The sequence below is a fragment of the Centroberyx gerrardi genome, chromosome 3, assembly GCF_048128805.1.
Source record: "Centroberyx gerrardi isolate f3 chromosome 3, fCenGer3.hap1.cur.20231027, whole genome shotgun sequence".
Lineage (NCBI taxonomy): Eukaryota > Metazoa > Chordata > Actinopteri > Beryciformes > Berycidae > Centroberyx > Centroberyx gerrardi.
The window spans coordinates 36,489,441-36,561,529 of NC_135999.1; the positions used below are offsets into that span (position 1 = coordinate 36,489,441).

The following is a 72,089-nucleotide window of genomic DNA, read 5'->3' on the forward strand; positions in this document are numbered from 1 at the left end:
GGCTCCGTCCTGCAGCGTGGGAGGAGGAGCCTGTGGCTGAAGCTGCTCCTCATCAGCCTCAGCTCGTCGTAGAGAGGGTGAGAGGGGTTCTCCAGGATGGCATTGATCTTTCTTCTCATCCTCCTCTCTGCCACTACCTCAAGACTGTCCAGTTTGTGTCCCACTACAGAGCCAGCCTTCCTCACCAGCTTGTTAAGTCTGTTGGTTTCCCCTGCCTTGATGCCGCCTCCCCAGCACACCACAGCAAAGAAGAGCGCACTGGCTACTACAGACTGGTAGAACATCTGCAGCAGTCTGTTGCACACGTTGAAGGACCTGAGCCTCCTCAGGAAGTACAGCCTACCCTTTTCCTTTCCAGTAGAGAGCCTCAGTGTTGTCCAACCAGTCCAGGAGCTGCACTCCTAGGAACCGATAGGAGTTCACCATCTCTACCGCCTTCCCAGTCTTCCTGATGTTGAGCTGGAGGTGGTTGTTGTCGCACCAACCTACAAAGCTCTCTACCAGCTCTCTGTATTCCTCCTCATTGAACTGTCCTCTGATGTGGAAGATGTGGGAGAGGAGGGGGCAGGGGGGGTCATTGAGCTGTCATCCAGTGTGGAGGACAGGCGGGGATGGGTGACCATGGTGCTATTGTCTGTGGGAGTGGTAGGGGTAGTGAGGAGGGGAAGAGCCGTGGTGTCTACAGTGTTGTCCTCAGGGTCGTTAAGGGAGCGTGAGGGGGGGAGGGCAGCAGCAGAGGTGTGGATGGGGGCAGAGGTGGTGGTGGTTGGGGGGCAAGACTGTCTTTCTGAGTCAAACCTATTGAAAAACAGGTTTAGCTCATTGGCACATTCCTGGTTCCCCTCCACGGCTGGACCTGATTGTTTGTAGCCAGTAATTTCAGGTGTTCCACCAGAGGAACTGATGTAAAATAGTTTTGTGATTTGTGATTGTTTCCTGCTGGAAGGGTTGATGTCATTTTCAGGACATCTCCAGTAACACCAACATCAGATTTATTTTTGTCTTGATCTTCTGCGCCTTGACAAAAATCATTAAGAAAGCCAGTTTGTCCAGCACGTCCCCTCATCTTAAAGCCCGATGTGTGTGGTTTTGCTGGCATGTAGACACGTAGATGAGATTTTCCCTTGAGTGTCCAGTCAGACCTGTCTTCTGAGGCTTCCTCAACATATTCATCAAATTCAACAGCTGGAGGTTCAAATTCTACTTTTCTCCACCTATACTCTTTCCTCTTCACTTTGCCCTTGCTGACTGCTTTGTTGTTGTGTCCTGTGTTCTTGTTGGGCCCTCTACTTCTGCTCTAGTCTGGTCGACACTTTCATCTTGCAAGTCTTCCTCATCACTACTATCTGAGCTTCCCTCAGTTAACATTGCATTAGGAGTCCATTCCTCATAATCATCATCATCATCATCCCCTAACTGCTCCATGTGTTGCCATCCATAATCATCCTCGCGACATCCTCAACACTGTACTTTTTTGCCAATCTAAAAATACACACCAAGAACAAATTATTGTGTACTCGGAATTTCTTCTCTGAATTGGTCAATATAACATACAGATTGTGATAGCCAAGGCATTGTTTAAGTGAAAATCAACGAGAAAAAGACAATTATTAGCAAGTGAGCCATTGCAACATCCAATTGATTATCGTGGCAGAGCAGGTTGCACTCCAGCACGGTGTGGGGGAGCAAACATTTGCAAACTTTTAAAAGAAACTGTTTCAAACTGTTTCAAAAATAAGGGATTTGGATTATCATTAATAGAGATGTTGTTTTGAAGACATACCACATTTATGGTTGAAAAGGATTGAGAAAAGAGGAAGCATGAGTCTAAGAAGCTCCAGGAACGCGGTGACACCATGCTTGCGGTTACACCATGCTTGCGGTTACACAGGAGTTAAAGAAATTAAATGAGCGGATTGACGGAATGTATCCCGGCCTAGAAAAGATGTTTGATGAGAAAATGAAGGAACTACACCTGTCCATAGAGAAGAACTTCAACGGTAAAGTGGAGAGTTTGTGCGATTCACTGACTAAGTTATCTAATGATAACAAGGAGGCTCTAAAGAAGGAAATAGACAAAAAAGCTAAACAAGTCCAGGAGAGTATGGACATAGAAATCGGTCTTCTACGAGCTAGAATCGCACAACTGGAATCAACTATGAAATCTGACAAAGCGAAGAAAGCCAATTTCAACCCTGATGTATCCATCATGTGTCTGGCCTGCCGTTTGAGGAAGACGAGGCCGTAGTGGAAAGAGTGAGAAAGTTACTGTCAGAGGGGATGCGATGCGACCCAATCCCTACACTGGTTGTCGTGGAGAGGCTGAAGCCTAGAGGCCGCGGGCCAGGATTGATTAAAGCACAGCTGGGCTCAGTCCAGGATAAAGTGATGGTGTTGAGGCGCAAACAGAAGCTAAGAGAACACGAACAATATAATTAAGTGTATCTCCGCTCAGCAAAATCCCACGCAGAGAGGCTGATTGAGGTGAACTTCCAAACCATTCTTGGGGAAATCCTGTAGGGTAAAGACTTTTTTATAACCGGCAACGGACGAGTGGTGAAGCAATCAAACTGGTATGGACAGACCTAAGAGAACCAGTGTGGACTGAGCAACTGTCATGACACAGTGTGCGCAGGAGCCGGTGTCCCTCGGGCACTGGAACATTAACGGATGGACATTAAGGAACTGTGAGTTGAGAACTGTTGTATTGCAGTCCCTCCAGCCAGATATTATTTCATTCAATGAAACACATTTAGTGGGTGAGGATGTTATCGACATTGAGGGATATAGGTGGTATGGACATAACAGGATGAAGCATGTAAATGCACCAAAGGGATCAGGTGGGGTGGGTTTATGTGTACGTTCCGACTTATTGAAATTGTATAAAGTTGAAATAATCGATAAACAAGTAGACGGGATTCTGGGTTTACAGTTTCAGCATTTACAGTCGGAATACACTTTTGTAGTATTTACATATTATTTGCCACCAGAGATGTCAACCTGGGGAAGAGATTCTTTACGTTTTTTTGGTCACCTGCTGAGCCAAATGTATTCATGTTCTGACGCCGATGCGATCTATATCTGTGGTGATCTAAATAGTAGAGTGGGCAGATTAGATGATTATCTGAAAGATGTTGATGAAGTGCCTCCTCAAATTAGTCTGGATGATCACATAAACAAACATGGAGAATCTTGAATTGAATTTTTAAAAGATGCTAAATTGTCAACGGGAGAATGTATCCTCTCAATGACAATTATACCTCAGTGTCAACGAAAGGTAAAGCAGTGGTTGATTATATAATTACACCGTATGACAATCTGCAAAACTGCATTCTATTTGATGTATTAACACCTAATCGTATAGCAGAGTTCAGTGGGTGTGTGGATCTTATAGGAGAACGTAGTAAGCTTCCTGACCATTCTTTGTTACTTATGCGTTTCTGTATAGGACATGAATCTACTCAGCCAGTATTGGTCTCTAAAAACAATGATACCTATTCAAAATTAAAGATGAAATGCGGTAGAAATTTGTCAGACAACCTTTTTTGCTTGGATGTAAGACGATCTGCATTATCTGAGTTGATGGAGAGGTTACATTTTTGCCAATCACAACAGGAATTAGATGTGTGGTATGATTGTTTTTGTGAGTTGTTGCATGATGAAATGGGTGGTAACATGAAGAGCTCCCAGCCTACCCACAAGTTTAGGAATAACTCTAGGACAAGAAAACCATATTGGAATAAAGAATTACAGGATTTGTGGTGTGCTAAGCAAAACTCTGAACGACTATTTTTGCATTGCAAAGGAAACCGGTCAGAGAAACAGCAGCTTTTGAGTAACTATAGAGAATGTCAATACCTGTTCGATAAAAGATACAGAATGTATAAAAGGAGGTATCAGAGAGGGCAAGCGTTGCACTTAGATGAGATTCAGACATCAAGTCCTAAGAATTTCTGGAACAAAATTCATAAATTGGGGCCAAAACGTGTGAAAAGAATCCCAATGGAAGTGTGGGGGATGGATGGTAATCTAGTGAATGATACCGCACTGGTACTGAATAGATGGGAGAATGACTTTAAAGGGTTGTTTTCCAATGATACCAAAGGGTTTGATGACAAATTCTACTCTAAGGTTTGTCTACATAAATCAAAATTAGAGAGGGAGATGTTGGAAGACCAATTTTGTGGTAACAAAGACCTCAATGCAGAGCTAACTCTAGCTGAGGTCTTGAAAATAATTGATAAGGCGAAAACTGGAAAAGCCACCGGCATTGAAGATCTGCCAAATGAGGTACTGAAGTCTCCCAAACTTACTCAAATTCTATATTGCCTATTCAAAAAGTGTTTTGAGTTAAGTGACCTACCTTGACTCTGGTATAAAGATATTATTAGTCCAATTCCAAAATCACATAAAGATGACTCCAGAGTTCCACTTAATTATAGAGGTATTAGTTTGATTAGCACTGTCTGTATACCTGTACTGGCTGTATTTCTCCATACTCAATGAGAGGCTAATGGTCTTCTTAGAAAAGAGACATCTGCTGGCAGAAGAGCAAAATGGCTTCCGTAAGGCCAGGGCTTGTATTGCCCACATTTATTCCATTTGTACATTAATAAGAAATAGACTACAGAACAATACATCTACTTTTGCTTGTTATATTGATTTTCAGAAGGCCTTTGATTTGGTTAATAGAGATCTACTAGCCTATAGATTAATGAAACTAGGAGTAAATGATAAGTTTTACCAAGCTATTAGTTCTCTGTATAGAGATCCTAAAGCTTGTGTAAGGGTGAATGATTGTTTAACTGGGTGGTTCTCAACACCATCAGGGGTTAAGCAGGGGGATGCTATTCGCAATCTATATTAATGATTTGGTTGAATCAATTAAAGATTTGAGATGTGGAGTGAGATTTGGCGAAGAGAAGGTTAGTGCCCTTTTGTATGCAGAGATATGGTTTTATTGGCAGAGACAGAAGAGGATTTACAAAAAATGTTGTCCAGTGTCTATAACAGGTGCAGGAAATGGAGACTCTCCATAAATGATAAGAAAATGGAAATAATGCATTTGAGAAATCCAGTAGAAGATATTAGTAATTTTCAATTCAATTTCGGTGGAAAGAAATTGAATTATACAACATGCTATAAATATCTTGGATTCTATCTTGATGAGCATATGGATTTTATAAAGGGCACTGATGTTCTTTCTGAGTCAGCTAGTAGAGCTTTAGGAGGAGTGACTGGTAAAACTAAAGAGCTGAGAGATATTGGGTTTTCCACCTATACCAAACTGTATCAAGCATGTGTTTGTCCAGTGTTGGACTATGCTTCTGGGGTTTGGGGACATAAGAATCATCCTAAATGTGAAGGGGTCCATAACAGAGCAATGAGATACTTTCTTGGAGTACACAAATTTGCACCAACCCATACCATTGCTGGGGATATGGGGTGGGAAACATGTGAATTACGTTGGAAGGCAGGTATGATCCGGTTATAGAACAGACTGTTAAACATGGAGGAGAGCAGGTTAGCCAGGAGAATATTTGAGTGGGATTTACAGACAATAAGTCCTTGGGCAAGAGGAATTCATAACTTATTATTTAATGTAGGATGTGAAGAAGGTTATGTTTCAAAAGTAAAAGTAGATATTAATTTAATTAAATAACGTTTTTTTTGTCAACTGATAAAAAAAAGAGCCTTGAGCCTTGCCCTATATGGCAATTTTTTTTGTTTGCAGAACAGTGTCATGTGATCTCATGTGGGATGGGCCATTAATTTGGCATGACATGGAAATAAAATTTCTTTCATTCATTCATTCATTCATTCATTCAATTCTAAAAAATACATATAAATATCTCAATTTCCACTTTAATTAGTTTAATTAAATAATCAAAACAGTGTATTTTGCATTGTAGTAAGCATAATGCATATTGCATCATGAAATGCAATACAATGATGATTGAGGGATTTACAGATAAATTACCTTATATACCTACTGTATCATATTTTGACGCATACATTTTCAACACAGTTTTTACTATAAAATAAGGTACAAAATATAATAATTATAAGTTGCTTCAATACAGTAAATATTCATATTGAAATATTAGTAACAATATAAATGTTATTCTTACTGTAACTTTTTCAAAATTAGCAAAGATTTCCCTGCAAAATACATGTAGGTCAATAAATAAAGGCAGGCATTTTAGATATAGTATTCAAAGGCCCTCTACTGCCTGCAGTGCCTGAATAATCCACCAGAGGGCAGAAAACATGTATCAGATTGTATACAATAGGTTTTTCAGGAAAGTATTGATCATGTCGATGATGTAGAGGTCTCAGAAACTCATGTATCAAATATCATACAAATGGTGTTACAGTACATTTTATCATATTGGATAAAATGTACAAGTGTGCATATTGGAGCACTTAAGGCCAATGTGATTATATTGATTAGGTAAATGTAATACTTTTAGAAATCTTGTTAAGCTTACCACTGAATTTCAGCATTTGAGGTTCAGCATTGGAGTTAAGCGATAGAAGTTTAAAGTTAGTTAAATTGCCTTAATGCCTTTGACCTGGTGCCATTCTTAGGACTTGAGCAAGTGAGTGACTTGAGTGACTTCTTGCTCCAGTTTTCTCTCTTAGTAAATCTCTTAGAAATCCACATCTGCCACATGGACATGGATCATAATCTGATTAGCCATGAAAACCTGGGGGTTAGATGACAATCATAATTATGTAGACAAAGGATTTATGCCAACAGTAAATCTAGAATCATTGGTACTAGTCCATACCCGGGGATGCGCGCGCCACAACTACGTGCAGTCTTCCGGGGATGCGCGCACCACAACTCCGCGCAGACTTTCCATACCCGGGGATGCGCGCGCCACAACTACGTGCAGTCTTCCGGGGATGCGCGCACCACAACTCTGCGCAGACTTTCCATACCCGGGGATGCGCGCACCACAACTCCGCGCAGACTTTCCATACCCGGGGATGCGCGCGCCACAACTCCACGCAGACTTTCCATACCCGGGGATGCGCGCGCCACAACTACGTGCAGACTTCCGGGGATGCGCGCGCCACAACTCTGCGCAGACTTGCCAAAAATACGCATAAACAGCATAAATTTGGGAAAATGGAAAAATCGGCTTCGTCAGTCCCTGCCTATGCCAATGCTCAATGCCCATGTGCGGTTTCAGATTGATTGGCCAACCCGTTGAGGAGCAAAATGGATGCAGACAGACAGACAGACAGACAGACAGACATTTCCTCATTTAATAGTAGGATTGCAATGATGAGATAATGACAAACAACTTAAGGACATGTGATTACAGTTTTTTACGATCGCTAGCAACCTTTTATCAGTTCTGTAGTCACATTTTCATAACTCTTAACACAGTTAGCACAACATCGGTCTGTTGCGGGCCATACCATTAACACATTTCTTGTTCCTTTGACACAAAATGCATTCACTGAACACATTTTAAAAACTCATGAATTTCTTTTACACACAAGCTCAACCAAGACCAAAACTATGGATTTTTACTGCCAAATTTACAAATGCTTTCACACTGTATGTCAGAACAGATAACCTCATGTTCTAAACCTAACTTATAGGCTAAAGTTGAAGTGAACAGCAGTTGTACATTGAAACACAAATATATGTCCTATATATTTTTTTTATTGCTAGTGAGAAACAGCTGATTGAAGTTATGCAAATAGACCAATCACAGCTGAACACTGCCAGGGGTGGATAAGGCACGCCAAAAGATACTTCCCAAGGTGCATAGCCAGAGAAAATATAAGGAGTGATGTGGACGAGAACATGTGGCCAAATGCAGAAGACCGGGTAGATTAGAAAAGGACTGTGTATTTTTCTTTTTTTTTCTTCTGTGCCTTTTTCTGTTTGTATATTTTATTTTTACACCACTGTAACCAGCAGCTATACTGCAGATTTTTGTTGATCTCTTGCAGTAATTTCCTATAGCAAATAAAGCCTTTACTGCAGCAATTCTGTAACTTATTCCTTTTTCATATACTGTACATTCTATAAAGTAAAGATGAGTCATTCACTTCTGATATAGAATGTTTGCAAAACATTTACTACACTCAACAAAAGAAAAATGTAGAGTGACTTCAAAAGTAACTGCAGTGCGAAAAACAATTGATTATCAATATACTGTCTATTGTATAAGGGTAGAACTGACACATGTAAAGTAATGCATTTTCTGTAATACCATCTGCTGTTAGTATTTTGTATGTCATTGTGCTGTGATTGACTAAATGTTCCTGTTGGAAGAAAACATGTGCTAGTGTTTTGAAAGAATTATTTGATTTTGAGACATGTTTGCAGTGTTTTGGTAGAGTTAGTGTATTTTGACAAAGTATTCTTGCATTTTGAAAATTAGTGTTGGTGTTTAGTTTACAATATGTGATTTTGAGCATAAAATTAACTGTTTTGCCAACTGTGTGTTGTAGGTGAGTTGGTGTGTGAAGAGTTTAGAAAAAGTATTGTAAGTATTGAAAAACGCTTGCTAGCGATCGTAAAAAACTGTAATGTAAGGTAGCTAATTGCCATTTTCAGGATGTGGTTAGAACATAAAGGATTTTAAATAGTGAGACAAACTATTTATACTTACGTTGTCCTTCGAGATGTTGACAAGTTTTATTGGAGTTCTGTTGGTGTTGGTTTGGATGAACTTGCGGCGTAAGTTAACACTGAAAGCCACTGCATCATTGAATTCTTCATTCCCTGTTTGAATTGTTGCATTGAAGTAGGCTACTCACTTATTTTGTACTGATTTTAATGTCTCTTTTAATGTTAATTTTAATGTCTCGTTTTTTTTGTTGACGGTGTTGCCATTGTTCTGTTAAAATCTGAGCAACTTCTCTCCACCCTTTAAAGCCTGTGGTTCAGTAATTAAAACTATGGACACCTGTTGCTTTGTGTGTGTGTGTGTGTGTGTGTGTGGGTGTGTGTGTGTGTGTGTGTGTGTGTGTGTGTGTGTGTGTGTGTGTGTGTGTGTGTGTGTGCATGGTAATTAAAGGTACACTAGGCAATTTGGCTTAAAGAGTAGTGTTTGATTGACTATTAGGTTCACAAAATAGGCTCATTTGAAACTAGATCATATATAGTAATTGTAATTAGTAAATTATTTTGGGCAAGTTATTCTGGATGTCACTTCATCTCTAGTGACATGACTAAAAGGAATAGTTCGGTATTTTGAACCCTGGGCCCAAATAACATGTTTTCCGTCATGATCCCTATTCGTAAAAACCATTACTTTGCTAGCCGCCTGCTCCACCCGTCCGGTAACGCCAGGCTGCCCCCTCCTTCTCTACTGCAACTATTGAACACAACTATTGACAGAAAGCTCAGTTTTTTACATTTTTTCCAAGATAACATGCTGACACCAGTATGATTATACTGTGTGTTTTGCAAAACAACGTTCATCATAGTTTTCAAAGACTGTCACGTATGCCCCTATGTTTCTGCTACAGTAGAGTAGGAGGGGCTTCCCAGTGTTGCCGAACGGGCGGAGCAGGCGGCTAGAGAAGTTATGGTTTCTACTAATGGGGATCATGACGGAAAACATGTTTTGGCCCAGGGTTCAAAATACCAAACAATTCCTTTAAGGAATTGTTCTAACAGAAATTTATATCCTTAATAATAGAATAGAATAGAATAGATGTTTATTGTCCTCAAAGAGGAAATTTGTTTCCACAGCTAATACAGGTGAAACAGAGATACACTGAAAACATCAACATGAGAAACATATACACATTATACATTTACAGCATAAACATACAACACATCAGGCAGTTAGAGGCAGTTGGAGCTAGAGGTGAGTCAGGAGTCTGAATGTTTATTAAGAAGTGTGATAGCAAGGGGCACAAAGCTTTTCTTGAAGCGTACCCTCTTGCATCTGGCTGTCCTGTACCTGCGGCCAGACAGGAGCAGGACAAAGTGGTGGTGAAGTGGATGGACCGGGTCTGAGATAATTGTGGTGGCTTTGCGTCTAACTGCTTTTGTGTGTAGATCTGTGATTGTGGGTGTTGGTAGGCAAATTATCTTTGAGGCTAGGTGAGGTGTTTTGAGGAGGGTGTTCTTATTGGCGACCGAGAGGAGTGAGTAGAAACAGATTAGGCCGTACAGCAGGATGGGCTCTATTATGCTGCAGTATAAGAGTAGTAGGTGACGGGGTTGTACATGGAGTGTTTTCAGTTTACAGATGATGAACAGTCTCTGTTGGCAGCGTTTGTGTAGGTCCATGGTGTGTTGGTTAAAAGCAAATACATTTAATGATAACACCATTCATAATTAAAAACTTGAACTGAATCAAAGTAATCCATTGTACATCACATCAATACTGCCTGCCTCTTCTTGACTGGCACTGGTAATGTTCTTTGAAATGGTTTTGCCTTATTGCATATGGATGGGTGATAGTAGAGAGAGGGGTCTGCTGCACACACAAAGAAGCTTAAACAAGCACAAATCCTGTACAGACCCATGGTGTGTGTGTTCAATTCAATTCACTGCACTGAAGCATTGCGACACAGTTATCGGTTAAATAATTCCACTAACGTCACTTAAATACCACAGGTAATAACGTTACCTAACGTTAAACTTTATAGGGCAAGACGTGGATTTATGTAAATTAATGGCAGAGAGTGGGGCTCAGTGTGGGAGCAATGCTTGGCTAGCACATTTATTGGTTAAATGAACTATTCCATGTTTATCGGTTAAATTACCTATTCCACCAACGTCACATTCCACAGGTAGCCTAATAACGTTACCTACCGCTAAGGTTTGCAGGACAGCATAAGATGTGGATGTCTGTAAATTGACGGCGAAGAGTGTGGCTCAGTGTGTGAGATCCAATATGGCATTATCAGTATCCATCTCTTAGTCAAAGATGCCCTCTAGAGGCCATCTCACGAAGCAACATCTCACTAAGCATTACCTGATTGACTGACTGACTGACTGACTGACTGACCTGAATTTGCCTAATAACAAAAAGGTTCTGGAGGCAACAGCCTGCAAGTCAAAGGAAGAGAGTTTGATGCGTTTGAAGTCTCTTGTAACAGTGATACCCAAATATGTAAACTAGTCTTTCACTATCTTGAGGGGTATGTCCGGATATTGGGTTTTTAATGGATCTTGATTGATTGGAAATAATGAGCTCTTATGAAGGTTTAATTTTTGCCTGAGAATTGCCCAAACTGTTCTAGGAGATGGATAATAGCTGGCAAAGAGACAGCAGGATTAGATACTTAGAGCAAAAGGTCATCTGCATAGAGTGAAACCTTATGTTCTGTACCCCCCCCCTCCATACACCAGAAATTAGTTGACTATCCCATATAGCTATAGGGGCCCGATAGCTAACGCAAAAAGCAATGGACTCAAGGGGCATCCTTGGAGTAAGGGTTGTTTGTTAAAGCAGTGGCTGAGGGGGCTGTGTGTAGAAGTCTAATCCAGGAGGTGAAGACTGCACCAAATTTTTCAAGTGTCAAAAACAAATAATTCCACTCTACCCTGTCAAATGCCTTCTCTGCATCCAAGGAAAGAAGGCATTTGGGCTTGTTTTTTCCAAAATCATAAACTGTCAAGAACAAAAGTCATATTTTCCAATAGAAAGTTTGGCCATTGCGAATAACTTGAACACTGTCCGATGAACAATATGGATTCAATTAAATGATGAACTTGACAGAAGTCACAGGCTAACAAAATTAGCCATTACTAATTGACTGAACGGAACAGAATGTTTATTCCGTTAATTAAATTTAAAACTCATTGAAATTTAGTCTATAATTACATTGCATGTGTACTGTGTGTGTAGCCCATTTGACCCGCACCCGCCTGACCTACAGTTCTCCATATCATCTTCATTCGACCCTAACCCGCCCCACCCGCGGATAAATCTGTGGGACCCGTGGGTTTTGGATTGCCCTAGTGGCTGTTCATGCAGCAAATAATGGGGATCCTATCTAATAAACCAATAAACCAATGTCAGGTCTAGCAGGGCTTGCACGTTCTGTTTCCCTTGAGCCTGTGTGAAGGACATGCTGTCACCTTCAACTCTGAAGTGTCACCCAGACTGTTCTAAGATTGTGGTTCACATTCGTTCAAATGACACCAGCAAGAGACAATCTGAACTAAGTGGTCAACTGGAAAGCGGGCCCTGATCTTGGGCCCAATTCTTACACTGGGTGTCGGAATTTCTAGAATCCCCCTAGATTTATAGATCCTCTATGGCTCTAAGCTATCTTTCTTTATAAAATTCAGTTTGGACCCCGTCCTTTCCATTTATTGATAGCAGTGATAATATCAGCGTCAGTAAATTGCTGATCCAATAACTCCCTAACTTCTTCAGAAAGACTAAGTAGTATAATCAAGGAAAGAAAGTGTGAGTCCATATCAGTTTGATCACCACTGTGATTGGATGAATAGAGAGCTGAGTAATAATGCTTAAACATATAATTTATCTGGGATGTGTGTGGGATTATAGGTTAATTCATTTTTCTGATTTTCCATAACTTCTCTTACTCTCTTCAGATTTAGGCTACTACTTTATGTGACTTTTCACCTAGCTCATAATAACGTTGTCTCAATCTAAGAATAGCACTTTCAGCTTTGTATACATACAAAGCTTCTCTTCACACGTGTGAAGAGAATTATACTTGAGTTTCTTGTTAACCAGTGGATGGTACACCTCTTTTGACCGTGATGATTGAAATAATTTCTCTACAGACAGAATTTCAGTCTCAGAACTTTCCAATTCAGCATTATACAGTATTTCTTCTTTAGTGCCTTTGTGTAGGACATTTTTGCTCCTTGGGGTATGCATTTAATGTATCGCAAAGTATAAAATTATATTTTATATAATTATATTTAAATTTATATTATATTATATATTTTTTCCCTTCTGTTGAACAGTTGTACAATCGTTGTATCGTTGCCCAAGAGCTTTGGACCTCTACGATGGTTGCCAGAGGGTGTGTTACATCACCTGGAAGCTCACTATTAGGTCTTTGTGATGGTCTTATTATCAGTCCGATGCCTTGTGTTGTAAGGTCTTCTCTGTCTGTGTGTCTGTCTGTCTACCTTTTCTACCTTCCGTAATGTTTTGTCTAACTGTCTGTCTTTTCAAATTGTGCTTGGACCCCACATTCGCCGCTTGTGGCTATATTATTGATTAGTGATCGATTAGGCTGTGTTTATCCCACTTTGCTTTGTGCAGTTGGTTACACCATGAACGACCTGATCTTTGAGTGGCAGCAGAACGGACCAGTCCAAGTGGCCGATGGGCTGACCCTCCCACAGTTCATCCTCAAGGATGAATCAGACCTCAGATACTGCACTAAGCATTACAACACAGGTAACACACACACACACATGCACACACACACACACACACACACACACACACACCTACACACACACACACACACACACACACACACAAGCAGGGTGAAACATTTCAGTTCAATTCAATTCAATCTTTAACAAAACATACACCAAATGACAAAACCACAGTAAAACCACAATAAGCACAATACAATAATGAAACACTAAAACCACAACAAATAGTCACAATACACAAAAAACATAAAAACATCCATGATGCCAGACAAGATCATAGAACAGGGAAGTTTCATGTGCAAATGTTAAAGTGCTTTTTTAATGTGCACATTTAATAGATTTACGCATTGGACAGATGAGTTCCTCATTCTCTTAGTTCTCCTATTAGGCACTCTGAGTTGGTGTCCTGAAGGCAAGAATTCAACAGCTGGCTTTAGAAACTATATGTAGGTAGATATACTGTAAGTAAACCTATGTAACCTTAGCCCCTAAAGTAAAAAAATACCTTAATCTAAAAAAAATGAGGTAACATTTCCTATTCATTTTTTATGAGTTGGGTGAACTTCTGGGTATTTTTGAGTTTAACAAACTCAATAATATATATTTGACTGTAGGACTAAAAATTGATTAAAGCCTACTTGAGACAGTTAGAAAATTAAGTTGAACCAACTTCATTGGAGACAAATTGACATACACATGAACTAAAATATTTAAGTTTTAGCAACTCTTCTTTCTTGTGTCCACCGAGTCAAATCTACTTAGAATAAATGATTAGCATTAACACAAAATTATTACATTAGCTCTGTTTTAAATGCAAAAAATTGTAAATGCAAGAAAAAACAAAAACATAAATAAAAAAAAATATTAATGCATCAGGAATCCCAGCTTCCTTTATTTTACTTTTCTTTTATTATTATAAAAGAATATTATTATTATTATTAGTACATCCATACATCCATCACAAAAACATTGGAGAACATAGAACATAGAACTGCCCTCATCAGGTTAGAGAATACAGCCTGAAAACCCTTACAACTCCAGTAACAATACTCATTCTGAAACAAGAAAAAACATGAGAGCTTGGTCAAACTATGCCTAGTGTAAGAAAGGTTAGCAAGAGAGTAGAGAGTAAGAGAGTGAAAGACAAAGTACCGAGTAAGAGAGAGATGAGAGAGAAACACAGAGAGACAGAAACAGACAATATTGTCACCACCAGTGTGCATGAGAGGTATGTAAAAACATGTAGCATTGGTTGACATTGCTGTTAAATCTCTGCCTTTACATTGCAATCATTTGTTTCAGTTCTTCTGGGGGAAAAAAACAACAAAAACATAAAAACAGTAAACTGTGGGCTTCCTGCCCCTTAACTGAGTCCCTTAACAAGGAGAGCCAAAGTCCAGCCAACATCCATTTGGCCAGGAGTTTGTTCCTCAGGCTAATATACCTGGAGGTTGGTTTTGGGTGCAATGTGTCGAGTCCGACAAAGAGTCTTTGAAAGATTTCAAACGTGTTTATAAGTTTGGGAGGATACTCCAAATTGAGGGCATACGTCAGGCTGAGGAGAAGGCAGCACGTTCTAGCCACATTCCCAACACCAGTGAGCACTGGGGTCCCCTCGATGATAATGTCCACTACCTCTGGCTCACGGCTAACGTAGATCCTCATAGTTCGCATTGAAGGGTCTTCAAGGACATCACTCTCTGCTGTGCCCTGTAAGACATAAAAATTGATCACAATCACTATGACAGTATACTATCATGTTTGTTCATAAAAGACAAGTATAAACTGGAGAGCATTTCTGCAGGATATGCAGGGTTCCTTGGTCAACTAAGGAAGTTACATTAAGAAGAAGCAAGTTAGCCTAGTCAAATAAAGACAAACATGGTGAGAAGAGAACTGATTGAGATAAAGAGAGAAAACAGGCAAGAGAATCAATAAGAAAAAAATTAAGTTCAGACAATACAAAAAGAAAGTAGGTCAAAAACAATAATTTCAAAGCTCCGTCATCACCTTTTGAAAAAACAAGTTCCCTAAAACAAAAGAGATGGTGAGAGAACAAGCACAGATCCTGTACAGACCCACGGCACGTGTGTTTAATGCTATGCAATGAAGCACTGCAACACGGTTCAATTACCTAATTCCACTAAAGTTACTTATCACAAGATAATAACGTTACCTATCGTTAAAGTTTGAAGGGCAGCAGAAGACGTGTTACTGTCTACAAATCCCGTAACTAACTGTGGAATGTTAAGTTTCACTTTTGTTTTCACGCCAGTAGACTCTGTGGATGAGTACAATGCCGCTGGTCTGCTGTCTGTGCATCTCACATGACAGACATGACGTGATGAGATCGATTTTGATCAATTTCTATACACTGACCAACTTTTGATTTTGTGCCTCTGTATGGGAAACGCTGCTTCTCACAGTCAAAGATGCCCTCTAGAGGCCATCTGACGAAGTGCCTCATCTCACTAAGTGACAGGTGTCTGACTGACTGATTGACTGACTGACTGACTGCCTGACCTGAATTTGCCTTGTGTTGCCCTCAGCTGCGCCGTGGGAAAAAGACACAGAGAGGGAGGAACCTAGAGAGAGTAATTGTAAACTTAACCATGACCTTTCTCAAGAACATTTTACCTAAAGTGAGAGAGAGAGAGAGAAATTCCAAAGCTCAAATCAGAGCTGTAGACTTGAGACTCGACTTGGACTCGTCTGCTGTGAGACTCAACTTACTTGCGACTTGACTGCTTTAAGACTTGACTCGAGACTTGAAAGCAAAGACTTGAGGAAAACCCCAGAGGAATTGCTTATTCAAAAACACGCTTTTAAATGCATCGCTTTATTGCTTTACGCACGCCTTTAGCCTTTGTTTTGGAGTAGCATAACCTTGATGACCCACTGGGTGCTGCCAAACTGGCGTAAATGGGGATAGCTGGTAGCCTATACCTACTGATGAGCCAACCTAATGCTGGGACTGTTAAGGAATGAAAAAAGTAATAAATCACTTTGGTGTAAATGTTTCCATATAGGTCTAATTGCTGTCTAACAGCCTTAAAGCATAAATACACCTGCAAGCCTCCAGCCGCTCTCCAGCTGGCAGCGGGATGTAAGCAGCAAACAACTCAGAGAAATTAGAGAAATTGTGTGGCTGAGTTCAGAAAATAAATAAAAATACTACATGTATATGAATTAAGTTACATAAAATGAGTAGCTTACATTTATTTCTATGACCTTGATGTCTTATTTACCCTATTTATGTTAAGCACGCACTGCAGCCGCCAGCATACAAATTAATTTTTTATATGCCAATTCATGGTTTTCATTATAGAGATAGATGATAGAGATGTTTTTCGCTTTTATAAATATTAAAGATTATTACTGATGCCTTTTCGTCTGTATATTGTACCTGCAATGATGAGAAAACCTGTATTCATGGCATCCACCCATGATCAGTCTAAGACAGAAAATCAACTTATCCAACACGTTTCGTTAAGTTAGTTTGGTTAAACAATCTGAGTGAAGTAGGCCTAATTGGGTTTTACGTTCATCTCTTCTCTGAACAAAGAAAACCCACTTTGAAACCTCTTTAACTCCAGATCCCGGTACTGGCTCTGGAGACTACTCTAAATTATTACCAACAAAACGTTTTTAAAAGAATGCCGCGGTGGCCTTTTTTTCTAATAATTCTAAAAGACGGAAACTTAACACGCTGTCCAAGTGGTCCAAGTGTATTTTGTCCAAACGATGTCTGATAGAAAATAATTGCAATATTTGTGTGAAGAATTCCCTGTAAGTCTCCTTTTTCCGTGGCTGTCACACACTCTCCTCCCTTTCCGATTGTCCTTCCCAATTGCGCAATTCTTATAAGCAGCTTGGATACGTAACACACATCCAGGAGATCGCTGTGAATGAAGAGGTTGTCGCATCTGACAGCCTCGATTGAATCAGGATCTTCAGTTTAACAATTGATTGTCTTTTTGCATTCTTGCCAATGATAGTTGAGTCATTACATTCATTTGCAATAGGAAATATGGTCAGATCAATGTCTGCTGAGATGGCGTCCTGAAGGCAAGAATTCAAAGGCCGGCTTTAGAAACTATATGTGGAAAAATTCCCAGGAAAACCTCAATAGGAAAAAAATGAATTCAAAACAAAATTAAATTATGGTGGCTTGAAATTTTTCCCTGTGAAAGCATGAAATGTGGGCATCATTAGCTGACACTAAAGAACTATAACAACTTGATCAATACAAGACAATTCTTGATATACTCCCCATTTCTCTGGTAGATATGTTTTTTACTTAAGTTCAGGACATTCAGGTCCAACCCAGCTGATGGAAATACCCTTAATTCACATTTTATTTTTGTGACATTTCAAAGTTCACTTAGAATTTCTTAAAAGTCATTTTTATAGACTCGCTTTTACATAATAACTTATGAGCTGTTTTGGACTTGCTTTTATTGTTTTTGCTGTTGATTTATTTCTTGTTTTAATAAATTGTAAAGTGGTTTATAAATGTGTTTTGAAAGATGCTATAAAAATTAAGATCAATATTATTTTATTATTATAGTATTATTATTACTCTCTCTCTTCTTCTCCCTACTGTCCCTGATCTCTGTCTTTGTCTATTAATTGTTTTTGACCTCCCTTTTATGTTCCTTGCCTTGCTTTATATTTGTTTCCATGCTTATATTGCTTTTGCCACTCATATTTGCACTATAGAAATAAAGATTATAATTATTATTATTACAGTATCTGTGTCTTGTTGCAGGTAAGTTTACCTGTATTGAGGTGCGGTTCCACCTAGAGCGTCAAATGGGTTACTACCTGATCCAGATGTACATCCCCTCCCTGCTCATCGTCATCTTGTCCTGGGTTTCCTTCTGGATCAACATGGACGCTGCTCCTGCCAGAGTGGCACTGGGCATCACCACCGTCCTTACCATGACAACACAGAGCTCCGGCTCCAGGACTTCACTGCCCAAGGTCTCTGTGTGTGTTTGTGTGTGTGTGTGTGTGTGTGTGTATTTCATATTCCTAAAAATATGTCAAAAATTATTTTAATTAATACTCCTCTGCGTTGTGACCTGGAGATATCAAATGGAATCCAGTGTTTTGGTAACTATAATTTAGGGATAATATACAGCGAGCCAGTGGTCTGTGACGTTATTCAGAAATAACAGACCTCATAATTCATTGGCCAATCAGAATTTAGTGTTCAAACACGCCACTTAAATTGTAAGGGATAATGTACAGCGAGCCTATCGTTATCGCAATATAAGCCCTGACAAGGTGAAAGATGTTAAGGGTATTCCGCTTATTACTGCTGCTTACCAAAGACTTTAATTATTTGACACAAGATATTGATTTCATAAAATCATTTAATTACAAGCTTAAAGCTGCTGCAGGTAACTTTGGAGAAATTAGCAAGAATTTGAAAGCATACAACAAAAAACAAACCCCCTACCTCTCTGCTCCCTCGCTCCCTCCTGTAACTCCTCCCTCCAAACGAGGCTCAGGCGCGTGCATGTACAATGCTGTCAATTGAGAGGGGTAAACTTAATAAATTCCAAATCTTTTATGCAAAACACTGCTCTGCTTCCTCAATCTAGTTGTTACTAAAACAATTGCCAGCAAAATATTTTTTTGTCAGCATAGGTTAGCCATTACGGTTACAAACACACACTGTGATACAAACATTGGTCAAGTGAGGTTCAGTCTACACCGGGGAGAGAGGGCCGTCTCAGGCAAACTTGATAAATTTCAAATTTCAAATATTGTTCTTAATGCTAATAAGACCAAGCTCATGTTGTTTACCAACTCTAGACACTCAAGAGGGAAAGGTAATAGAGCTAAATATCTGGGCATCTTGATCGATGCCTCCCTTACGTTTAAGCTATATGTACAACACCTAAATTGAGTGGCTTGTGGCTGCCACATTCTTACCTTTGTTGGACTATGGTGATCTTTTATCTCTGCACACCTCTGCGCAGTGTCTTCAGATGGCTGATACAGCTTACCATGCCTCCATAAGATTTATTACTAATTGTAAAGCCTTAACTCATCATTGTGCGTTATACAGTCAGGTAGGTTGGCCTGCTCTAGCCACCCGTAGGCTTGTATACTGGTACATATTCATTTATAAGGCAATTCTTGGCATGCTCCTTATGTCTGTGTTTATATTTCGAATAAAAGTACTGGGCCTTGTTTCCCAAAAGCATCTTAAAGGATAACGCTGGTGTTTTTTATTGGATTTCTTACCGTCAACAAATCCTATGAAAATAACAAAATCAGCAATGCGTTTGCTCTAACCGGAAGTCATTGGCTCCAATTGTAAGCTAAAAACCTTTAAATACAGCTCACAAAGACATAGTTTCAATTTAAAAAAGCGTTAATTGTTACCATGAAAAGTCAGGCTACTGTAGTTATTACCAAATCAAATTCAAATGGGAACAAATTCTTCATTACAACGTGAACGTATTTTCGGTGCTACGGAACTACTTTCCTGAGATCGAAAACGTGTTTACGGACGGCTTATTAAGTTGTTTGAGGAAAAAGTCGGCCGGCCCGGTGCATTGCAATGATGAAATATGCTGCCCAGAGCAACGGCATGGCTCTTTGATGTGTTTTTAATGGGTTTTTTTAATACAATGGAGTTCTGTGGCTAGGACATTGACTAGGATTTGTTGACGGTAAGAAATGCATTAAAAAACACCAGCCTTATCCTTTAAGGCTAAGATGATCGTACTATCCATCTTACGAAGCCTCTTTAGTTTGTGAGGTGTTTCCGAAAAGCATCTTTACTTAAGACGCTCTTAAAAGTGATCATAGATAACAACTGCCTCTGAGCTGTCCTACAACGCTCCAAGTGTGTCTTGAGAAGGGAAAAAAATGTGTCACCGTGTCTCCTGCAGACTCATGGCAACGTTTTAACTTGAGAGTTTAAGGTCTACTAGGCTTTCACAGGCTTTCTAGGTTTTCACATCATTTACTGTTGTCTAATTTATTTTCATCTTAGATATTTTATTTATTTATTAGGCCTATATTTTTTCCCACTAATTATCTCTGTATGAAATGGAGTGTTGTGCCCCGTGAGAGAACGCTGAAATATTATATATAAAAAAAAACACAAAACATCGGGTGCTGAGGGAACCGTGAAAGAGGAGGCAAAACAAAAAATGTGTGGCGACGGCGATTGCTGCAGCTGGAGTGGTGAGCTTTTGGAGAAGGGACAAGGAGGGGAACAATTTATTTTCAGAAGAAATGTTAAATAAGTTGATTTGCAGGAAAAAACAGTCATGTAGGCATCTGTTGTGGTGCCATCGCCTGGACAGCAATGTTGTGCGAACGCATGAATAGTGTGTCATTTAAATTGACAGTCTTGATCAGAGAGCAGAAGTTATAATATGAATCATCACTCCTAAATCTGGGGCTAGTTGTACATTTTTGCTCAAGAGCAAGTATCTGGAGCAACAGAAAAGACAAAAGCATGCATTCACATTAAACCCACAAATATACTGTATATTGCATTAAATTAGATAACAGTTGGCTGTAAGCTCTCTACAGGTGATTTAAATAATGTTTCTGTGTGTGTCTAAGCATATATAATTGTAATGTATTTGCACAATATCACATAACTTACAGTTTGATTAATCCGTTATTATGAAACCAAGTCAACAAACACTTCAGCACCTTTCATATTGACAACGTCACAGTGGCTTTAAGATGCACTTACAGCTACACTAAGCGATTTTCCGACCACTAGAGGGTGACAGAAATGGCAATACATTTTGTAAACACACACAGCAAAGCTACTGGGCGACGGAAGCCCTTAAAGGAATAGTTCACCCAAAAATGAAAATTCAGTTATTGTCTGCTCACCCCCATGCCAGCTGAAACTCGGGTGAAGTTAGCTAGTCCATACAGCAAGCCCTGAGCTCCACAGCAGAACGGCATAGAAGCCTTTTCCAAAACAATTGAAGTTGCTGGGGACCTGACTTGACTTGACTTCACGGCTCAAAAAATAACAGAACATAACCATAAAATGGCTCCATGCAGCTCGTCCAGCATAATGCAAGTCTCCCGAAGCCAAACGATCACAAAGTGACTTGAAAAGACAGACGTTTACACCATTATTTAGCTGAAATCGCCACTCTAGCTATTGAAAAGTTCACGTTTGCGTGCACCCGAGATACGAAAACGAGGAGAACTACATGTGTAACTCTTCCTTGAATTAGCTAGTCCCGGCCTCGAATTAGCTAGTCTTACCTATCGGGATGCCGCAAACGTGACATATTTTGAAATAACAGCTAGAGTGGCGATTTCAGCTAAATAATGGTGTAAATGTCGGTCTTTTCAAGTCACTTTGGGATCGTTTGGCTTCCGGAGAAGACGAGCTGCATGGAGCCATTTTATGGTTATGTTCCGTTTTTTTTTAACCGTCAAGTCAAGTCAGGTCCCCAGCAACTTCAGAGTTTCAGCTGGCATGGGGGTGAGTAGATAATGACTGAATTTTCATTTTTGGGTGAACTATTCCTTTAAGAACAAACCGTGCATAAAGGCTAATGGCTAAAATAAACGTACCTACGGAGAAATATCAGATCTGATCAGATCCTATACAGACCCATGGCGCGTGTGTTCAGTTCTATGCACTGAAACACTGCGACAAGGTTAAATTACCTAATTCCACTAATGTTACTTAAATACCACAAGATGACGTCACCTACCGTTAAAGTTTGTAGGGCAGTGAAGACGAGTTACTGTCTGCTAATCCCCGTTACCAACTGTGGAATGTAAAGTTTCACTTTTGTTTTCACACTGGGAGACTCTGTGGATTGAGTTCAATGCTGTTGGTCTGCTGTCTGTACATCTCCAAATGACAGACATGACGTGATGCACACATCAGGAGCATTAGAGATCGATTTAGATCCATTTCTATACACTGACCAACTTTTGATTTTGTCCCTCTGTATGGGAAACCCTGCAACTCTCGGTCAAAAACGCCCTCTAGAGGCCATCTGACAAAGTGCCTCATCTCACTAAGCGTTACCTGACTGACTGACTGACTGACTGACCTGAATTTGGCTCTTGATACCCTCAGCTGCGGCGTGGGAAAAAGGAAAAGCTAAGACTCAGGCCGAATTTGACAACAAGCTTTAGAAAAGAGGTGAAAACAACAACACAGATGGCCCGCGTGTCTGGCTATTTATATCATTACGTCTCACGGAAATCTCCACGTAGCACACGTTAGTTTCAGGATTGGTTACATGGTTTGAAATTGCTTAATGCAGGTTTAACTATGTGCGCACTCCCGCTCTAAGTGCTGCTTTGAGAAACACACGTAGGTAATGAATGACCCTTCGTAGGATCACACTTAAAAACACTCTTTACCTCTAAAGGCCCTGACACACCAGGCCGACGGTCGGCCGTCGGCCAATGTCGGGCCGTCGGTAAGCATCGGTGTCCCTAGTTTTTGCGGTGTGTCCCGCACCGTCGGCACTAGTCGGACCCTGTCGGCGGCTTTTCGGCCGATTGAGCATGTTGAATTGGCGTCGGAGCCGTCGGTGAGAGAGATCACTCTGATTGGTAGTTCGTGTTTCGCCTCTGGATGATTGGACTGATAAATTCCTTCAACATGTGGAACTGAACAGGAAAGAGCCGAGCGAAATTTTTAAAATCGGAGGTTTCATTTATCTCCAGCTCTCGACAAGGGTTCGGGAAAGCCCCTTGAGCCTGTCGCTGGAGTAACGTTATTCATGATTTCACCCATTTAGTGTGGTTTCTGCTTATTTTTCGCCTCCGCCTCTTCCTTTCTTCTTCCACAACCAAAAGACCAAGGGCTGACAACGCCAGTGCCATTTGCAACTTCTTATCAGACATAAGGTATGGAGAGTTATTTCCCCTCACGCAGGCGCAGAACGTACGTGCTAGTTGGCCGTCGGGTGTAGTCTTTGCGGTGTGTTCAAGTGCAACTTTCTGGACCAGACGCAAGCGACGTGAGGCGACGTAACAGTCGGCCTTCGTCGCCGCTGGTTCTTTGAAGTCGGTTTGGTGTGTCAGGGCCTTAAGATCGATCGTTATTGGGAAACGAGGCCCTGGTCATTGGTCACTCTGCGCTCTCAAGATGTTTTTATGCTTTTGGTCCCAAATGTGCATACAGAGCTTGGAAAAAGGGCGTTTATGTATTCTGCACCTTCTGCCTGGAATATGCTCCTGAATGACTTAAAACTTAAAGAAATAGTTTACCCAAAAATGAAAATTCAGTCATTATCTACTCACCCCCATGCCAGCTGAAACTCGGGTGAAGTTTGTTAGTCCATACAACAGTCGTTGACCTTCACAGTGGAACGGCGTAGAAGCCCTCTCCAAAACAACTGAAGTTGCTGGGGACCTGTCTTCACGGTTCAAAAAATAACGGAAAATAACAATAAAATGACTCCATACAGCTCGTTGAGCATAATCCAAGTCTCCGGAAGCCAACTGATCCCAAAGTGACTTGAAAAGACCGACATTTACACCATTATTTATCTGAAATCGCCACTCTAGCTGTTGATTTGAAAAAAAAAGCTCACATTTGCGTGCACCTGAGATACGAGAACTACATGTGTAACTCTTACTCGAATACCAGAAACAAGACTTCCGGTTAGGCCATTTAGCCTCCAAAATAAAAGTGTGAGATTTTAGATAGGTAGAAATACTGTTTTAAACCATTTACTTTGTATGTAATCGTCAAATTCAATAAGTCAGCTCCCATATTAATGTTTGATGTCCACTTTAGTCTCTGTTCTGTATGTATTCTGCATAGTGTAATACATGCAGCGTTTATAGTTAAAATGGCACATATTATTACACACTAAAGGGGGTCGCACACAGGCTGAGAAGCGCCGCATTACTCCCGCAATCTTCCTCCAAGCTGCCGACTTTCATTGGTTATCCTTAAACAATCTGTGATTGATGGCGTATAATTCCGGATATTTACCTACTTCATTGATTAGCTGTCATCATCCATCTTTCTTTTTTTTTTTTTTGAGGGCCATTAATAGAGTGAATGAATGGATATACTGGATAGCCTACATTTATTTGATTTACTAGGCAATGTTTTTTTAGATGGAAAACAAATGTCAGTTGACAAAATAAAAACAAGTTATTGTTTTTAAAATATTAGATGGCTTGCTACTTCTGTTCACAATGATACATTTCAAGCCGTATATCTAATATTGATTTGTGGGTCTTGTTCTGGGTTTAGTAGCAACAGTGGAAAACATGAGTGGCACTGAGTGGCGCTCCAAGACTTTGAGCAGCGCTGGAAGTCGTGGCTGGGCGCCGGCGTGCGGCAGCGGCAGACGCCACCATTATTTTAGAATCTGAGGGCATCAATGCATTAAAAGATGAACAAATCTACGCTGCAGACTTTTGTTGGAGAAGATGTTTTTGCTCTTCTTTCTACCAGCTTTGGTACGTCAAATGGTAAATACTGCTCTTATATGCTAAACTACATAACATTTGTATTACTAGTTAATGCATTTACAAACTAAACTTGCAAATTAATAATTAAATTTTCTTTTTTGCTGCTCAATGGGTTAGACCTTATGTAACTTTTAGGTGGCCCACTGCTCAAACATCTTTATATTACAGGGTAACTGCACACTAAATCATTTATTTTTCGCTGTACTCATAGTTACATAGGCTTATGTTGGCATATGATGTTAAGGTGATTTTTCTAACAATACACATTGTGTGTAAAACTGCCTTTTCTGCTCAAAATTATCTTATTTCTGTCTGCTTGGATTTGAATCGTGACATATTAGGCAAGACTCCGAGGTATATTTCATATCAGCTGCCGCTAAGTATAAACATCAAAAACATTGCTAAATGTAGCCTCAGTTTGTGCCTCTTACACCGTTACTAGCGTTAGCAAGCCTGATAAGAGACGGTGGAGAGACGACGTCCTAGATGTATTCAATGACAGTAAACATAACACATTGGGCCGCCGATAACTGTGCCATATTGACAGCGTAACAAGATATTCAGGGCTGACGACGGTAACATTAACCATGATAAACAGATATTTTGCCCCCCTCATGTATGTTAATGGGGTGGACAAAATATTAGGAACACTTTATATAATGCACTCCAATACACCACCACCACCACCCAATACGACCTCAATAATAAACAAAGTAGAATTATCACCTTTCTGACAATGTCAACAAAAACTGAAAATGTATAAGCTTCATAAAAGTAGAATTTATGGCAGAGCTGTTGTATTGGATTGCATTAGATTGCACAGGTGTTCCTAATAAAGTGCTCAGTGAGTGTATAACAAAATAAGATAAAGCTAAAAAAAAACGTGTTAAATACAGTACTATTCAAACACCTTGGGGTAACGTTTCATATTTTGCTGCCTCTCTGTCAGATTTTAACTCTATGGTGTGTTCAGACAGAATGTGAAGCGAAATTTTCGCACGCCGCCATTACATACAAAGTCAATGCCAAGACCCGATTAGGCGCCAATAAGCGTCCGCGCAAGTTAAAAAAATGGATCGAAAAATTTGAGTGTAGCCTATATGAATGTACTTCATAAACGAACAGAGAGGAGAGGGAAATGGAGAGACTGGAGGGAAATAACAGAAAGAACCGGAGTCCCTGATGAGTTCTGAGTTCAGTGAGAGGCTGAACTGAACACAAACACACAGACACCTCCCGTTGTTAGCTAGCTTACAGCTAATGTACAGTAATGTATTTTGGCTATGAATAAACGGAATAAGCAGTCAAACTCGCGCGAGTAACGCAAGGCGAAAATTCACTTTGCATTCTGTCTGAACACACCATTACAAGACAAACACGAGCAGAGTAACATAATTTAATAATGTGAGAGTTAAGCTAGCGACAACAGGCTTTTCAAATCTAACATCAAAGTATACAACCAAACGCATAAAAGTCAAAAATATGCATCGCCTGTTGTTGATAATGCACCGATAAATTATATTGTTGAAATAATTCACGTACTTACCAAAAGAATCGTTGGATGGCTGTAGACTGGAATAAAAACTTTCAACCAACGTTTGTTGTCAGCACATGGTTGTAATTGCGGTTGTAGTCTAACTGTGCGTATTGTGCATGTGCAGAGAAGTACGGAAAACGCGTTGGGACACTCTTTATTCAGTCCAACGCCTGCCGTAGGTTTTAAATGACTTCAAATCAGCAGAGTTAGATATTACTGACTTCTTATCCTATTGTATAAATGCAATGAAACCTTCTTGGTTTGATGGTCAAAACTGCAATTTTTCAGTAGTTTCACCATAAAACAACTATGTAATGCAAACAACATCCAAGTTTCATTTCTTTGAGTGTAGGCTTTCCTAATTATTGCCTGATCACAAGTCACGACTCTTGCTGAGAAAACAAAAAAATAAATGTGACAGCTTTGATATGAGGGAGTTTGTGAAGAAAGGGAGAAAGTGAAGAAGATGGAAGATATAAAGTTAATCCCTGATGTGGAAAAGTACAGTGAGCTGTCAGCATTGTTTCTACAAGGACAGCAGTGAACAGATGAAGCTTTGGTGGCTATTGGAGCACAATGCAAGTAGCCTACAGCTGTTTCCACAGGGCTTTCTCCTCCTGTAGAGCAGGAGAGCTGCTGGCCGGCGCCGAGAAATACGTTTCTTGTGTGAACAACCCAACTGCGACTCGCGCGCGAGATTGAGGTACTTGGCCGCTACGCGTCCTGTGTGAACCAGGCGTTATGCTGCTGTGGGAAAACAAGCTCAGATCCTGTACAGGTCCACTAACGCTACTTAAATGCCACAAGGTAACAACATTACCTACTGTTAAAGTGTGTAGGATAGCAGAAGACGAGTTATCATGTCACTGTTTTCAAATCCTGTTACTAACACAGGCAAGTTTGGAGCAAATTGTGGAATGTTAAATTTCACTTTCGTTTTCACGAGAGACTCTCGTGAAAACCCCCTCTTTACTTGGCTGCGCCGTGGGAAAAAAACAATGTTACATCAATTGCGTAACCATATATACTGTATATGTATGCATATTTAGGAAAATATACTGTTAAGAACTGGGGAGTGAGAGAGAGAAAGAGAGTTTGTCTGTGTGCATGTGTGTGAGGGAGGGGGTGATTTATCCTCTCTCCTGAGACATGAAATTCCACTTTTTCTTAATTTTGATTGGTGGATGTTTTGCATGGGCAAGCGCAAGTGTGTTGATTACACACATTATGCATTTGCTAGTTTGTGTGTGTGTGTGTGTGTGTGTGTGTGTGTGTGAGTGAGTGAGTGAGAGAGAGCCCCTGAGTCTTGTTCTGGTATCTGTTATGCATGAGAGAAAATCAGACATGAAACACTTTGTTACATAACCCTCATTTGCACACACTCTCCATCTTTCTCACACATACACACACACCTCAACCATGTAGCTAAGGATGTGTGTGTGTGTGTGTGTGTGTGTGTGTGTATGAGTTGATGTATTGAAGTGACAGTGTTAGAGGTTAGGAGGTTTCTCTCATGTTTCCAGTGCTCAACAGAGCTTTGCACTCTGCTACATTGCACATGTCTGAATAAGTAATTATTTTATGAATGGATGAGGCTTCATCATTTGTACATACAGTATATATATACAGTATATACATCTATTATACTGTGTTGTTGCCCACTAAATATCTGCTTCAGGGTAGTACCTCAATTGGTTTATTCCATTTTTCAATCCAGAATTCAGTTAAAATCCACTTTCAAATTAGAATTTTTGTTTAAGATGTTTTTATCAGGGTTATCTGTGGTTGATATTGTCCTTTTATTAAAAATGGAATCTGATCTATTCTGATATGATGCAGTTTGACTTATTTATTGTAGCATTGATCAATACTACACTGGTTATCTATGGAAAGACCTTAACCTGAATTGATCAGAGTACACACAACTGAATGAATGAATGTTTTTTTATTATTATTATTATTATTATTATTATTATTATTAGTAGTAGTAGTAGTAGTTGCAGCAGTAGCAGTAGTACTACTAGCAATAGAAGTGGCAGTAGTCATTTGGGGGGGCCCTAACCTAATCCAGTGCAGTACTCTAAGACTCTAGACTGCATTACTCCACCAACCCACAGCTGAAGAAATACCCTTTGCAGCACAGACAGAACAAAACACACATGAGTAGACAAAATGTAACAGTGACCCATTATTACTGAAAATTATTTTCTGTGTTTCCTTTGTTTAATTTTAGAGACCCTGGGAAAGATCAAATTTAGCTTTAGCCAGCAGTGACTGGTAGTATTTGTGCTCCAGTTGCCCATTAGTGCCAACAAAAACCAAGTCACCAAGCTGCAGCGAGTTTCACCATGGACAGTTTGTTTTTGTTGGATTCTGTTGCCGATGCCAGCGCAGAGGATGCGGGTGTGTGTAAATAGCTTCAGTCCATACTTGGATAGGGTGGTGTAGCAGCCAATAATGTAATAACTACCGTTAATGTAATAACTGCCAATAACGTAATAATTTTTCCGTTGTTAATGTAATAAAAGTCGATAATGTAATAACTTACCAATAATGTAATAAAATTTATAATAATAGCCAGGGGTTAAAGTGGGCCAGAACGATCCCGAACGGCGTTCCGGCACCTTCGATTAATAAGTAAATAAATCTGATTGGCAGTTTCATACATAATAATGTCAAGCGAGTTCTGACAGGGCTGCCAACTCTCACGCATTGACCGTGAGACTCATGCAATTTACATTTTTCACACGCTGAAACGCCACAAGTCCATTTTCTCACGCAGTGAAAAACAAATTCATAACTGATAACGTTGCGGCACGAAAAGAGACACTGACAGCGCACGGACAGACAAGACAGAGCAGCACCGTGCAGCAGAGAGTTATTCAGACCATCTGAATAGCGAGAAATATACACAAATCTATTATATTGTCATTTATTCCCATGCATGATGCTCAGAGTAATCTCAGTCAGCGGCTCTTCTGCGTCTCTCCCTCTCTCGCGCTGTGCGCACGCAGGCAGGAGTGAGAGTGAGTTACTATGGTTACGGGGACGCTCTGTGCGATTCCCAATAATAGGTTTTTAGGTTAGTATGCCTATGCAAAATCATGAATGTAAGCACCTCAATGCTGAAATCTAGTAATATAACATAATTTAAAATTTTTGGTTAACATTATACAGGGTTGCTGTTTCTTGACATAATCCCCCCCCCCCCAATTATGTATATATTATTGACTGGTTATTACATTATTAGCTGGGTTAAATCAAATCATTAAAAATGTAATAATTGTAGCCGATAATGTAATAATATATTTATATCACTATGTTTAAGTTTTATTTATTATCATATCATATAAGTGTCAGACTTCCATAACACTTACCCTTACTGTTGCTTCTTTCAAATAGCTGCTCAAAAACCTGACCAATCCTGACCCCTGAATCTTAGTCCTAACTCTGAGAAAACACACACACACACACACACACACACACACACCTACTCTCTTTCTAGGAATTAAGACTATTTATTTGTTTGTCTAACTTGATGGTTAGACTTATCTTCAGCCCTGCCTTCTACTCCTTAGCCATTTGAGTACCAAATGAAGTGGGAGCACACGTTTGCAAACACAGACAATTACTCTTATGTTGTATAATATGAAATCTATACCTCTTTGAAGATGCTGTGTTCTCAAATGACCACCACTTCTTTCCATGAAAAATATATTCTTTAATCAAGTGTATTTAAATAACTTCTTCAACCAAACTGGCACTATTATCCCTTGTGCTCAACTTTTAACCTCTTATTGCAAAATTGTAAACTGTAAAATATAGTATATAACATGACCTACAAAGATAACTTTGGTAACACATCTTTCAGTTTTATAATGATAATAAAGGACGGTTTACGGTCCCTTTTTTAAAGAACTAAACATTCTCTTGATACTGTACTGTACATTTGACAAAATGGAGGTAAGGTGCTGGACGTAAAGTTCAATCTCAAATGAAAAGTAGCTTCCACTCATTTACAAATATAAAAAAGAACTCGAGAGAATCAAAATGAAATTATCTGCTGACCGAAAAAAACAAAAAACAAAACACCAACAAAAAAATGGTCATTAATTCTTCCAGTAGTCCTTAACTTTGTACTGTCCGAAGGCTATGTGACTGAGCAGAATCCAGGCTTTCATCCATCGTTTGTCCTTACTAAATAACTCTTTTATATGTGTGCTGAGACCACTGCTGCGTCCAGCAGCCTTGTATAGCTTCATAACACTAATGGAACAGTCATTCTCTTTGTCCAGTTCCAAACTCTCTGCAAGTGCCTCTCTTATGTACAGGTTGGGATGATATGGTCTAGATAGTTCACGGAATAAGAGTGAGACTCTTTTGAATGTCCCCAGCATTGACATATCTAGATTGAGAGATAACTCAATAAATTTTTATAAGATTTCTGATGGTAGGTATTGAGCTCCAGGCTGATTGCCAGGATCCACTACCATGTCAACCAAAGGATTAGCCATAGACTGAACTTCAGGGTTAGCCAGAGGCCCAGGTTCAGGGTCAGCCAGAAGGTAAGGTTCAAGGTCAACCCGAAGTCCAGATTCAGGGTCAGCCAAAAGGCCAAGTTCAGGGTCAGCCAGAGGGCCAGGTTGGGGGTCAACTCCAGTAGGTGTCCTAACTGGTTTTTTGAAAGACAGTCTTTGATGATATATGATATGATACCAGTATCTTCACTCTAGCTTTAAAACTGAGCCTGCTACAGCCTCTGAAAGACAGTAATGTTGGCCGAGGGCACAGACGCCCCCGCGGGTCTCTGAGGGTTAATTAGAATGATCTCACAAATTTGTATATCCTCTTGCACTAAATATATAAGAAATGTTAATCTATGTGCATGAATCTCAACTAAATAAACTGTATTTACTAAATTAAATTAAATTAAATCACTAATTACCTTTCAACGTGTGATAAGGAAGACAGAAGTTTGCAGACAAAGGAAGAAAGCCTAATGTCAGAGTCACATGACTGGATAACTTGTCAATCAACGGCCATCTAGTGGTCAATTATGGGGACTGCCAAAGAAAATTCACGTCTTCAAGAATGAACTATAGATATCATTTGCTTCGGTTTTAGACTCTTTGTTGAGCTTGTCATGACTGTATTCAAATAGCCAGGGATGTAAATAGGGCAAGGATTCTGATTTGGTAATACATTTTCATGTAACCTTTCAGGAGTCAGGTTTGGTATACATAGAGAGAGAGAGAGTGCTGAATAGCTATAATAGTGTGGTTGAAACAGTTTGCTTGAAAAAGTCATTTAAATACGTTTAATTAAAGATGACATTTTTCATGAAAAGAAGTGGTGGTCTTTGTATTCGAGGACAAAGCATCTTCAAAGAGGTATAGATTTCATATTATACAACATAAGAGTAATTGTCTGTGTTTGCAAACATGTGCTCGCACTTCATTTGGTATTCAAATGGTTAAGGAGTAGAAGGCAGGGCTGGAGATAAGTCTAACCATCAAGTATCACAAACAAATAGATAGCCTTAATTCCTAGTGTGTGTGTGTGTGTGTGTGTGTGTGTGTGTGTGTGTGTGTGTGTGTGTGTGTGTGTGTGTGTGTGTGTGTGGGCAGGTTTTTGAGCAGCTATTTGAAAGAGGCAACAGTAAGGGTAAGTGTCATGGAAGTGTGACACTTTATAGCCAATAAATAAAACTTAAATAAAGTGATATAAGTACATTATTACATTATCGGTTCCAGTTATTATATTATATTATATTAGTTATTACATTTTCATGTGTTTTTTTTTTAACCCAGCTAATAATGTAATAACCGGCCAATAATGTAATAACTTATTTCATTATGCGCAAAAAGTTATTATGTTATTGGTTCAGAAAATGTATTACATTATTGGCCAGTTATTACATTATCGACTTTTACTACATTAAGAACGGAAAAATTATTACGTTATTGGCAGTTATTACAATAACAGTAGTTATTACATTATTGGCTGCTACAGGTGGCTTTAAACTTTAGATGTGAAACTTGCTACACATATGTATCTGATCATGACTCACCGCCCACGCAGATCCACTTCCTTTTTATGCAGCGGAACCCATTTCATTGCTGCCATGCAGGTCTATTTTTTTCCCTCTATTTTGTCCAACAACTTACATACATTGATAACTTTTTGTCAATTTTGGCATGTAGATGGTAGAATTTTTATGGCCTTTTTATTTGCCGTTTTTGGAACTCTAAAGAAAGAGTATCCAGCAGCTTCTGTTGCTGCACTAGCCAACTCGCTGTGTGTTAAATGGACTTACAAACTTCACTGGTGTTTTGACCCTGGTTTCGAAAGACATGAGGGTGAGTATGTACCTGACCCGCCAGCGTCAAATTATTTTTTGTGATTGACAGCACACCGAAAGGGTCAAAAAGCTGGTTGTGAAACATGGAGAAGCATAGAGGTGCGGTTGCTTATCAATTCTGGTGAATTTGGCAATTTGGTGCCGAAAAGAAAAAATACACCCATCTCATTAATATATAAGTGATGGGTGATTATAAAAAGGGAAAAATGGGGGAAGGTAGGAGATTATAAACCATTGGGTGAATATCGCGTGGGTGATTATACAGTGAGTGGGTGATTATACAGTGAGTGATTACTGAAAGGGTTAAAGGGAAAACGGCTTGGAGATTGTAATCAAGTGGCTGATTATCAAGAGCAAAAACTGATGGGAGATTTAAATACGTGAGGGTGATAATTATAGGTGAGGTTAATTGATAATCATTATTTGATGCTTTTACATTATGATTTGTTGTATTATCATTACCATTCATCGTATAACCTTTTCACAGTTTTGTCACTTTGAATGCTGCTATGAGATCATAAACCATTGGATGAGTATAGAGTGGCTGATTATTGAGTAGGTGATTATTGAGAGGGGAAAAGGGAAAACAACTTGGAGATTATAAGCAAGTGGATGATTATCAAGAGGGAAAACCAATGGGAGATTATGAAATACGCGAGGGTATTAATTAATTATAGGTGTGGTTAATTTAAAATCATTATTTGATGCTTTTACATTATGTTTTGTTGTATTATCATTACCATTTGTCATTTAACCTTTTCCAAGTTTTGTCGCTGGTAGTATGCCATACGAACTCCAGGCAGTACAGTAGAAATCAAACAAGCATTAACCAACTGGAGGCTGGTGCGCTGTACATCTACATACCAGGAAGTAGCTCTGTGATTTTCTAACTGTAGTAGGATAAGTCAACGCATTGAATTAAATATTTAGTTCAGTAATCATCTTTGCTTCAACAACACCAAAGTGCTACCACAGCACTTTGGTGTTGACAGGTGGAGTTTTAAAGTCAATATAGTGTCACTCACTCCAATCATGCATAGCCCATTGAGCAACCAGAACAACCCACCCTGATAGGCTTTAAACATCCTGAGAACCTGCAAACATACTTTAACACTTTAACATGAGGACTAATGAATAAACTTCAAGGTGAAAACATAATTCTTATAATATGTGACCCATCCCATTTGGCTGATGATGTCATACAGTATGTCCAGGGGCTATAAATGATGAGCATCCCCATGAATGGGATTGGGTATGGGATATGGCAGTGCTGCATGGTAAAGGTAGGTTAATATATAAAATATAGCTAAGCACAATGCACACGCTTTTTGAGTCCAAGTAAGTAGCCTCATTTAGAATGGTTTAGAATGGTTAGTTAAACAGATGAATGAAAAATAAACAAACTTGTGAATATAGAGTGTTTCAGAAATAATTTATAATGCGGTAGAGATATTGAGATTGTTCAGTTGCACATAGATCCATCACTGTTTCTGTACTGGTGGCATAGGTAGCGTTTTAGAAATCTTAATAATAAACATCTTTTTTCACAGCTTTGTAGTGGTACATCTATGCAAAGACATAAGACCCCTCATGGTTGAGTGTCTGCTCATCTTCAGTTCACTCACTGAAGTGTGTGTGTGTGTGTGTGTGTGTGTGTGTGTACAGGTCTCTTATGTAAAGGCCATAGACATCTGGATGGCGGTGTGTCTTCTGTTCGTCTTCTCTGCGTTGTTGGAGTATGCTGCTGTTAACTTCGTATCAAGGCAACATAAAGAGCTGCTGCGATTCCAGAGGCCTCGCAAGAACAAGAACAAGGTACCGAAGCTTCTGGACAATATAACATACAATACCCAACACTGAACCTTCACAATATGGCTGGTCAGACAAAAAAAAAATTCTAAAAAAATACAACACAACACAGTGAAGTGGGGTCCAGGAGTCCTTTGCAAAATGAAGAATAGCTTGACTTAACTGTGATCCATTTACAAGTTTGCACAGTGGGACACTGCATGGTTATTGCTGATCATAGCTTTCACCCTTTCCATTGTTATCTCCCCAGCTCTGGACAGTCATGTGCCATGCTGTGATTAATCTAAAATGTTCATTCATTCATTCATTCATTCATTTTCCATTCCCGCTTATTCCTGTTCAGGGTCACAGGACCACCTCCCTGCATGCATTGGGCAGAAATCTAAAATTTCAGATTTTTAAGTTATAAACCTCTGATAGGCATCTTCGGTCAAAACCATATTTATTTGGATGGTGTAATAGAAAAGTTTGCGAGGACTCATTTCTGGTCCAAGGTTACCACTCTGTGGTTACATTCTGCTATTGCAGTTTGCTGCTCAGAAAGAGGAATAGCAGAAGAGGAGGATGAGGAGGAAGGAGGGAAGTGATGATGATGGAGACAATAATGATGAAAACAAGTGTTTGACAGTGGATGTTAACTGTAAATGCATCTGACACTCTACATGTGTAAGTGCCCTGAAGCACCACATCTCCCTTCTTAGTGCATGATGCAGCATGGCTATAATTGTACCTATGTGGTTTTGTGACTCTTTGGGTTATAATTCTGTTGTTTCTCCATCAGAGGGCCATCCAGCCCTGAGGATGAGCCTGTTGTGACTGCATGATCTGGATCTTTGAGGGTTGGGAGGGATCAACTCAGCATTCAGTCATGTCACACACACGAACAGATTGACCAGAAAACTCACTTTAAAAGAAGTAGAGAATCCAAAATATAAACTGTCATCAGTCAGTCTGATTTGAAGGGGGCAATTCAGGAACAAATCTAAATTATAAACTGGTAGAGTTTGAAAAATAATCTGAAAAATATTGTCATAAAGAATGATTTTGCTTTATTTGCAAGCAAGGTATTATTATCTGGCCAAGCTCTTCTAATCTCTTCAATTAACTATTCACTTGATCAGGCAGGGACATGAATTTCAAACAAAAATAATTACAAATAGCAAAACATCTGTTTCAATCTTGCAGCTCCTCGAAGGTGCATGAACCAAATCACTGAAAAAAATTCAGCTACTCTTTAAGCACAATTGATAAAGCTTTAAAATTAAAAACCAATGCATTTCAGCTACAACACCTGCAGAGCCCTGACGAATGCTGTTGCAGCCGAAATGCCTTGGTCTCTAAAGGATAATACCAGTGTAATCTTTAATTAATTAATTAATTAATTAATGCCTATGAAAAGTCTAAACCCACCAATATATTTGCTACAGTCAGAAGCTGCTATCGTCTCTTCTACTACTTCTACTTCGACTTCCTCCCGGAAGTCAATAAAATACAATAATCTAGAAAAAAATACAATGATCATGTAATTTAAAATGATAGATTACATTATTCAAGGCAGCAGTATGTCTCTGTGAGCTGTTTTTAATGTATTTTTGAAAACAATGAGAGCCCATGACTTACGGGAGGTAGCACAAACCTGCAGTAGAACAGACAGTAGTATCTTCTGACTGTGGCAAATAAATCAGTTGGTTTAGACTTTTCAGTTGTATCAATGGTGATATGAAAATATAAAATTAAACTGGTATCATCCTTTAATATTAAAGCTTTGTCAACTGTTCTACAAGAGTAACCCATTTTTAAAATTAAAAAAACAAAAGCTAATTGACTTTCATTTATAAATATAAAAAAACATTGACTGAATGCATGGGCATCCCAACCTTATTTTTTGGAAGCGATTCGTTTTTCTTTTAAGTTTCTGTCTGTTCATATTGGTATGCATGCTGTCGGCTGGTAGAACGGTGAAGGTGCTGTTGATCCAGTGGAGCTAGCTGATTCCCTGCGTCGTATTAATATTGACAACGGCCTCAAACCATCACACCCACTCTACGGATCTATGACCAACATCTACACCAACAACCACATGGTAATGGCACAGTATATATATGTGTGTATGTGTGCATGTTCAATTTGCATGTCCCAACCTGTTTATTTTTCCACTGCGTCACCCATCATTTCGGTTCTCAATGTGTTGGTTTTGCTTTTCTCCATATAACACACTGCTGTAGTGACTCCAAGTTGAAGATACAATACTTTTGATTAGTTGAAGCATTGAAAAAATATTTAATTCATGTCATGACATAAAAAAGCTACTCACAGTAACAAGTGTAAATGCAATGTGTTACTTCCACACTTGACATTACGGGGACATTCTATAAGGTTTTGGGGCTCATTCATAAAACTTACAATCAGGTTTAGTGTGACGTTAGGGGTTTTGATTGGCTGTCTCCCGGGGATAACACAGTGGTAATGTGGCTCTGTCACAGTATTCACAGCTGTGATAAATTTATGAAAATGACCAGGTCACAGATTTTGTGTGCTGCTATTCTGTTACTGCAGAGTTTTATGAATAAGCCCCATAATGTGAAAACGGCTTAACGAGGCAAACAAATATTTAATGTTAATGAGAAAATGCAATTTTTTTTTCCATAAGAACACCATAAGAAATAGCAATGTTGAAAAGAAAAAGAAAATTTACATAAATTTGGTTTTTTTATGAACGAGGCTTAATGTGGCTTAATGAGCTAATATTGAAATGAAAACTTCTGAAAATTTAACCATGAATTTGAGAGCATAACATTTCACTAGAGTCCAAAAAGAATGTCTAGAAAGAATACGGAAACATTTTTAAAAACTCATCAAAGTCTGAATTTAGGCAAAAACGAGGGCTTAATGTGGCTAAATGACCTAAAATCAAAATAGAGAAATTCATCTTTAATTCAGCCATCAAGGAGACACAAGAAGATACTGTAGCGAAAATTTCAACTTAAAGATAAATCATAATGTGGTCAAAAAACTATGACAAGATCCTTAGTTGAAATTGAATGGAAATGATTGAGCTTAATATGGCTTAATGTGGTTTACTTACCTAAAAGTGATGGAAAGAATTATTTAAGAAAAATCTTAAATAAATAAGGATAGGGGACTTCTTATCCTAATTATTTCAGAATCAGAATCAGAAATACTTTATTGATCCCCGAGGGGAAATTGGGTTACATTGCAGTTGCTCACATTCTAGAGAGAAATATATATAAGCATAGAGAAATTATAAGAAAAATAGAATAAGAAACTAAGAAATATGTAAAATATGTGCATTATACTATAATATATAACAATAATAATATAGAAATAATTACTAATTAATTAATTAATTAAATATTTACTCGCATCAAAAGGAAAACACTGGGTTGAAACCAGAAATACTTATAATTACATAATAATATGGTAAATTGTCTGAAAACCATTAAATATGGCAGCTTAGCCACATTAAGCCCTCATTTTTGCCAAATTCAGACTTTGATGATTTTTTAAAAATCTTTCTCTATTTTGTATTCATTTTATGCTCAAAGATTCATGGTTAAGTTTTTAATTTAAATATTAGCTCATTAAGCCACGTTAACTCCCCCTTTTTTTGGCATTTTTTCACTATATTAATTTATTAAAAAAATAAAATAGATTTAAATTTAAAAACGTCGCTAGTTCTTATGGTGCTGTATACAAAACTTTTTTTTTCACCAACGTTAAATATTTTTTTGCCCCGTTTTCACATTAAGCCTTTTAGAATGTTCCACATTACACAATGCAGGTGAAAAATCCGCAAAGCAGAGGAAACATATCTGTCTTCTAACTACAGTTATCTGAGGAGGGTTTTCGGTTTGAAGTGTGGAGGGGAGCCTATTATCTTCCATGTTCTCATAATATAGAGTTGAATCTGGCTTATGACCTTAAATATGTCACATGCCCTTTCTCTCTTTCTCTTGCATTCTTTGTAATAAAACACAAATGTCCTAAAAATTATCTCTGAAAAAGCTGACATGGGAGTGTCAGTTACAGAGGTAATCTAGTTAAAAACAGCAACAGTTGGACAGAATAAGTCAAGGTCTGACCTAGGAAACAAAAGGATCAAGGAAGGGAGCAGTGAGGAAAAGGAGGAGGAGGAAAGAGAGGTGGAAAGGGAGGCTGGGTTGGGGGTTTGAATGGACAGAGGGAAGGGGGTCGTCCTATTACTGTGTTTCTTCCTCCTCCACCCATTTGGTCCTAAATAAAATACTGGTGGTTATTGGATAGGGATATTTTAAGAATTAAAATGTTTATTGTAAGTGGTAATGTGTGCAGGTCAAGTCTGAATGTAGGGAGTAAGGGAGGTCGAGAGGTCAGGCGAGGAGGGTTGGAGGGTTTGGAGGACTTACTAATTACTAACTAATTTAACATTCACGTGCACGCTGGTTGTGAATTCGGACAGTAGACTTGTGCGTTCATGTGCTTTTTGGTCCATTTAAAATATTCTGCTCCCCCTTGGACCCTACCCCCTGCTCTGCACGTGGTTACTTGCGTGACGTATGGTACTACGTTTTACCAAGTGCAGAGGGGAAGGAGGGCTTGTTACATGACTAATAAAATGGGGCTCTAAAATCATGAATTTTCAGATTTCAGTGCCCTACATGGTACTTCCTGATGGAAAGAAGTCTTACAAATTTGATCTTGAAAGACTACACCGACTTTTTGGAAGTTTGGCCCATTTGTCACCTTACCCAATATGTGATGAGAGGATTGGCACTAAAATGATCTCTCTGAGTAGATAGCCCTGTACGGTGCACATGCTGTTTAGCATGCTGTATGGTAAATAATCACAGGCATTTTAATGGCATGTGCCTAAACCTGCCAGGTTTGTTTAGGGGATTGACAAAATAGACATAAAATTTGACAAAAATAATGCACTTTCAATGCCAGAAGATGTCTCTTCCCGCAAAACTTCAAGCATAGCGAGGCCCAAGTAAAGTTAGCCAGACAGATAAAGTTATTGCACTGTTGATTCATAATGGAGTTCAGTAATGATGAATATTGAGATTTTGTTTTTGGAAGTTATGAAATTACAGACCATACAATAAAAACGAATACCAATTTTGGATTACTAAAAGGTTTATCTTCATACTTTGGATAATGCTAATCGCATACTGTATGCTATAGCGTACAGAGCTTTCTACTGGATAGAGCTTTCTACCGGACACACAGATGATTTTGGTGTCAATCCTCTTATATATATTTCCTCTTATATATCCTTTCACATATTGGGTAAGCTGACCAATTGGCCAAACTCCCAAAGTTCACACAGGAGATTATAATTTGATATTACCTGGAGGTATGAAGTGATTTGTTGTAACTGCGGAGAACGTTGGTGATTTTAATCCCATGTGAATCTGGCATGTCTGTAATTTGCAAAGTAAAAATTCCGGCACAAACTTCCAAGATTTACTTTGCTAAATCAGGAAGTGATGAATTGTAAAATTTTGACCTTATACAGTTGTATTTGTATAATTTCATTATCCCATGTGAATGCTACAAAGCCCCTAAGAGGACATGGGAGAGAAAAAAAATACATGTAAGAAAAAAATAAATAGGGGGAGAAAAAAAATAGTTAATAAAATAAATAAATGCTTTTGGATTCTCTCACAAAAGTTCTGCATTCTCCCAAGAAACTTCTGCATTCTTGCAAAACTTTTGCATTCTCCCAGGAAACATTTAGTGTGAAAATAATTGTGTGTGGGGAAAAAAAAACAGAATTGTAAATACATTTTTTGCAAATTTCTTCCTGCAACATACCCCCAACTTACACCAGCACAACGGGCTACAGGGTGTTGATAGACAGGTGTGAAAGTTTCTCCCTCTACTTCTCCTCCTTTTTTACATTGACCAAGTGAGTGCTATCAAAACTCCATGTAAAGTAATTTCAAGGGCACATCAGAGGTATGTATGGTGGTAGACTGACTGGCCATTAAAGGTTGGGTTTTTGAGGGCCAATACCGATATTTTTGCAGATAGTCGATATTTTGTGCCAATATTAAATATCTTTGAATTTGACGATTTCATGCCAAAAAAATTCAGAGGATTCAGTGCTTATCCCTAATTTTATTGTTGTCAGTATGGAAAAGCCTCTGAAACAGAATTTAGAGCATAAATAATAAAAAACAAATAATAGTAATAAAACATATTCATGCATACTTGGGTGGAATCTGATCAAAATGTCTCCAATCAGAATCAATTCAGGTTAAGGACTTCGCATAGACAACCAGTGTAGTATTGTTCAGTTCTACAATAAATATGTAATCAATCAAACTGCATCATCCATTATATCAGAGGTGGACGACACCTACTGGACTAACCCTAACCCAGATCCCATTTTCAATAAAAGGACAATGTTGGACCCATATATCAGAAAACCAATTTATCGGTCTAACCCTAGTTCAGTGCCTCGCTCAAGGGCACATCAGAGGTATGTACAGTATGTGAGGAGCTTAAGATTGACTGACCACTATTATCTGACCTCCTACCCATTACTTCTTGTCTCCAATATAGGAAGAGGAAGTGCGTGAGAGCCGACAGAGCTTCACAGCCGCTGTAACCTCCGCCCCCAGCAACAACAAAGACTCCATTTCCAAGGCCAGCGCCAACAATACCATTGCTGTAGCCAGCACCCCAGGACGCACGGCAAGCACTACCCAGAATCCCCCTGGAGCAGCAAGAGGTGGAGGGCCCTTAGGTGCAGGGGGTAAAACCCACGAGGAGATGAGGAAGTTGTTTATTGACCGAGCCAAGAAGATTGACACTGTGTCCAGGGCCGGCTTCCCCTTAGCTTTTCTCTTCTTCAATATATTCTACTGGGTTCTTTATAAGATACTTAGGCACGAGGATGTACACAAGCAATAGAGAAAGAGAGAGCACGTAGATTAGACATATATAGACGCACACAGATAAGGAATGGGGGGTAGCAGGAAGATTATTCCTCATTGGCAAAACTGCCAATGAAGAAACTATTTACAGCTTTGTTTTTCAATGTATTCACCTGGGTGCTCTCTAAAAGTTACTGTGTACAAAATTTTAGGGATAGGCTACCTGCTCTTTCTATGAAATACTTACCAAGTGAATCCACATATGTGGAGGCTCTGATCCCAATTTCCAGGGTTGCTGCACAGCTCTGGAAAGTCTAGAAAAAAGGTAGAAAGTCTGGAAATTGTAGTTCGTCATTTCCAGGTCCGGTAAAGTATGAGAATTGGACAAAAGTCAGAAAATGTATGCAGCAAAGGTTGTTTTGTACCAGTACACATATAACCATCCATTCCCTATATTTCAATAGGAAGAACGCACACCCAGCAAGGTGCAGACATGAGGCTTTTGTCAAAACTCCACTATGAAGAAAATTGAAGTTGCACGCTCTTCTCTTTTCTTTTAGTTTCATGCTTTACCAAATGTTTTCAAAACGAGTGTACAACTTGAATTTTCTTCATAGTGGAGTTTTTTTCATACAGCTATAGACCCACTGCCAGTTCACATGTTATGAAGAACCAAGAAGATTAATATGGCCTAGCTGACATCATTATCAAGCTACTGTCAAGATTCATTATTTTTAACACCAACAAAAAAAACCGAATCCAGTAAAGAAATCTGAAAAAAGTCTGAAAATCAAGTGTGAGAATGTTGAAATGAAAAATGCGTAGGTACCCTGGATTTCACCTGTTGAATCTACTGCAGTGATGTAGAGGCAGTAGAGATGGAGAGGCAACAGAAAATAGATGGATGTTTAAGCCTTAAGATAACTGAGACAAGGGTTATACAAAAGGAGGGTGTAATTCAGAATTATTCCTAGTGTTTGTACACACATAAAATACCTGGTGACATTTCGCATTAGTTCTGGTTCATTATACATTCATTCATTATACATTCAGACAAGAGCATCATAAGAGCTACATGGCACAGTCATGAATCCTGATTCAATCCTTATGTAAGCTTTTATTAAGTGTTCATGTCATTTGTGAATTTGTAAATTACTGAGCAAAAATGTCATGTCCTCCTGGTAATTATCATTTATGTTGTGCTGCTGTTTTTCAGAAATTGCATGGTGTTTTATGTAGCATATTCAAATAATAATATAATAATAAACTTAATTTATAGAGCACTTTTTGAAACCAAAGTTGCAAAGTGCTTCACAAGGAACAAGTGCAAGGAATAAAACATGTAATGCAAAATAAAACTGAAGGTACTGTAAAAAAATAACATAGCAAAGAGATAAAAAGAGAAACAAATGATAATGATTGAATCAAAATCTTATGGAATATTTTAAATTCAATTAATGAATGAAGCAACTTGACTATAACAATCAAAATAGGTAATTTATTTCCTGGATGCTATAGTCTAAAGTTGTAAATGTTATTGTACATTGAAATGCAGCTTTTAAAATGTTTTCAAAACAGTGTAAAACTTGTCCAACAATTTTGAAAAGGTAGACAGGTGTGTTTTACAGCTACTTAATGTGAAAATATGTTTTAAAAAATATTATTGAATAGTTTCTGGTTGCTTCCAGGTTAGGAAAGGGCCATTTCCAGTTTTGTCCAACTGCAAACTGGATACAAGAAAACAATCATTATGTACTCTAATTTAGAGTGCAAGCTTAAATGAGTCATAATTGGTATGCTAGCTAGTTATCCAGTTACCCAACATTAGATTTATATTTCTGTAGTATTGACATTAAAGCTGGGGTAAGCAACTTTGGAGAAATGAGCAAGGAAGTATGCAACAAAAAATCCACCCCCTCCCTCTCTGCTCCCTCACTTCCTACTGTAACTCCTTCCCCCCAAATGAAGCTCCAAATCTTTTACGCAAAACACTGCTTGCTCAATGTAGTTATTACTAAAACATTCGCCAGCAAAAATTATTTTTGTCAGCATAGATTACTTTAATTAAACACACATTGTGATATGGACATTACTAGGTTAGCCATGCACAAGCTAGGTTCACTCTAGATGGAGAGAGAGAGAGCGCCGGGTGCTTAACATTGGCCAAACTTGATAAATTCCAAACCTTTTAAGCAAAACACAGCTCTGCTAGCTCAGTCTAGTTGTTACTGAAATATATTTTTGTCACACATAGATTAGCTACCACAGTTGCAAAACCATAGCTACAGTACCCAACACCAAGTTGGCTGACTGACCTGAATGTGGCTCCTATGAACAGTCTTGTGCAGTGGCTTCCTTTCACAACAAGTTTTTCCAGTCCCAGTATTCAGTTTGGATTATGGCTGTTTCATGTCATCTCTTCTATGGATATAGTAGTTTTCTCTCTTCAGGTTGCAGGGCAGGCAGGACTAGTATGGACGTAGTATACACGTTTTGACACGTTTGGCTTGCCATAGACTAGACTGAAATATAATGCACGCGTGATTGACAGGCAGTAGGTACGCCTCCTTGCAGAGAGAGGCCTACTGGGAGCGGTGAGATTTTGAAAACAGAGGCTATCACAGAGGCCTGCTCTTCTCTCAGACCATTTGAATTACTCATAGCTGATAAGGTGTTATGAAATTTTTGCCAAATAATACAAAAAGGAAGTTGCCTACCCCAGCTTTAACTGTATTAGATAACATTAACACTTTTTGAAGAGAGAAGAGCATGAGAAGCATATAGAAAGGTGGGTAGTACAAAAGGCAGACGTTTATGACATTTTTTGGAAATTTCACTCAATTGATATGTCACAAATTACTGATTATTACATGAACATCTAATGAGAGCTGACATATATACTTGAATCAGTATGACGTTCAGGTGATATGAATGTATTATAAATTACAGTTTGTGTAAAGTGGCCTCCAGAATTGTTGGCGCCCTTGGTAATGATTAGCCAAAAGGTTGTTCAGAAAATTTCTATTATATTCTGTCATTCAGAGGCAGTTGTTCAAAAAGCAGTTCATTCCCAATGTGTGATAACATTTAATCTAAAAAGCTGCCCAAATATTGCTACTCTTGCAAAGCTAAAGAGGGTCCTCAAACAAATTGTTGCTTCACTTATACACATATATGTAAAGATTGGTTGTTTTACTCCTGTCTAGCATAGTTAACTCATAAAATGTTAAGGCTTTGGGACTTTAAGGGGTAAAATCCAGATTAAATTTCACTCTGTTCCCACAGTGGCCTGAAGATACACACTAACTACTTTAAAATAAGGTTTTTACTCCCCCACCACATGGCAATAGAAGAATAACCAGAAGAAATCGGGCTTATTCAAGACTATGCAGTTGAGGGTTTAAAGACCATTCCAAAGAAATACACCAAGAGACTAGCAGTCTAGATGAGTCAGTTTGATATAAGGGTATTGAAATTTGCCTTACATTAGCAACAAATGGTGCCAATAATTGAGACAAACACTTTTTTTTAGAATAAATGTGATATCACCCTGTAAATAACTTAAATTTTACTGTATTTTACCTGTAAATTTTACTGAACAATTTCCTCTCAATAATAGACAGTAATGTTCTGAGCATAGAACATACATGTTTAACTGCCAAAAATAAAGGAAACACAACAACATATTATGTCGTATATCCTAGTATGGCACTGGCCTGCCACAATCCACCAGGACAGTTTCACTGCACCGTGGCATAGATTTTACCATTCCTCCACAAGAAAATCCATAATTTGTTGTTTTGATGATGACTGTGGAAAATGCTGTCTCAGGTATCGCTCCAGAATCCATCACTTGGTGCTCAATTGGTTTGAGATCTGGTGACTGGGATGGTCTCAGGATATGGTTTACATCATTTTCATGCTCATCATACCATTCTGAACCAAAATGAACACGAGTTGTTAACAGCAAATTACAGAACGTAAAGTGTTCAATTTACGTATTCCCAACACAAAACAGTTACGTGAAGGAGACACGACTATAAACACGAAGTAGTGTCACATTTAAGTAGCACGGTGGCCAGTAAGGGCGTGGAGGTCGGGGTGGTGGATGGGCGTATGTGTTTGCCTTCAATGCTGGCGACCGCAGTTTGATTCCCAGCGTTTTCAAAGGACATTTCAATCGTAAGTTGCATTTAAATTTTTAACAAATGCTTTTCTTATTTAACCATGACCGAACCATTTCCCTAACCATAACCAAGTTGTTTTACTTGCCTAAATGTAATCATAACCTTTACCCTAACCTTAACCAAACTTGTTTTACTTGTCTAAACTTAACCAAAGTCGTTTTACTTGCCTAAACATAACCGTTAACCAACCTTTGGGGCGTGGTTCAATTCATGGCGGAGGAATGTATTTAAATTTGTGGCAGAGGAACATATTTAAATTCTTTGTGGGGGGTTTGTGGTGGAGAAACATTATTTTCCCATAGTACGTGTCCACAGCACGTAAATCGCCGTTTTAGAGTTCATGTTCATTTCGCGTATTTGTGTGAGATCATGTTGTGTAGAATTCAGTTCAATGTGTTTTATTGGCATGACAGTTTAAAAACAAACAATATTGCCAAAGCATATAACAAGAAATTAATTAACCAACATTTCAGAAAATGAATCCCATCCCCTCCCATGTATCAGTGTATGTGTGTGTGTGTGTGTGTGTGTGTGTGTGTGTTGCTGTGTATTCAGACCCTCCACCATCCACTAACTATCAGTATTTCTGTGTTTATGTAACTCCGTTTATGTTTGTGAGGAAAGATAAATCAACAAAATATAATATTTGCCATTAAAAATAGAACTTTTCAGGGAATATACATTCATACATATTCTTCACATTCCATCCAACTGTGTTGCCCCATTCTTTTAAAGTGTGACAACAATCAACAAATTGTGCAGCTAATACTGCACACTGACTTTTCTCCCCATATAGATAGGGAAGTTTGAGAGGATCAGGCAGATGGTTGAACTTGAGGTATATTCTACTTATCCTCTCAAAATAAGTCTCTCATACATCATTATATCTCTCACAGTGTAACAGGAAGTGGGATTCTGTCTCTACGTCCCCCTGACAGCAGAATAAACACAACCTGCTCTCCCTGGGTTGCCAGGTCTGCCTGTATCTGCCTGTTTCTATGGCCACAGAGTCTGTACCTTGTCAGGGATTTTGCTATCAGTCACAGTGGTCAGATATTGTGCCACTGTGTACTCTCTGTTTAGAGTCAGGTAGAATTCTAGTTTGTCATTTTTCTTCCAATAGGTGATATCATTTTATTTCTGTTTAGAGATGATGTGATTGGGCCAGAGAGACTGAAGGTTGTCCTAAACCCCTGGTATTTGTGGGCAGAGGGAACTCTTTTCCTTGTTCAAATTTTAGCACTGAAGAGCTTTATACTGATAGGAGTGGGGGTTGCTGGATTGGAGATGCTGTAAAATTTGATGGCTTGTTTTTGAGCCATCAAATTGAGCCATTTGAATTATATTTATATCTTTCTAGCAGGATAGAAAAGCTTTACCATAGGATAATCATGATCACATGGAATGGTTTTGGATTTATTGGCATTTACCTTGCCCTCTAAGGGGTTCAGTGGATCTAAATCATGCCAGAAAAACGCAGCCTACACCATAACAGCCACCAGAACCCTTCACCATGGGAAAAGAGGCCTGACATCTTTTGCTGAGAGTAGAGTGAAGGACTCATCTGACCATATGACATTTTTCTATTGTTGTAATAAAAGTCTATGCACTGCGACTTGAAGTTCTCAACAAACTGTTTATGAAACTACCTCCTCAGGTTAGATTGACATCTGCAGTCAACTGAGTCAGAGTTGCTTGTCTGTTTTTCCTTGCATTTTGAACCAATTTGTGGACACCACAGTTGAGGAGTATGAGCTTCCACAGTTCTTCCTAGTTGGTGATGTCTTTCCTTCAGACTTCCATACCAACACCACCAACACTGTTCCTCATGAAACATCAGCAAGTTGAACAGTCTGTTGAGCATCAACAACCCTCTGTCAATGAGTCAATGAGATCTCTTCTCTGAGCCATATTAGCCAAGATAATGGTAAACTTGGTCAGCCCAAAGTTTTTAGACATGACCCTAAGCATGATGGGATGTTAATTACTTCATTATTTTAAGGAGCACACCTGTGTGGAAGCACCTGCTTCCAGTATACTTTGCATCCCCATTACTTGTGTTTCCTTTATTTTAGTAGTTACCTGTAGCTCAATACTTGTAATTTATTTTGTACAGTATTTTTGGCTCAACTCCATCAAGGGTAGCAGAGCATGGTGCACACAGACATACATACAGACTCACATTCACACAGACAGATACTGTAGATACATAGTCTCTCTTTCTACAGTTCAACTATATGTGGACCAGAACTGAGACCTTTCAAGTTTGAGAGTTTTGCAGGCAAACAAACAAAAGCTGGTGAACACCTTGCCCAGACCCAATTTATGAACTCATATCTATAGTGGAGGATAGTATGTTGGGATACCTCCTGGATTAGAGAGATATATTAAACTATAGGGAAGCCCCAAACCACACAAACCCCAGGATGTTTAAAGGAATACAATTAGGTTTTGGGAGACTTTCCCGTTGGTCAACCCATTGCCAGCACCACCCGCCCCACTCTTTATACAGCCAACTACCAGCAAGAGTTGCAACTCATTTGTTTTAGGTTTTTTTGCTACTCTTTCACTAAGTGGGGAGAATAAGACTTGACCATTGTCTGAGGAGATGAACACAGCGCCACATGGCTTGTGGTTGACTAAGTGGAGAGTGTTGGAAGTGTTTGAGGAGGGAACTGCCTTCCAGTTAATACTCGGAGAACAAAAGTCCCTTTTGCCCAGCTTTGTGTCTCAGTAAGCTGAATCTGAATGAAGAAAACGTAAGTGGAATTAGGAAAACGAAATATGAAAATATAGCTGTGAGCAGCAACGCACCAGCTTCCACAGCATGAGAGCAAAACCAAGTAAAGCCCACCAAAGTCAAATGTAATGTGACATTAAAGGAATAGTCCACCCAAAAAAGAAAATTCTGTCATTATCTACTCTCATGCCACCCTCATGCCAGTTGAAACATCATGTTTGTCCATATAACACACAGGGAGGTTGCCAGCACAACTCGGTAGCAGCCTTCTCCAAAACTAAAACTGAAATATGTCAATGAATGGCAGAGGTTAACTAGGCTGTTACAGTTGGCTACAGCGATACAGAGAACAATGGACAGTATTGCGGTTGAAAATTGGCAATCCCTGGACACAAAGGAGGAAGACACAGCCACACTCATGCCGATTCCATCAAACGTTTTAATCGATGTTTCGACCCTAAAGGGTCTTTTTCAATCCCTGGACACAAACAACCAGTACCATTCTTTGTGTCTAGCCTATATTATGAGCTGCCAGGACTGTCTGTGCCAATTTAGGAAAAAAGTTACCAATCTATGCCTGAGTGAATACATAATAACGCAAAGCATTGTGGGTATTGGAGTCTTTGTTATTATCACAACATAACAGAAGTTCATTTGGCTGTATTTTCTTAAAATCTCAGCATATCAAAATGGCAGATATCTTTATAACCCGCAAATTTCAAGTGGATTGATTACTTTGTCATGATTTTACAGTCAGTGGAACTTTTTGTACAAATTATAAATTAATTGATAGATTAATAACTTGGCTATTTTTGGACCAATCCCTTAGCTTTTCGCAAACTAAGCATAGGCAGACCCAATTTAGTAGACCCGCCAATAGCCAAAAGTTATAGACAAACATTATCGGTCCTAAAGGCAAAAATGTTTACATGGTGTATGCTTAAGTGATACATGGAGCCTATTATCAGTCAACATAGTGTATGCTAAAGTGTTAGCATGGAGCACTGGAGCCAATGATCTACCAGAGACACATGAATGATTTTGGTATCTATGTTCTTATCACTCAGTGGCTAAGATGACCAACAGGACAATCTACCGAAACTTCACTGTATTCCTTTAAGTGCACCTAAAAGTGGTTTGTAGTGACACCTAGATCCATATTACTTTTATTCACAAAATGTACTGTTTTGTCAAAGATTACATTTAGTTCTGATAATGTGAGCTCTAAATTAAATTGTTAATGTGAGATGTCTGCTCTAGCCTGGGATTATATAGTCCATCCCAAGACTTCCAATAACACTGTGAAAGACCACAAATATAGACTGAAGAGAGAAGAGATGGGATTTGTTGTCCACTCCATATACAGACAGCAAAGAACAGCCACTGTAAAAGACTACAAATATGGGAAAACCACTGCTAAGAAGGACTATCGTGACAAAAGTCAACCATAATAAAATATTACAATGATGGGAGACTACTACCATCACTGATATTTATTGAAGGCAACAGACTATGCACTATGCAACAGACTGGGATTGGAAAAGTCTCTCTTAAGACTGAAGGACAAAACACACTCACACACACACACACATCTTCTGAACACTGTTTAGCCCACTTGTGTCTTACAGCTTAACTGCCAATGTTGTGTGTGTATTTGTCCTCTATACTATGGACATCACTTGAAATTCCTCATTACACACACACACACACACACACACACACACACACACACACGCACACACACACACACACCTGTTACCACCAAGCCACACACATGAATAGATACTTAACATATACATCTACTTGTAAAATGTGCCTGGGGACACCTTTCTTTTGTAGTGCTACAAACTAGGGATGCAAATTTTAATCAATTTCCTTAATTGATCGTCAATCACGTTAATGACCAATTAATCGATTAATCATTATGTAAAAAACTGCTTTTGACATAGAAAATAGAAAATACAAAATGTGTGTTTTTACAATGATGCAATGAAGTCTCTGCACTGCACTCATGTTAACTTTCTGAGTGTTGAGCAGTGTTAGAATTGTCCAATTAAAAAGTATCAAGTTACTCTTTACAAATACTGTTGTGATATATGCGAGTTCTGAGAAAATGTGGAATTTAATTTTTTTTTTTACTAACGTTTTCAGAACGGGAGACAGACTGTCACATTGAGTAGCCTACAGTGCTACTGCATCGCCAAATGACAGACATCATGACGTGATGCACACATTAGGCGCATTACAGAGCGATTTAGATCACTTTCTATACATTGATTAACTATTTATTTTGTGCCGGCCATGCCGATATTGTGGCGCTGTGCCACATCTTATGTATTGGAAACAATTACACGACAATCTACTTGTTTATTTAAGAATAAGAGCATATCTACGTGGTCAGGGATGAGTCCAGTGTGCAGCCTGTTGACAGTCAGTCAGCCGCTGAAAGACACTCTGGTGCACAGCTGTCCCAGGGTCGGGAGGCAGAAATAGTGTCGCGCCTACTTTGCCAGCCTGGGGAATCTTCCTGCATTCCCTGTCATTGTGCTTGTAGACGTGCTGTATTTTCAACCTTGTAATACAATGTTTACAATGAACACTGTCGTTTTTTCAGATGTAATTCTCCTTCACTGGACTTTTTGCCTGCTTGCTTGGCTTTCTTCTTCCTCTGTCTAAGCAGTGCAGTTAAATTGCGCACTCATGGTGGTAAATGATTTCAGCAAAAAATTAGAAATAGCACATAGCCTACATTGTCGATTAATCAGGTAATATATGCTTGATCGATCAAATTCTTAATGGTGATTAATCGATTAATCATTAACATCCCTACTACAAACTGGAAAAGGCCCTGAAATCTAAAACCACTACACTGATTCCCTCTTTAACTTGTAGACGGTATGAGTAATGCTGAAACTCCTGTGGTATTTTTCCAGTTTATCCTGTCCTTCAATCATGCTAATGTTATAACAGTATCAGCTTGATTAGGTGGCAAGGAGGTTTCTGCTGACTCATGCTTTTATTGATAAACTGGTTCTGTTTCATAATAAGTTGAGGAGAAAATGCTGCATTTGTACAGGGTGAGAAAATCTGTTTACATCCAAAGGTTACAGATTTAGACAGTCATTTCTGTCCAAACAGAGAACGACTACAGTCTATGTGTTCTCTACCTGTTTAGAAACTTACAAAAGATCAGATTTGTCCCACCAGGACTTGGAAATAGTATCTGTGAAAATCTTATAACAGATTGAAGAGGTGACGTGTTTTTTTGTTGTTGTTTTTTTCAGTCTGGGTTGGGACTTAAAGTTGGGTCACAGAAAGATTAAAATGTGTCCCCTAATTGTTCTGGAGAAATTACTATTAAAAGTTGTTGGCTATATGATGTTACCAAAGCATTTGCAAGTCCATGCAATGTACAGGAGGCTGAATCACACTGTACACAGCAAATTTTCACGAGTTAATAAGTGTTGATTTTTCAGTGGAAATTATTTGGCGTTGACAGTGTTCTTTCTTTCTGTCCACTCATATTGCTGATATGGCTCTGGGTGTCTGGTCAAATCTATCTAAAGTGTTAAATTAACTCTGATGGGTATGAACTGATAGAAACACTGGCATAGTGTTGAATTTTACAATCACAGAATTAACACTGAGGATTTTATGCTACTAGTATATAAGTCTAGGTATGTCTTGGTAAGTAGTAAGTCTAAAAATGGGGTATATTTATAGTTAAGCCTACAAAAACAGTAGCCTGCCAAATTAATATTAGGACACAAGAAAACTAAGTTAGACCCTTGAGTATAAACGTTTGGAAGCATTTTGCTGCAGGGAGGATTGCTTACGCTCTACCCTCCCTGTAATACTACCTTTTCACCACCAGAGACCACTGTGCAACTAAGTTTACAGCTTTCTATCTACAAAAATGAGCCTCCCATTGAAATTACTGAGGTCCCAATTGAGACATAGAAAGGCTGTGAATTCATAATTCAATCATCTGTGAACTTCACCATTGTTTTAGATGGAAAAGCAATCCTGAAATAGCAAATACTGAAATACTGCGACATAAGTGGTAGTGTGTTCTATGTTTTTGGAGCACAACCAGCAGCCCTCACATGCAGTAGGAATATTGAAGCACAACCAGCAGCCCTCACATGCAGTGGGAATATTGAATGACATGCATTTGAAATTTATCTCAAGCCAACTTCAATGCACAAGGCGCCTTGCATTGATTGGGTTTTTGATGGTAGCATACGCAATAGTTGCAAGGTAGTCTGGTTGCTTTGTTTCAGACCTGTGCACGTCACATTTTCAGCACTTCCAGATGACAGATCAGCCTTCTTATTCAATTACTGTCTCTGCAGTGTCCTCTAAACCTTTGTTGCCCCAAAAGGTCCCAGTGTTTCCTGGAAAGTTGGCTTGTGAACCTTCAGTTTGCTTGTGAACCTGAAGCATTATTTGCATTATTTGCAATGTTTCCCCCAGAAATGTAGCTTTATAGACTTAATTTACTCCAGTAAATTAAGTCTATAAAGTTTTATTACATCACATACTGTGACAGATTTTGTTCACTGCTGTCTTAAGCATCAAAACTCAATCATGTGATGCCAGGCTGCAGCAGTTTGTTAAGGTTTAACAGTCAAAGAGCAGGGAGTAGGTCAGTTGTTGTCTTTCACATTTCCCTCACTTTTTTTTGTAAGGAACTTGTATTTGACTTTTTTTTTTTATTCGTGTTTGTTACTTTCAAACCAGTCTCTATTTCTGTGATGCTTTAAGGAAACATATATGTCTCAAAGAGATGACCACATTTGCCAGATTTGAATTGTCAGTGTAAATTTATCTGGAGGAGGTTAGCACTGTTAGTGTTTGATGTATGACATACTACATGAAGAGTCCACTCTATATTTAAATGTACATTTCTATGGTAAGAAGTATATCAAAGATAATTTATTTTGTTCAAAAAGAGATGATGTTATTAAATATAATGCATGAACCAGAGTTTAATATTGGTATGTATCAGTTATTAATCTCTGCAGGGCTGCAGTGTGTGCTTTTTTTTCTTGAGTGTGCTGTATTTTTGCTGCTGCTGGTGGGGAGAGGCAGTCGCTGGCTTGTAGCCACAAAAGCATAATTTTAAACAAACTTTATAGGAGATCTAAAATTCTTAAACATGCCCTCAATAAAGTTCAGCATATGTGAATTTTGATCAAATTTTCCAGAGTTTTTATTTCATAAATCTAAGACAATCTCAAAATGTCATGTCACGTATGCCATTTTTGTTATAAGCCCTTGCTCAGAGTTATGGTACATAACTGTGATAAAGAACATATCATTTTCAATACATAAAAGACTTTTCAACACAACAGACATTGGCAATGACACATAAAGTGGGAAGTCAAGACATTCTGTTATGATCCTGTTGGGTTAAAAATGTGAAAACACACATATAAACAACCAAGCGCCCTCATATATTGTTATGTGTTGAGTTGAGAGCACACACACACACACACACACACACACACACACACACACTGTTATTTCTCTGTAAAAATGAGGTGTACATACTTTTACATAGTTCTGATAAAGTTCTGGATGAAAATAAACTTAAAGCAGTGACCATTTCTTTATGTTGACTTGTCCAGTCTGTCTCTTCTTGTCTCTCAGTATTGGTCTGCATCTCTGGATACATTAGGTACTGTAATTTGAGGGATTCAAACACTGCCTTGCCCTGACACTGAGGTCTGAATGCACCATCCTTTCAGGGGTGAAACGAGCAAACCACTAGATTTGATCAATATTGTAGACTGAAGGTTGACACAGACACTATATTTATCTCTGAACTGGAGAGGAGAGGAGCAGGCAAAGAAGTGGAAAGAAACGAGAGAGAGAGAAAGAAGAGGAGGAGAGGAAGGGTATAAAAGGAGGAGGAGGAGGAGGAGAGGAAGGATGTAAAGGGAGGGGGAGAAGAGGAAGGGGGCAAAACGAGGAGGAGGAGAGGAAGAGTATAAAGAGGAGGAGGAAGAAGATTCTCCTGATCTTCTTCCTCCTCTTCTCTGGGTGTAAGGGTGCAAAGGGAGAAGGAGTGCAGCAGGAGGGCAGGTACAAAATGCTGGACAAAACCTGTAATTATCATACTGAGTTTATTTAGCCTTGGTGATATCTTATCTTATCTTATCTTATACTACTGCATACTACCGCATACTACCGCATACAACTATACAACTGTATAATACCGCATACTACCGCATACTACTATAGAATGGTATAATATCACATAATACTGCATAGTATCGCACAGTACCGCACAGTACCGCACAGTACTGCATAGTACCACAGAGTACCGCATAATACCATGTAGTACCACATACTACCACATGATACCGATACCACATTATACTACATAATACTGCAAAATACTGCATAATTAATTTACCGCAGAATGAAATACCATAATTTAATATATTTAATTAATTCTGTTTGAACCATAGACTGTAAAAAAAGATGGACGTAGTGAGTGTGACATCACCCATAGGTTTCTGAAGGGCCGTTTTGAAGCCAAAAGTTGGGGTTTACGAGCACCACGATGTTGACATTTTTTGGAGCCACAGCAGTCAGAGCGAAGCCCCCCAGCTCCGCGACCTGTCGATCCCTGGACAGGCGACCTGCTTACCGTCAACAAATCCTATGAAAATAACAAAATCAACAATGCGTTTGCTCTATTCCCGTTACTTTCTGACTTCCCACGTACCGTTTTAGCCGTCAACCCGGAAGTAATTGGCTCCAATTGTAAGCTAAAAACCTTGAAATACAGCTCACAAAGACATAGGTTCAATTTAAAAAATCGCTAACTGTTACCACGAAAAGTCAGACTGTTGTAGTTATTACCAAATCAAATTCAAATGGGAGCAAATTCTTCATTACGCAGGGGACTATTTTCAGTGCTACGGAACTACTTTCCTGAGATCACAAAGTGTTTACAGCCGGCTTATTAAGTTGTTTGAGGAAAAAGTCGGCTGGCCCAGTGCATCGTGATGATGAAATATGCTGCCCAGAGCAGCAGCATGGCTCTTTGACGTGTTTTTAATCTTTTTTTTTTATACAATGGAGTTCTGGCTGCTGGGACATGGCTTCATTGGGCACCGGCTACATGGACGAGATTTGCTGGCAAAACAAAATCATTGCTGATTTTGTTATGTTTTGTTTTGTTTGTGCTTTGAGCCTGTTAGAATAATTGCAGTGATCAGACCAGCGAGGAGGAGGAGGAGAAAGACGGCGACAGGACGCCTGAACTTGAAAATCGGCGCATTGGAAATAATAAGTACGGGGCTGAAGCCTGATGCCAACCTATGTTGAAAGTATGCTGCCAAGAGGTCAGTTTGGATTATCTGATACGAGATCGCTGTATCACAACCAACCCGACCTTTCAAATAGAGAGAAAGAGAGAGAGGGGGAGAGATTGTCTCTGGGGGACATCCTGCTGAGACACTGGATGCTCAATAAACAACAGGTGAGCTTATAAGAGTAGCTACCTACATTCAGCCACCACGGGAAGGTGCTTAGAGCATATCAAGAAACCAAACCACACAAAACACAATTCTCCACGCAAAGTCCGCTACTGTCTCCATCAACTTGCCGCACCACAAACGCATCACGTCTCTGCTAACCTAACTTTAGCAGCCTAATCCAGCGGTCATGGCTACACGCCACAATATCACGATCAATATACCATTCCCACCTAGAAGTCAAGTCAAATCTATGCACCTTCTGCATCACGAAGCAGGCAGACTAGACAAAATAAATAAAAAGTATGACAGAAGACTTGTCACGGTTGCGACATTTCTCCCGGCCGGAATGTCGCGATTCGGGTTAGATATTAGATATCTGCTGCCGGCTGAAAACCGCTTGGTTTTGTGTTCGTGCACCTATCCTCCTCTCCATGTGGATAATTAATTTTTGATCCTTGATGTGGAGACAACAAATATTGAATCATGCTGCCACTCCGGTAAAAGTTTGGCCACGATCCAGCTCCCTCCTCAACTGGCTTATCGGCTATGCATCTTTGCCAAGCTGAAACCGTAAACCGAGATCAGTTCACTCTTCAGCCGCGTCTTGTTGTCCTCTCCCGCTTTAGCCATTGCTTCTGCATATCCATATAATTAATCCCAAAGTCCAATTCTTCCGTGAAAACGACAAATAAGAACTAGATCAGCCTGCACCGGTGCAACATGTGTCCCGTGTTTACAAACACCATGCTCAGTAAATGGCGTTCCGCCCCTTCACGCAACTCCAACTTGATTGGCCCTGCCCTGACATGTTAGTTGTGAAAATATTTTATTTTTGTTCATTTTTTATTTCAATATATTATGATTAGCTTATAATTACATATAATTATTGTTACGATGTAGACTTAACTGACTTAATTGTATGATTATACAGTACTGTCTCATTTGTGTGATAATCCTGATCATATATGATACATAATTTTTTGTGTTAAATGAAATATTAAAGAAATATTTAGGAACACAGCTTTGGCAGTAGCCCAGCACACACATTTCCCGCGGTTATTCTATTTAAAGTAATGTTAAATGTAGGTTGAGCAGATGAGACGAACCATCCCCGTGACGTCACCAGCTAGCTCGATGGAAGGTGGCTGCGCCCTAGTGGCAAAAAAGTTAACTGCTGTTTATTTTTCTAGCAAATCTAGGTGAATTTCAGGCTTGAATGCAGTGTCCTGTCTTGTCTGAGGTAAAATGCAAATGAACCAGAGTCATATTATCAAATGCTGCATCTCCACTTTAAGCTCTTTTAAGTGTTTTATAGCTCACAGTTGTTAGTGTAATGTGAAATGGCAAATGTCTTTACATGCCACTCCTGTGGCCTTTAGTTAAAATCTGTAAAAGGTTATGTAGATCATCAAGTACTACATAGACATGATGGTAATGGCCAATATCCATGTTGTGTTGCTGACTGCAAACGTCTATTTGTCAAGTACAGTGCTTTTAAAATGCATTGTCATCAACACCACAAGAACCCCTCTGTGTCAGAATTGGACGTTATGCAAGGACCATATACATGTGAGAACATAAGTTGTCAGAAACAGTGCACAGATCTCAAAGACCTTCTTGCACATCTCAGGTCACATCTTTCCAAAAGTGAGTTGGTAAACTGTCCATTTGCTAATTGTGGCAAAACATTTAAGGTAAGGTCATTATTTACTTCCCATATATCCAGGATCCATAAACATGCAATAGCAGGGCAAGTATCCGTTACATGTTCCGCAGAGTTGGTGCGTACTGAGCCGGCTTCTGATGTGATCGAAACTGATACAGGTGAAAATGCAACTTAATCTGAGGATATGCCAGATGACATTGATATGAGAGCCATGTACACAAAAAATCTCTGTATTTTACATGAAACTGCAGGCAAAACACCTCATTCCTTCATCTACCATACAGATGATTGTCGAAGAGATAAATGGCTTACATGATATTTGCAGTCAGCACACAAAAAAGCAGTTCAAAGAGGTACTTAAAGCGAGAACAAACCTTGCTTACTCTGATGTAGAAGCAGCTTTGAGTAGTTTGGCAGATTTGCATTCTTAATGCAACTTTCCTCTCTCTACAGAATATACCAGGAAGCAGTTTTTCCACAAGAACTTCTCATATGTGCACCCACAACCTATTCACCTAGGGACAGATAAGAACAGAAGAGACCGGTATGCACAGTTCATCCCCCTCAAAGAAACTTTGAAAGCTATATTAAAAGATCCTGTGGTGTGGCAGGAATGTGTGAAGACTCGAAATGTCCCTCCTACTGTTAACTGATGTGTGTGATGGATCAGTGTTCAATACCAATGCTTTGTGTATGCAGCCAGGTATAAGTTTAAAGCTTATTTTGTACCAGGATGCTTTTGAGGTAGTCAACCCTCTTGGCTCAGCAAAAAAAAAGCACAAGATAGTGGGGGTGTACTTTACACTTGCCAACTTTGAGCCGTTCTATCAGTCAAGTGTTGATCACCTGCAGCTGTTGCTTTTGTGCAAAGAGCGAGATTTCAAATACTTCAGACATGAGAAATTGTTTTCAAGGATGCTGTCAGATGTGAGACAGCTAGAAGACAATCGTCTAGTCATTTCTTCAGGTCATACTGTACGGGCAACAGACTTGTGCATCGTTGGTGACAATTTGGGATCTCACTGCATTGGTGGTTCTGCTGAAAAATTCAGTACTTCTTCTCACTGTTGTAGGTACTGCTTGGTACCCAGAGAGGAAATCGGCAATGCGAGTGTCTGGTTTCCAGTGAGGACAGTTGAGAATTACAAAGAGGCAGTGCAGCTACTACAAGACAGTGAGGCAACAACTGTAAATGGAGTGAAGTTTGACTCACTTTTCAATGGTCTTCAGTATTTTCATGTATGTCAGCCAGGCCTTCCACCGTGCATAGGCCATGACTTATTTGAAGGAGTAGTTGCCTGTGACCTTTCCATTTACATACAGTACTTCATGAAAGTAAAGAAATGGATGACTTACCAGCAGCTCAACCGGCAAAGCAAACAGTTCAAGTACCTGGGTTCTGATGCTAGTTCTGTTCCTTCAGAAGTCAGTGAACATGGAATTAAGATTGGTGGGCAGGCAGCCGAGAATTGGTGTTTGCTGAGATTCCTTCCCATCATTATTGGGGACAAAATCAAAGACACCCAGGACCAGGTACGGCAGCTAGTGATAATGCTAAAGGAAGTAGTTGAGTTAGTCTGTGCCCCCAAGATATCTGTTGCCCAAGTTAGTTTCCTCCAGGTCCACATTCAAGAATATCTTGAAACAAGGAAGCATCTATTTCCCTCTGACAAACTGAAACCAAAGCATCACTACCTCCTCCACTACCCATCTTTGATCATGAGGCTTGGCCCACTCATTCGCTTGTGGACATTGAGGTTTGAGAGCAAGCATTCATACTTTAAACGATGTGTGAGGAGGACACAAAACTTCAAAAATGTTTGTCAGACTCTTGCAAACAATCACCAGCTGCTTCAGTCCTACATGAACTCCAGCTCCTTCTTTCCTCCAGCTTTGCAAGTGAAAGACTCCTCCCCTTACCATGCTGAGCTATACAGCAGTAAAGTACGCAATGCTGTTGAGGCGGGCTTGGTCACACCTGACTTTGTGTCCACAGAAGTACGCTTTCAGGAACTCTCTATAGAAAGGGTTCCTTTTCTATGCCTTAAAAGGAACCCTGACTATTAAGACTTGTAGGCCTTATTAGATTAATGTTGGCATCAGCTATATAAATGTGATATAAAAAACACTCTAGATGTCTTAGTTTTTATAAAATTTGAAAAACTCTTTTCACTTATAGGCCGCCATTGTTGTTTACGTCACAATGCAGTCTGGGTAGTGACGTCAAATGGTTGCACCGGTCTTGGTCCCATTCTCTTGACCCTACAGCGAGATAAACATATCTTCTGTTCAGCCTTTTCAATTTGAACCCGAGCGCAACGTAAGCACGGGGGACAACATAGAAGACATTACTCAAAATGTACATCAAAATGAAGACGATCAGAGAGGTGAGGAGGCGAGAGTGGGGCAAAATCGATGGTGTCTGTGCAGCAACTGCTTCTCTATGCCAACTGAGAGGGAGAGTGTTTGTTGTAAAGAGCTCCGCTTTCTGTCAGCAGCTGTTCAAGGTAAGCATATGGATCAAACTATCGTTTTATGATAAAACATATTCCAATATCAATAATTTCAGAGATTAGCATCCACCGCCATGCTTTATACATTATGAGAATATACAATAAACAAGATGCTTACGGCCGGGTTTGATTATATTTACAGATATCCCGTGCATCACAGCACACGAGAACTTTGATGCAGTTTGCCTCAATCGAGATGTTTTATGGGTTGCCCTCGTCAGCCTCCATGACCGGGAGAGTGCTAGCCTACCAAATCGGAACCAGGTCACCAATAGGCAAGTCAAAACATCAGCCCATGTTCACCCAAGTTCTCTACATTTATTTTACATATTTTATATTGTATTTTACATAGGATAAAATGTATTTTCTAATAGCTAAAGGTATCTTGTATAAAGTCTATCATGTATTAAATTCAGTTTGATTCCTGGTTATTTGTATTCTTGTATATTGTAATCTTTTCTGACCAACAAGGTTAAAATGTATGAAATTACATCAAATAGCATCCTTGCATTATTTTGCACATATATTTGATTACAACACCTTATCAAATCTACAGGAGAACTAAGTAGTGTTTCTATATCGATAGCATTTTGTATTTGCCTCAATCAGTAACTGAAGTCCTCAGATGAAAAACCATAGAAGTTAGTGTAAAGTATTCATGTGAATTTTGAATTTTACTTTCCTACTTCAGGTGGCATGTTTGTAATTCAAGACAGTGGAGGACTGAGGGTTGTGTAGTTTCAGCTGTAACAGTTTACCTGTGCACACAGTACACTCTACAAGTGATGAAAAAAATTCTAACTGGACTGTGCCCTTCGTGTGAAGGCTTCAGTAGTTTTACAGGTTAAGGCAAACAACTTGTATCATTCTTTCATAACTTCACAGTATATTTGTTTCAAAAATTCTGGTTTTAGGTCTTACAGATATGCCTCATATTGTCAGTTTACATGGTGGATGCATGGCAGGCTGGGGAGAAGAATCCGTAGAGTCATTCCATCATGTGCAGTTAACAAAATAAAAAATGTCTACTCTGAACCAAGTGGAATCTATACAGGGTTTGAAGATGTAGATATTGATCATGCAGAAGTAGATGAAGCATGGAGAGATTTTAATGATATTTAAACTGTATAGTTCACATTTGAATGTATTTCATCAGGAGCATGAGTTATGCACAGCTCAACAAAATAGGGTATAATACAAAAATGTTAATGGTTTAAATAAAAATGTTTTTACAAAATGTACCCCGATATGAAAAATATATAGATGTGTGTTTCATGCCATTTATGAAATATTAAGTGTCCTTGAAAACACTGACCTCTTGACTAGAATTTAAAGTTAATGTGGATTTGAACAATGTTGGTGTGTACATCATGTGTTTGTAATGATGCAACTACTTGAAACGTGAAAACTGCTGTGTTTGAAAAATGATCTGTGATCTGGATGGTCTCTCTTGTGGAGCCATGATATGTGTTCGGTTCACTCTCATGTCCATGCCCCGGTTTGAATCTGACACAGAGGAGAGAACATCTGCCACCATAGCCATCATGTAGCCATAGTCCTTCTCAACAGCCACTGGTCTTGCTCTGAATGTCTTGTGGACTGCTTCATGAGATTTTGAACTTGGGTTCACCAACACTCTCCCCATCTTGAAAAACAGCCTGTTCAAAAACAGAAATATGAAAAATAGGTTAAAAATAGATAAAAGGTATCAGGAACAGTTTGATGTACAATATCCAGTGACACATAGTGCTTACAAAGGAAAGGAATGATGATAGTTCCCCCACCTGTTCCCTGTTCGCATTGTTGTTATGATCCAGAACAGCAAGCATGGAGGCATGGATCATCACATCAAATCCGAAATGTGTTCTCTTCGGAAGGTATTTGAGGTACATGAAGTGGTACACCTGAAACAAATTTGAATTTGAAATGAAAAAAATAAAATATGTGTCACATCCTGCCATAAAAAAATACCGCCACATTATATTAAGGTGAAACCTTTTGTAAGACTTCTATATTTGAACATACCTCTAGTGTTGTTGTGTGGATGCACTTCGTCAGATGATCCAGGTCTTTCAAAAGCCGCTTGTCTTTCACAGTCTTCACGAGTGCTTTGTGGGCTTCAGATCCTGGCCTTAACCAAAGCTTACTTCTCTGGCTCGTCTCATCAAGGGGCTCATGAGCACATCGGTGATAGTGCCTGTTCCCTGGCCAGTCATGTCGGTTGGTATTGTATTGATATTTTCTCTACTGTGGGCTGGTAAAAATAGCAACAGGTAACGGTAGCGCCAGTAGCTCATCTCTCGAGCGCAACCAATTTACGTCATCGACCCAGAGTGCATTGCGCACGTAAAGTAATGACGGCCTCCGTAGGTCAAAATATGTATTAAACGTTGAGGATTTTTAAAATAATGAAAATATTTCATTTGTTTCTAACAACGTATTTCAGTAGGAGAGGGCAATTATAGCGTATTAAGGCCTACAAGTCTTAATAGTCGGGGTTCCTTTTAAGCATGACGAGTCTGTGGAATTTGGACAAATTGAGCTTGTTCTGATGAAAGAAAACAAAGATGTGTATTTTCTTGTGATGCCACACTCATCATCTTACATGCCAGAGTATGGGCTCCATAAAGTTGTAGAAGCTGCAAGGGATATGCTTTGCATTAATGCTGATCAGTGTCTGGATTTTTATCCACTGGCTGCATACAGTCTGTTTGCAATGAAAGTAATATCCCTGAAGCATAGTGTTTTGGATCTGTAGCTATGTTTCCATTTCACTGATCATTTATTTCCCCTTTTTAGCCATGGATCACATAGCCACTCTTATTAAAGAAGCACTACCAATATGTAGCACACCAGCTACACTGCAACCCATTTTGGATGCCCTCCAAGACCTTGGGGTGGAAACGGTTGATGATATGAAGCTTGTCCAGATAGATGACCTTGCTGGCGTGCTCAAACCCATTCAAGCAAGGAAGCTTCTTGCACACGTAAAAAGTAAGTCAAGGCCCAATCCGTAATATGAGTATGTTGCCACCAGTGGCATTGTTGGGCTGCTATGTAATTGGAATGAAAACATATTTCACTTCCAAATTGATTGCCTGAACTCTGTAATGATTGACAGAATGTGACAGCTAGTCACCAGCTTCAAATAGGCCTATAATTTGAACCTTTGAATGTATTTTTGATTGCAATGTTTGTAAATATTGACACAAAGGGCCTGTATTTTGAATAGAAGTGATATCTATGTATTCCATCCACAATTTCTACAAAGTAGTGTATTTACACATGCAAAGATGAATCCCTGTTAAAGGATGACATTGATCTTTTTAAGTGAATGTGTCTCTGTGCTTTTTAGGTGTCTCCTCAGCTCAGAGCGATACAGCTCCAAGCCACTCAAACATGGATGAGGATTTCCCAAGCTTACCCCAAACTCTCGTGGAAACACTACAAGCCCAAGCAGACCCTCTACTTCTCGAAGCTCACTTGGAAGCCTCATCTCCTCTCCATCTGATAGTGACTGCTCTAGTTCCACTAGACATCTGGGCAATGACTGGCACTACAATTTTCAAGTCCCTTGGAACATGCTGCCAGCTGTTTTGTGGAAGAAATTAGACAATCAGGAGTGGCCAACAGCCAGGGAAGGGAGGGAAATGATTTGCATAATTGCAGCTGAAATTCTTGCCATTTGCAAAAAACCAGCAAAGAAGCACCTAAGTGAAGTCGCACGGAAGATGGTCCTAGCATATCCAAAGTATTTCAAAGACATAATAGAAGATGAAGTCGTTGGAAGTGGCCATGATTCATTAACAAAACAACTTCAGTGCAGAGTTAATAACTACAAGCGAAATGAGACGCTGGGTAAGCAGAACAGCACTCCAGATGACAGCAGCACTGTTCCAGAAAATAAGAAGTGGGAATCTGGGCCTGTGAATGTGGAAGCACAGATGAAGAAGAAAAAAGACATGCAAAAAATGTTCCTGGAAAATGAGAGGAATGCAAAAAAAATAATCTCAGACACCTTCATATCTCAGAGAAATGACATAAGGTCTGGTAAGGACACACAGGTCCTTAAGGAAGAATGGCCCTACCTATTCTCACTTGTCGGCATGGTGTCCACATTAATGAGGGATTTGAGGAGGCCATGGCCACCAAATTTGCCAAAGTTCTTGACTATTTTCAGTCTCTTCCATTGGAGAAGTCAAGCAGAGCTGCAAAACACAGAGCAGAAATCCAAGCTGGTGGTGGACCCTGTGGGGCGGTGTTGATGCTACTTTCACACTTCAAAGAGGATCGTGCAAGAATGTTCCACATGGTCGACAAAACTTGCATCGCAGATGAGGTTCAGACAGAACACCTGCCACCCACACCATGCGTTGTTATATGTGGTAAGTGAGAGGCAATAGAATGTGTGTGCCCTACATGCAAATAGAGGCATTTAAACTAATGGATTTGCCTGTATGACTCTTTTTTTCACAGGAGCAAGTCCAATGTCTGCAGCAGCTTTCATGGTGGCAGCGGACCAGGAGGTGATAATAGAAAACTTGGCGAGCTTCACCGACGCACTGGTCGGCATGTTCGTCTGTTACTACATCTTCAACATACACTACCCAGCAGAACTTGGGGCCATGATGGAGATTCTTCAAAGGTAAATTTACATTCATTCTCTTCTGATTGGGGATGTTTTTGGTTGTTGAGGGTAGTTTCTGGTATTTGTCTCAGTCTTGCATTCATAATGTTTTTCATTTCAAGTTGAACTGGTTATTGAAGAGACAGAATTCAAATCTCACATCATCAGCCTATATACCATAGACTTTGTGCGTAAAATTTACACAATATTTAAACACATACATATTTATTTATGTATGTGTGTATGTATTATTTATTTATTCATATTTATTTGCAATATATAACTCCTCTGTAGGTTAAAAGGTGTAAATTGCACTTTAGTTCAGACTGAAACTATTATTGTATTATTGTTGTTGTTATTATTAGTGCTGATGTATGAACTGCTCTCTAGACACCCAGTACAGCTGGCGTTACTGATTATAAAGGGAAATCTGAGTAGTTCCTTTGACCCCATTTCGGTTATACAAAGCTTATGGACACTTATTATAAAATTGTCTATCACAAACAAACAGTATGTTACTGGAAGATATTGTTTTCCCTAATTTTTCAGCAACTGCTCCACTAGTAACAGATTTATTGCAATGGGTAGAAAAACATTATTCAACCAAGAATGACATGACTTGCCTTTGTGAATGATTTGATGGATGATAATAGTATCCTTTTTACATTACAATGTATTCACAGAAAACAATTATATAGAAATTGTTCAGTTAGTGAATATAATAAAAATGCAGAGCAATTTCAAGACCTCCATTACATATCAATAATTGTTTACCTTATTCAAAACCTTACAGAACAAATATGTATATAATAAATGTATATATAAATATATGTATATAATAAATGGATAAATGGTTAAATAGAAAATAAACTCATTAGTTATTAGGCCAATCATAGATATTGTTCGATTAAAAGTTTAGAAGATGAGGGAAGATTACTTACTAAAACTCAAAGCGGTTAATTGCAGCAACTCTGTTGTCCACAAGGTGGAGCAGTATGCTGGAAGATTACAGCAAAATACCAGTATCTTCAGTAATACAGTGCTTGTTTGTGATGGACAATTTTATTGCAAGTTATGATATTTCAAAGTCACATTAAGCCCACTAATCCAGGCCTGACCAATCAGACATCCTTAATCTTTGTATAACCAACGTGGGATAAAACTGGAACTTGCAAGGTTTAGCATAGGTTTATTTAGCATATCTATGTAGTTAACTTTGTAGTTATCGCTCTACAACAGGTCAGATACTTCTCTTTGAAATCAGTAATACCAGCTCTACTGGGTGCCTAGAGAGCAGTTTGCACATCAGCAAAAATCTTCAATCTCTCACAGACCATATTTCATTCTCTCATTCGTGCAGTTTCAGTCTCTCTTGCGCATATGCTGGGTCTGTCTCGACATCTCTCGCAGACAAACCTTCCACTTCCTTGCGCACATTTTCACTTCCTCAAATACTTGGCACAAATATTTAAAGTTACGTACGCAGGGACCCAGCGTTGCCCCTCACTTTCCCAACTAACTTCTGCCAAAATCAACCCCCCAGGACTATCCCACATGGTGGCACAGATATTTTGCTAATTTCATTGGATGAAAATTCCTCTGGCTAGGACCAACCTGTAAAGGCAAGATGCAGGCTTTTTGTCAGTATTGGTAAATATGAAGTAAGTTTCCAATCAAGGTAGTGTCTTGCTCATCTGCTATTCACGTAGGTTATTTGGAATTAGATTTTTGCTTCATGGTTTAGTTTAAAGGTGCCTTATGCAACTTGGGATACAGTGAACTAGATTTTCAAGTATACAACCAAAAAAATCCACCACCTCTATCTCAGCCTTCTTCCGTAATGCCTCACTGATCCCTCCAAACCAGGTTGATGCAAGTGAATGACTTTACTGGGATGTCATATTTGATTTTTTGTCAAAGTTGTTGACATCAAGGAGGTTTCCGCATAGAAACAGCCCAGAAGAACTACAAACAAGGGGTATAGGAGGGAAGTGAGCCCTCTGCTGCCCTCTTGTGACAACAATTATCACACGCATCCGCACACTTCATGTGGGTACTGCTGCGGTACGACAACAGGGTGGTCAATTGAAACTAGCAACCAGTATACATGCCCTTACCTGTCTCCCCTGCCCTTGTGTATCTTTTCTTTGAGATTGATTAGATTGGTGTGTTATTCTGAGTTGATGTTTTGTTGATATCTAACAGTGTTTGTATTTTGTACCACTCCTTTACCTACAGGTGCATCTTTAAGATCAATCCCGACAAGGGCTCCAAAGTAGAGCATCAGGAAAAGAAGAAGAGCAGTGCGGTGAACCCGAAAGTCCTGACCCTTATCACCCGCATTTCGGAGTTTGAGTGGAGTGCTTAATGGGTAAGTTGCTTATGGTCACTTTGCATGGATTAAAGCTCTTAGTCGACATGACCGATTTCAGTCATTTTGAACCTAGTCTTTCAAGGCAGATGTTTTGGCTTATACATATTCCAAATCTTTCCACTAAACTGTCTGTACTCCTTATCTCCTATACCGGATGCCATTTCTTTCTCGCATTTGTCTCACATAAGTCCTACTGCAAACAAAATTGTCAAAGCAGCTGTTGAGCAGAAATACAGGTGCAGAAAGATGTTTCTGAGTTGACTCTTCTGGATCTGTGCAAAATCCATGCACTACCAAATTGAACAGTGATTTGTGATTGGTCAAAATAGAAGTGATTCCAGCGGATGTCTTTCCCCTTCCTCTTCTCAGTACTCCATAGCCAACTGTCTCTGCAATATTCAAAGATTTCAGAAGAAAGAGGCTGGCTTGAGAGACTATTTTGAACCTACAGAGGGCATTTTTTTGAGAACAGTGTAGATTTGCAAAAATATTTGAGGCCAAATTCAAAATACGTCTCAGTTATGCAGACCGGCCAACAATAAATAGATGAATTGAAAAAATAGAGGAGTTGCGAGAAGGAAAACTGATGGTTTCTTAACTACTCAACCTTTGTATTATTAAATAGGGATCACTATATCGGTCTCTACAGTGTAGTCCATAGCAATGAAGTGAGCAATACGTGATAATGTAGAATACAGACTGAAATACAGTATACACCACTATCATTTATTCTAACTCTAGCAGATATCTAACATCCTTGACACTACCAATTTGGAGTCCATTAACATGGCCCTGTAGCACTACAATACCATCAAAATGTCACAAACCTGATACAATGAAGTTTGTTTATTATGCATTTATTTATTTATTGTTTAAGTTTTACTCAGTAGATCAACTTCCATATTGAGTAAAAAAGGGACTTTATGAAGGAAAAAAAATAATTGGCATACATTACTAGACAATAATACAGAAGATAACAGATGATGAATAGAACATGTATCCACCCATCTTAGGAAGACGAATGCATCTCTAACATCTCTAACATCTCTCAACAAATATATGTTCTCTACCTCCAAGGAGGATAATGTGCATGGGAGCAGCAGTTGGCCTGTCTGGGAGAACCTCTGGAAGAGATCCAGACAGATCCAGAAGTCAAGAGCCCCAGGGAACTGTCATCCTGTCCCCCAAAGTTTCTGAAAGTTTTAATGGTCTTAAGTCTCACAGACACATACAAAGTCAGTTTTAGACTGACTTAGAATTCCAAGTTTTTATTAGTTTTAGAATTCTACATTACATGTTAACACAGTAAACAAGAGATTGTTAATATCTGTTTTAAAAATGTTAACACTGCACTTTTGATACTAGCCCAATGCCCAATGTTTTTGTAATAATGATTAAAATGTGTTATAAATATGGAGTCCTGTCTAATTTTTGAAAACTTGTAATGCAGGCTTGTTGATATTGGAGGCATTGAAGTCATTAAAGGAGCCATGGACCACAAAAGCTTAAGCTCTGAACTTTGATCCATGAGATATAGGCATTTCTTTCCTGCCAGGGCATGGTAAAACCAAATAGAAACTACATTTTACTTTGTAATGATAATTTATAATAATAATAATAATAATAATAATAATAATAATAATAATAATAATAATAACAAAGATAATAATAATGATAATAATAATGATAATGTAGAAGAGAGCAAGCCCCCATCCAGGGACAAACGGGCTGGAATCTGGCTCCTTTGGGTGCTACTTTTTTCTGCTGGATACTGACAACATAATTTTAAAACACACACACACACACACAGAAAACTCCCAGCACCCCTCTGTGTCAACATATATGACATTGATAGTAAACTTGATCCATATGTAGTGAAAGTGAGCTTGGAAAAACTAGTTTATCACAATAGTTAATCAGTGCAAAAGCATGAGAATTTTGCTCTGGGATACTGTGATTAATCGCAAGCTAAATATAAATAGATTCATTTATCCCAGTTTATGGCTTACCTGTACATTTTAAGGAAAATATTTGTAATCACCACAAATTTCTGTAAGTTCAGTAATTTCTTCAATATCTAGAAAAACAGAAAGAAATCTGTAAAATAATATAGTACTTTCTGTAAAATAATATTTTTTAATTGTCTTTCTACAGTAATTTACAGTAAATTACTTTTGTGTCTGTACAAATACTATTAATTACCCTTAAAAAACATAAAATCACTTTAACCACACATTATGCTTAATGACCTGCAATTTTAAGGAAAACACTTTGAATGACTACTGATTTCTGTAATTTTACATGTATTTCTTCATTATCATGAAGAACAGGAAAAATCTGTAAAATATTACCTCACATTGTATGTAAAATTACATTTGAATCGGTACAAATACAATAAATTGCCATTAAAAAACATAATATTAATGTAATCTTAAATTATGGTTAATTGCCTGTAATTGTAAGGATAAAACTTTAAATTACTGCAAATATCTGTAAATCCACAGGCATTTCATTGTTTTATGGAAAAAAGGAAAAAAAAAATCTGTAAAAAAAAATACAGAACATTTCCTGTAAAATTGCATTTTGTTTTTTACAGTGTACAGTATTTGGACATCAACTGCTGCTGTTGATGGAGATGTGAGAAAAAAAAAAGCTGGACTTTGAAAATTCAACTCCTGTCTGTTGTTACAGTTGTTTTCTTTTTTTCTGTTTTTTCTGTTTGTTTGTTTTTTTCGACTTAATGAGTTTATTTTTGTTATTATTTATTTATCATTTTACTTTCCAAATAAAATGACTCATGCCCTATTGCAAATGTAATGTTGTCCTTCCATGACTTTTCCTACAGTATTTTGACATGAAATGCCACTGTTGATGGAGATGTGAAAGAAAATGGACTTGGAACAAACACCAAGTGGCGCGCGAGCGGCACGGTGCGCGCGTTGGCACGCTGTGCACACTGCACAAAGCGCCGAGCGCTCTGCAGACAGGTGTCTATAAGCAGTAGCGCATGGAACACGGGGACGCCACTTGGCGCATGGAACGTGGGCAGCCAATGAGGGCTTGTGTGCTGGCTGACGCGCATTGTGACCTCTGCAGGTGCGTCGAGGATTCCAAGCAGCCTGTGGACAGCCTGGACAATCCACACAGCCAAGCCAGCACCTGTATTTTCAATGGCTGCTGAGGCCACTGGGCGTGGACGTTTCCAAAGAAAATGATTCTTCCCCTACTGCAAATGCAGGCTAACGCTGCTGTTCTTCCATGACTTTTCCTACAGGCCTATTTGGACATGAAATGCTGCTGTGGATGGAGATATGAGGAAAAAAGAAAAAAAACAAACAAAAACAAACTGGACTTGGAAAGTTCAACTCCTGTCTGTTGTCACAAAATTTTTTACTGATTTACTGATTTACTGTTGTATTTATTCAGTCATTTATTTCGTCATTTATTGAATTTGTGTTAGAGAGGAATTGTATGATATGACAGGCAGTGTGAAAAAGAGAAGCTAGGGAGCGGAGTCTCGCTCAGACACAGCGGGCCGCATCGGTTACTCTGGCCGGGGTGGGGGGTGGGGGGGGGGGGCGAACCGTCGACCTCTGGACCTCCGGCCCAGAAGCAGCTGCCTTCGCTCACCGCTACACTGCGCCGCCCGTGGCCCCCCGCGGCGCTTATCTATCTATAAACTTTTTCATCTTGGGACCCAAAAGATAAATTTGGTGTCTCCCTGGGACCCAAACTCACAAAAATGCATAATGAGTTGCCATGACATCTAAATTAGTATTAGTATTAGTAGTATTAGTACTATCAATAAAGACAAAGAACACAAAGAACAATGAATTGAAATATATGGAAATGTATTTAATTAATTATAAATTCACAGAAACATTTACTTTTTCATAACGTGTTTTTTAATTATTATTTTTTACATTTTTCACTCTCTCCTTCGTATTGCCTACCACTCCCTCAGCCCTCCCCCACTGCTTACCCCCTCCTTCTCCCTCAATCATAGCCCCAACATTTAGGCCTAGCTTCATTGGGAAACATTTTTACTGATCCTTATTTTAACATTTTACTGATCAGTCTATGAGGGGTATAATATGTTATGTATGTCTCTCAGGATGAGAGCTATCAGTCCTAATGAGAAGTATGTGGCTGGTTGAAATTTTGAACCAGCAGGTCTATTCTGGGCTCAGTTTTTGAAAGTGCAACCCTGAGGTCATGCTCAGCATTTAGTCTGTTCCTGTATTTGTATGCCAGTGTAGAAAAAACAGATTCACATAGGTATGTAGTACCAAACTGAATTAACATATCTACAGCTTTCCCAGCCAAGCAGGAAAACTCTGTCTGCTGCAGATGTGCAACCCAAAACTGTGAGAGTGTGGTTGTCTCAAAAAAGCATCTTACTGCCATTGCTGACTTGCAGTGTCACCAATGCCTCCAACTCTGTCTGACTTAGACCCAGCTCTGATGATGGCATAGCTTGAAAGGGATACCTCACCCACTGAAGGTTTTGAGACCCCTGTGAGTCAGGGAAGTACCGCTGAAAGTTCTCCTGTAGGCCAGCCATATGCTCGGCTATGTTCTGCTTCACTGAGTCACACAGGGGAACACCTATCTTCTCCTGGTAGGCAGAGAGGACAGGAAACATGACCAGTGTTCCTGCATCCAGCTGGGACTGCCACAAACCCAGGCGTGCTGTGAATCCTTGAACTCCATCTTCCAGCTCCAGAATGCTGTTCTCCTTCCCTTGAAGGCTTACGTTCAGTGTGTTGAGCTTGGTGAATATGTCCACAAGGGAGGCAAGTCTTGCCAGCCACAGCTTGTCTTGGAAATGCTTGGCAAGGTCAGGCTATTCGTTATGGAGATAGGCCAGGACCTCCTCTCTCAGCCTCTCCAGAACTTTCCCCCTGGACAGCCACCTAACCTCACAGTGAAAAAGCAGGTGCTCATGCTCTGCCCCCATCTCCCTGCACAGCTCTCTGAAGAGCCTTGTTTGTAGAGGTCTTTTTTTAATCAGATTCACTACTCTGACAACCATATCAAAAACCTCTCCTAGGTCATGTTGC

General features: G+C 39.1%; 1 protein-coding gene across 1 annotated transcript; it reads left to right on the forward strand.

Moving 5' to 3' along the window:
• Nucleotides 1-1,924: 1,924 nt before the first annotated feature.
• LOC139919112 (glycine receptor subunit alpha-3-like) lies at nt 1,925-41,460 on the forward strand. Its single transcript, XM_078290200.1, has 6 exons — nt 1,925-2,000; nt 13,245-13,382; nt 18,138-18,352; nt 34,396-34,545; nt 36,494-36,622; nt 41,110-41,460. Exons 1-6 carry the CDS (start codon nt 1,925-1,927, stop codon nt 41,458-41,460), a joined length of 1,059 nt encoding a protein of 352 aa, XP_078146326.1.
• Nucleotides 41,461-72,089: the final 30,629 nt, after the last annotated feature.

Bases quoted from the DNA above. Each gene is read 5' to 3' on its own strand.
- LOC139919112 (XM_078290200.1), top strand. From the start codon at position 1,925: ATGTATCCCGGCCTAGAAAAGATGTTTGATGAGAAAATGAAGGAACTA. The intron at 13,383-18,137 runs GTAACACACACA...GTCTTGTTGCAG, and splicing joins CACTAAGCATTACAACACAG to GTAAGTTTACCTGTATTGAG. The intron at 34,546-36,493 runs GTACCGAAGCTT...GTCGGCTGGTAG, and splicing joins CTCGCAAGAACAAGAACAAG to AACGGTGAAGGTGCTGTTGA.